Consider the following 70,774-nt stretch of genomic DNA (forward strand, 5'->3'; position numbering starts at 1 on the left):
GGTAGTTGGCGGAGAGGAGCGGATAGCAGGGTGGCTGGCGGAGAGGAGCAGATAGCAGGGTGGCTGACAAAGAGGAGCGGATAGCAGATTGGCTGACACAGGAGCGCATAGCAGATTGGCTGGCGGAGACGAGCGGATAGCAGATTGGCTGGCGGAGAGGAGCGGATAGCAGGGTGGCTGACACAGGGGTAGATGGCAGATTGGCTGGCGGAGAGGATCGGATTGCAGGTTGGCTGGCGGAGAGGAGCGGATAGCAGATTGGCTGGCAAAGAGGAGCGGATAGCAGATTGGCTGGCACAGGAGCGCATAGCAGATTGGCTGTCGGAGAGGAGCGGATAGCAGTTTGGTTGGCTCAGAGGAGCGGATAGCAGGGTGGTTGGCGGAGAGGAGCGGATAGCAGGGTGGTTGGCGTAGAGGAGCGGATAGCAGGGTGGCTGGCGGAGAGGAGCGGATAGCAAATTGGCTGGCGGAGAGGAGCGGATAGCAGGGTGGCTGGCGGAGAGTTGCGGATAGCAGTTTGGATGGCAAAGACGAGCGGATAGCAGATTGGCTGACACAGGAGCGGATAGCAGATTGGCTGACATAGAGAAGCGGATAGCACATTGGCTGGCGGAGAGGAGCGTATAGCAGATTGGCTGACACAGGAGCGGATAGCAGATTGGCTGATGGAGAGGAGCGGATAGCACATTGGCTGGCGGAGACGAGCGGATAGCAGGGTGGCTGGCGGAGAGGAGCGGATAGCAGATTGGCTTGCACAGGAGCGGATGGCAGATTGGCTGGAGGAGAGGAGCGGATAGCAGGGTGGCTGGCGAAGAGGAGCGGATAGCAGATTGGCTGACACAGGAGCGGATGGCAGATTGGCTGTAGGAAAGGAGCGGATAGCAGGGTGGCTGGCGAAGAGGAGCTTCTTCTTCGAGTGATTGCTCCTATGCATTCCAGTCAGGTGTGCGCGCCGCGCGTGCATGGCTCTTCGGAACTTTTTTACCCTAGCAACTCCGGCTGGCCGGCTGGCACCCCCTGGAGTGGCGCCGCTATGGCGCCTGTTATATACCCCAGCCGGCCCGTCCGCTCCTCAGTTCCTTCTTACCGCCTGTGACGGCCAGTTGGAACTGTGGAGTGCTCTCCGTCCTCCACCACCCTAGCTCTCGCTAAAGGTTTTTTGTATATAGTTCATTCATTGTTAGTGTAGATAGTTGTATAGTTAGTTAGTTAGGTTTTAGTGATAAGGTTAGGGGGGTTTCCCCTCCCTTTCCTCCCCCGGTGCGGGCTCATGCCCAAGGCACCGGGCTTTAAGCCCTGCGCAATCTGCCAGAGGCCTATGCCGATAGGGGACCCGCACGACGCCTGTCTTCATTGTCTCGGCGAAGGTCACCGGACAGACAAGTGTCAGATCTGTTCCGCCTTCAAGCCCAGAACGCGTAAGGAGCGGGACAATAGACTTAAGCAGCTCCTCATGGAGGCGTCGCTGCAGCCCCCGGCACCAGCCGCGCCGGCACCGCGAGCCTCATCGGTGCAGAGCGCACCGGCTGCCCCGAGCCGCTCCGGCACCGCGGCACCGCGGCCTCAGCCAGCGACTGCAAAGCCCCGGCACCGCTCCCTTTCGCCTGCTAGGAAGCGCAGGCTGGCAAAGGCGATCGCTCAGTCCCGCGTTGAGGACTCAGCCAAAACTGTTGCGCCACCGGCGCCACCCGCGGTGGCCGTACACCAGGCGGGCATCGGCCCGTTGACTCCGGCGCCGCAAGGGCCGTCGAGTCCGGCACCGCCACACTCCCCGGCACCGTCCGCGGTTGAGCCACGACTGCCGTCGACGCTGGAGACATTCTCCGCGGCGCATGAGCTGATACAGCTCGTAGAGGCACCGAGCCTCCGGCCCCCGGCACCGCCGGTGCGGGCTGTCCAGTCCATCGGAAAGCCGGCGATGATGATCCGGCCGCCCTCCATGGAACGCCGACGCAAGCGACGCTCCCGGTCCCGGTCACGCTCCCGGTCCCAACGGAGGTCGCCATCCCGTCGCTCCCGGCCTCGGCACCACTCGCCGTCTCGGTACCGGTCGCCATCCCGACGCCGGTCGGAGTCCCGGTACCGTTCGTCATCCCGGTACCGGTCGCACTCCCGGCACCAGTCCAGGTCACGATCACCGTCGCGTCGGTACCACAGGAGGTCTCCGTCCCGGCACCGTTCCCGGCACCGCGAATCGCGCAGCCACTCCCGGCACCGCGAATCCCGCTCCCGGTCAAGCTCCCGGCACCGGTCGAGCTCCCGGCACCGCGGTGGCCAACGGTCCCGGTCACCGTCCCGGTACCGGATGGACAGACACCATGCCTCGGCACCGTCTGCGGACATACTACCGCCGTCGGCGGTACAATCCATTAGCGCCTCAGCGCCTCCTTGGCCATCCCGCCCAGCATCGGTGGCCTCCGGTGCTGACAGCAACACGCACCTGCTACCGACCCCACACGGCGAGCATCAGGGGGCTCAACAGTGGGGCTTCTGGGTTCCCTGGGCCCAGTACGAAACGCAAGGTGTGCCGTTTCCCCCGAGACACTCGGCCTCCGAGCGCAGGGTCCCCGAGGCAATGGTTAGCCGGCCGGCCCCCTCACCTCGACATGAGCCCTCCGTTCCGCCGGACCACCAGTCCTACATGCAGGACGACCCAGCCGAGGAGCAGTCAGCGGCCCCTGCGGCGGAACCCGTCGTGCAGGGCTTGTCCTCATCGTCCTCCCCGGATGAGGCGGTGGCCGGCGCTTCAGCCAAGGACCCGCCGCCCATTGACCTAAAGGCCCTCCAGGACCTGCTTCGCAGGGTGGCGACGGCCATGGATCTCCCAGTAGCGGAGGTCCAGGAGGACGAGGACCCCATTACCAACTTGGTTGGCGCGGACGCTCCCGTGCGCGTAGCGTTACCATTTGTAAAGACAATTCAGAAAAACGCCACCACGCTCTGGCAAACACCCGCATCCATCCCTCCCACGGCCCGCGGGGTTGAGCGTAAATACTCAGTTCCCCCGACGGGCTATGAGTATCTTTATACCCACCCGACCCCGGACTCATTGGTCGTGCAATCGGTTAACGACCGCGAGAGGCACGGTCAACCTGCACCTGCGCCTAAGTCCAAGGACGCCCGACGAATGGACCCGCTAGGCCGCAAGGTCTACTCGGCAGGCGGCCTACAGATGCGCATCGCGAACCAAATGGTTCTCCTCGCCAGGTACCTCTTTGACATCCTGATGTCCCTGGCGAAGTTCACGGAGCTTCTGACATCAGCTTCCCACCAGGAGTTCGCGGCGAAGTTAGAGGAGGGAAGGAAATCATCTAGGTCCTCCATCACGGCCGCCCTCGACGCTGCGGACTCCGGAGCTCGGACCTTAGCCTCCGGCGTGTCGATGCGGCGCATCGCTTGGCTGCAGTCCTCCAATCTGCCAACGGAGGTGCAGTATACTCTGCAGGACCTGCCCTTTGACACAAGGGGCCTCTTTTCCGAAAAGACGGATTCTCGGATCCAGACCCTAAAGGACGGTCGTGTCGCCATCCGCACCTTAGGGATGCACACGCCGGCGACACAACGTAGGCCCTTCCGGCAGCAACCCGCCCGGCCCTTCTACCAGCAGCGCTATCGTCCGTACAACAGCCGGCGACCGCCTCAAAATTGCCGTCGTCTGTCCGGCAATCGGCGGAACCAGGGCCAGGCCTCTTCCAAAGCCCCTCAGGGGGCCAAGCAGGCCTTTTGATGGGACGCTCGAGGACAGCCCATCACTCTCCCTACCGGATCCTTCCCCTCTATTTTACAACCGCCTTTCCCATTTCTTTTCGGCGTGGTCCCAATTAACAACAGACAACTGGGTGCTCCAAACAGTCCAGTCGGGATACCGCCTTCAATTTGTCTCGCCCCCACCTTCCCACCCACCCTCCCTGTCCCTCTTCAGGGACCCCTCTCACGAGCAAGTCCTCTTACAAGAGGTTCAGACTCTGTTGAGCGTGGGTGCCATAGAAGCAGTGCCTCAAGACAGGTGGGGCAGGGGATTCTACTCCCGTTATTTTCTCATCCCCAAAGCGAAAGGGGGGCTACGTCCTATCCTGGACCTTCGCGAGCTGAACAAGTACCTGCTCAAGCCCAAGTTTCGCATGGTCACCTTGGGGACCATCATTCCCTCTCTGGATCCGGGAGACTGGTTCGCCGCCCTCGACATGAAGGACGCCTACTTCCATGTCGCGATTTATCCTCCCCATCGACGTTACCTCCGGTTTGTGGTCAACAACACACACTACCAGTTCGCCGTGTTGCCATTCGGGCTCTCCACCGCGCCGAGGGTATTTACCAAATGCATGGCGGTGGTGGCCGCAGCCCTCCGCCGTCGTCGGATACATGTCTACCCGTATCTCGACGACTGGCTAGTTCACGGACAGTCTCAACAACTGGTGAGGGGCCAGTTGACGGGCATACTGTACCTCTTCCGACAACTCAGTCTTCTCATCAACGCCGAGAAGTCCACCTTGACCCCGACGCAGCGGGTAGAGTTCATTGGGGCGGTCCTCGACTCCTCGCTAGCCCGGGCTTGCCTACCTCGATCTCGACACCAGACGATGGTCTCCCTCATCCGGGACCTTGTCTCCTTCCCAACCACGATGGTGCGCTCCTGCCTCCGCCTCCTGGGCCACATGGCATCATGCACCTACGTCACCGCGTACGCGCGGCTTCATCTCCGCCCATTCCAGACTTGGCTCACGTCGGTGTACCGGCCGCATCGAGATCCCATCGATATGGTGGTCACAGTCTCCAGGCCAACTCTCGAGTCCCTCACCTGGTGGCTCGACCCGGAGATTGTCTGTGCGGGAGTCCCGTTCCATCCTCCTCACCCGTCCGCCACTCTGACCACAGATGCCTCAGCGCTCGGTTGGGGAGCTCACCTGGGCGACCTTCACACCCAGGGACATATCAATGTCCGCGAGCTGCGAGCGATCCGTCTGGCGTGTCTCACCTTCTGCACCCACCTGCAAGGCCGCTGTGTGACAGTGTTCACGGACAATACAACAGCAATGTTCTACGTGAACAAGCAGGGCGGAGCCCGCTCCTCCCTCCTCTGCAAGGAAGCGATGCTCCTGTGGGACTTCTGCGTGGCCCACTCTATTCACCTAGAAGCGTCCTTTCTTCCGGGAGTACAGAACACTCTGGCCGACCATCTCAGCAGGTCTTTCTTCTCCCACGAGTGGTCTCTCCGTCCCGACGTGGTGCACACAATCTTCCGCAGGTGGGGGTTTCCCCGGATAGACCTATTCGCCTCCAAGGCAAACAGGAAGTGCCACCTGTTCTGCTCGTTCTGGGGTCACGCGCCGGGCTCCCTGTCGGACGCCTTCCTGTATTCCTGGAAGGATCACCTCCTCTATGCCTTCCGTCCGTTCCCGCTCGTCCATCGAGTTTTACAAAAGCTTCGGAGGGACAGAGCCACCGTCATCCTCGTAGCCCCGGCCTGGCCGAGGCAGCATTGGTACTCCCTGCTGCTCGAGCTCTCTGTTCGGGATCCCATCCCCCTCCCGTTGTGGCCGGACCTCATTACTCAGAACTTCGGAAGGCTCCACCATCCGAGCCTCCAGTCCCTTCATCTTACAGCTTGGTACCTGAGTGGTTGACCCACGCAGAGAGGGGCTATTCAGCGGCGGTACAGCAAGTCCTCCTAGAAAGCAGGAAGCCTTCCACTCGCTCCACCTATCTGGTGAAATGGAAGCGGTTCGCGCTCTGGTGTGACCAGCGGGGCCTCAATCCCTTTGTAGTACCTGTCCTGACCGTCCTGGACTACCTCTGGTACCTTAAGGAGCAAGGTCTTGCGGTCTCCTCCCTAACAGTTCACCTGGCAGCAGTGTCCGCCTTTCGTCCGTCTGTGGAAGGTCGATCCATCTTCTCCAACCAGATGGTTTCCTGCTTCCTTAAAGGCCTGGACCGTTTCTACCCACCAGTGCGGCGTCCTGCTCTGACCTGGGATTTGAACCTCGTCCTGGCCAAGCTGATGGGTCCCCCCTTCGAGCCCTTGGCCACGTGCTCCCTGCTCTACCTCTCCTGGAAGACAGCCTTTCTCGTCGCCATTACATCGGCAAGACGAGTCTCTGAGCTCCGTGCTCTAACAGTGAGTCCACCATACACCGTCTTACACGGAGACAAGGTACAGCTTCGACCGCATCCGGCCTTCCTCCCCAAGGTGGTATCGGCCTTCCACCTCAACCGGGAGATCTTCCTCCCAGTCTTCTTCCCGAAGCCGCATTCCTCGCCTAGGGAGCAGCAGCTTCACACCCTGGACGTCCGCAGGGCGCTCACTTTTTACATCGCGCGGACGAAGCCCTTCCGGCATTCGACCCAGCTGTTCATAGCGGTTGCTGACCGCATGAAAGGCGAGCCGATCTCCTGCCAACGGATTTCCTCATGGGTCACAGTATGTATCCGGACCTGCTACGAGTTGGCTCGCGTGCCACCATGCCGCCTCACCGCTCATTCGACAAGAGCGCACGCCTCGTCGGCCGCCTTCCTGGCCCATGTCCCCATCCAGGACATCTGTCAAGCGGCCACCTGGTCTTCGGTCCACACCTTTGCCTCCCACTACGCGTTGGTGCAGCAGTCACGAGACGACGCAGCCTTCGACTCTGCGGTATTACACTCTGCCACGTCTCTCTCCGACCCCAACGCCTAGGTAAGGCTTGGGAATCACCTGACTGGAATGCATAGGAGCAATCACTCAAAGAAGAAAAGATGGTTACTCACAACAGAAAATGTTGTTCTTCGAGATGTGTTGCTCCTATCCATTCCAGACGCGCCCTCCTTCCCCACTGTCGGAGTAGCCGGCAAGAAGGAACTGAGAGCGGACGGGCCGGCTGGGGTATATAACAGGCGCCATAGCGGCGCCACTCCAGGGGGTGCCAGCCGACACGCCGGAGTTGCTAGGGTAAAAAAGTTCCGAAGAGCCGTGCACGCGCGGCGCGCACACCTGACTGGAATGGATAGGAGCAACACATCTCGAAGAACAACAGTTACTATGGTGAGTAACCGTCTTGTATAGCAGATTGGCTGACACAGGAGCGGATAGCAGATTGGCTGGAGGAGAGGAGCGGATAGCAGGGTGGCTGGCGAAGAGGAGCGTATAGCAGATTGGCTGACACAGGAGCGGATAGCAGATTGGCTGGTGGAGAGGAGCGGATAGCAGGGTGGCTGGTGGAGAGGAGCGGATAGCAGGGTGGCTGGCAAAGAGGAGCAGATAGCAGATTGGCTGACACAGGAGCGGATAGCAGATTGGCTGGCGGAGATGAGCGGATAGCAGGGTGGCTGATACAGGAGCGGATAGCAGATTGGCTGGCGGAGAGGAGTGGATAGAAGATTGGCTGACACTGGAGCGGATAGCAGATTGATTGACACAGGAGCGGATAGCAGGGTGGCTGGTAGAGAGGAGCGGATTGCAGGGTGGCTGGCGGAGAGGAGCAGATAGCAGATTGGCTGGCAAAGAGGAGAGGATAGCAGATTGGGTGACACAGGAGCGGATAGCAGATTGGGTGACACAGGAGCGGATAGCAGATTGGCTGACGGAGAGGAGCAGATAGCACATTGGCTGGCGGAGAGGAGCGGATAGCAGGGTGGCTTGCGGAGAGGAGCGGATAGCAGGGTGGCTGGCGGAGAGGAGCGGATAGCAGCAGGGTGGTTGGCGGAGAGGATCGGATAGCAGATTGGCTGGCGGAGAGGAGCGGATAGCAGGGTGGCTGGCGGAGAGGAGCGGATAGCAGGGTGGCTAGCGGAGAGGAGCGGATAGCAGGGTGGCTTGCGGAGAGGAGCGGATAGCAGATTGGCTGGTGGAGAGAATCGAATAGCAGGGTAGTTGGTGGAGAGGAGGGGATAGCAGGGTGGCTGGCAGAGAGGAGCGGATAGCAGATTGGCTGACACAGGAGCGGATAGCAGATTGGCTGGCGGAGACGAGCGGATAGCAGATTGGCTGGCGGAGACGAGCGGATAGCAGATTGGCTGGCGGAGAGGAGCGGAGAGCAGGGTGGCTGACACAGGGGCGGATGGCAGATTGGCTGAGGAGAGAAGCGGATAGCAGGGTGGCTGGCGGAGAGGAGCGGATTGCAGGGTGGCTGGCAGAGAGTAGCAGATAGCAGATTGAATGGCAAAGAGGAACGGATAGCAGATTGGGTTACACAGGAGCGGATAGCAGATTGGCTGACACAGGAGCGGATAGCACATTGGCTGGCGGAGAGGAGCGGAAGGAAGGGTGGCTGGCGGAGAGGAGCAGATAGCAGGGTGGCTGGCAAAGAGGAGCGGATATCAGATTGGCTGGCGGAGAGGAGCGGATAGCAGGGTGGCTGACACAGGAGCGGATAGCAGATTGGCTGGTGGAGAGGAGCGTATAGCAGGGTGGCTGGCGGAGAGGAGCGGATAGCAGGGTGGCTGGCGGAGAGGAGCGGATAGCAGATTGGCTGACTGAGAGGAGCGGATAGCAGATTGGCTGACACAGGAGCGGATAGCAGGGTGGTTGGCGGAGAGGAGCGGATAGCAGGGAGGTTGGCAGAGAGGAGCGGATAGCAGGGTGGCTGGCAAAGAGGAGCGAATAGCAGATTGGCTGACACAGGAGCGGATAGCAGATTGCCTGGCGGAGAGGAGCGGATAGCAGGGTGGCTGGCAGAGAGGAGCGGATAGCAGGGTGGCTGACACAGGAGCGGATAGCAGATTGGCTGGTGGAGAGTAGCGGATAGCAGGGTGGTTGGTGGAGAGGAATGGATAGCAGATTGGCTGACACAGGAGCAGATAGCAGGATGGCTGGCGGAGGGGAGCGGATAGCAGGGTGGTTGTCGGAGAGGAGCGGATAGCAAGGTGGCTGGCGGAGAGGAGCGGATAGCAGGGTGGCTGGCAAAGAGGAGCGGATAGCAGATTGGCTGACACAGGAGCGGATAGCAGATTGGCTGGCAAAGAGGAGCGGATAGCAGGGTGGCTGAAACAGAGGAGCGGATAGCAGGGTGGCTAGTGGAGAGGAGCGGATAGCAGATTGGTCCGTTGAGAGGAGCGGAAAGCAGGGTGGCTGGCGGAGAGGAGCGGATAGAAGAGTGGCTAGCGGAGAGGAGCGGATAGCAGGTTGGCTGACACAGAGGAGCGGATAGCAGAGTGACTGACGGAGAGGAGCGGATATCAGAGAGGCTGACGCAGAGGAGCGAATAGCAGGGTGGCTGGCGGAGAGGAGCGGATAGCAGAGTGGCTGGCGGAGAGGAGCGGATAGCAGGGTGGCTGATGGAGAGGAGCGGATAGCAGAGTGGCTAGCGGAGAGGAGCGGATAGCAGAGTGGCTGACGCAGAGGAGCGGATAGCAGAGTGGCTGGCGGAGAGGAGCGGACAGTAGGGTGGCTGACACAGAGGAGAGGATAGCAGAGTGGCTGACAAAGAGGAGAGGATACCAGAGTGGATGACGGAGAGGAGCGGATAGCAGGGTGGCTGGCGGAGAGGAGCGGATAGCAGGGTGGATGGCGGAGAGGAGCGGATAGCAGAGTGGCTGGCGGAGAGGAGCGGATAGCAGAGAGGCTGACACAGAGGAGCGGATAGCAGGGTGGCTGGCAGAGAGGAGCGGATAGCAGGGTGGATAACGGAGAAGAGCGGATAGCAGGGTGGCTGGCGGAGAGGAGCGGATAGCAGGGTGGCTGACACAGCGGAGCGGATAGCACAGTGGCTGACGCAGAGGAGCGTATACCAGGGTGCCTGACACAGAGGAGCGGATAGCAGGGTGGCTGACTGAGAGGAGCGAATAGCAGAGTGGCTGAATGAGAGAAGCGGATAGCAGGGTGGCTGACGGTGAGGAGCGGATAGCAGGTTGGCTGACACAGGAGCGGATAGCAGATTGGCTGGTGGAGAGGAGCGGATAGCAGGGTGGCTGGCGGAGAGGAGCGGATAGCAGGGTGGTTGGCGCAGAGGAGCGGATAGCATGGTGGCTGGCGGAGAGGAGCGGATAGCAGATTGGCTGACAAAGGAGCGGATAGCAGACTGGCTGACACAGGAGCGGATAGCAGATTGGCTGGCGGAGAGGAGCGGATAGAAGATTGGCTGGCGGAGAGGAGCGGATAGCAGGGTGGCTGACACAGGCGCGGATGGCAGATTGGCTGAGGAGAGAAGGAAATAGCAGGGTGGCTGGCGGAGAGGAGCGGATTGAAGGGTGGCTGGTGGAGAGTAGCAGATAGCAGATTGGATGGCAAAGAGGAGCGGATAGCAGATTGGGTTACACAGGAGCGGATAGCAGATTGGCTGACACAGGAGCGGATAGCACATTGGCTGGCGGAGAGGAGAGGATAGCAGGGTGGCTGGCGGAGAGGAGCGGATAGCAGGGTGGCTGGCAAAGAGGAGCGGATAGAAGATTGGCTGACACAGGAGCGGATAGCAGATTGGCTGGCAAAGAGGAGCGGATAGCAGGGTGGCTGACACAGAGGAGCGGATAGCAGGGTGGCTAGTGGAGAGGAGCGGATAGCAGATTGGTCCGTTGAGAGGAGCGGATAGCAGGGTGGCTGGCGGAGAGGAGCGGATAGAAGAGTGGCTAGCGGAGAGGAGCGGATAGCAGGTTGGCTGACACAGAGGAGCGGATAGCAGAGTGACTGACGGAGAGGAGCGGATATCAGAGAGGCTGACGCAGAGGAGCGAATAGCAGGGTGGCTGGCGGAGAGGAGCGGATAGCAGAGTGGCTGGCGGAGAGGAGCGGATAGCAGGGTGGCTGATGGAGAGGAGCGGATAGCAGAGTGGCTAGCGGAGAGGAGCGGATAGCAGAGTGGCTGACGCAGAGGAGCGGATAGCAGAGTGGCTGGCGGAGAGAAGCGGACAGTAGGGTGGCTGACACAGAGGAGAGGATAGCAGAGTGGCTGACAAAGAGGAGAGGATACCAGAGTGGATGACGGAGAGGAGCGGATAGCAGGGTGGCTGGCGGAGAGGAGCGGATAGCAGGGTGGATGGCGGAGAGGAGCGGATAGCAGAGTGGCTGGCGGAGAGGAGCGGATAGCAGAGAGGGTGACACAGAGGAGCGGATAGCAGGGTGGCTGGCAGAGAGGAGCGGATAGCAGGGTGGATAACGGAGAAGAGCGGATAGCAGGGTGGCTGGCGGAGAGGAGCGGATAGCAGGGTGGCTGACACAGCGGAGCGGATAGCAGAGTGGCTGACGCAGAGGAGCGTATACCAGGGTGCCTGACAATGAGGAGCGGATAGCAGGGTGGCTGACTGAGAGGAGCGGATAGCAGATTGGCTGGTGGAGAGGGGCTGATAGAAGGGTGGCTGGTGGAGAGGAGCGGATAGCAGGGTGGTTGGCAGAAAGGAGCGGATAGCAGGGTGGTTGGAGGAGAGGATCGTAGAGCAGGGTGCCTGGTGGAGAGGAGAGGATAGCAGGGTGGCTGGCAAAGAGGAGCGGATAGCAGGGTGGCTGGCGGAGAGGAGCGGATAGCAGGGTGGCTGGCGGAGAGCAGCGGATAGCAGGGTGACTGACGCAGAGGAGCGGATAGCAGATTGGCTGACACAGGAGCGGACAGCACATTGGCTGGCGGAGAAGAGAGGATAGCAGGGTGGCTGGCGGAGAGGAGCAGATAGCAGGGTGGCTGGCAAAGAGGAGCGGATAGAAGATTGGCTGACATAGGAGCGGATAGCAGATTGGCTGGCGGAGAGGAGCGGATAGCAGACTGGCTGGCGGAGAGGAGCGGATAACACATTGGCTGTAGGAGAGGAGCGGATAGCAGGGTGGCTGGGGGAGAGGAGCGGATAGCAGGGTGGCTGACACAGGAGCAGATAGCAGGGTGGCTGGCGGAGAGGTGCGAATAGCAGATTGGCTGGCGGAGAGGAGCGGATAGCAGATTGGCTGGCGGAGAGGAGCGGATAGCAGGGTGGCTGACGGAGAGGAGCGAATAGCAGGGTGGCTGACAGAGAGGAGCGGATAGCAGAGTGGCTGGCGGAGAGAAGCGGATAGCACGGTGGCTGACACAAAGGAGAGGATAGCAGAGTGGCTGACACAGAGGAGCGGATACCAGAGTGGATGACGGAGAGGAGCGGATAGCAGGGTGGCTGGCGGAGAGGAGCGAATAGCAGGGTGGCTGACATAGAGGAGCGCATAGCAGAGTGGATGGCGGAGAGGAGCGGATAGCAGAGTGGATGACACAGCAGCGGATAGCAGGATGGGTGGCAGAGAGGAGCGGATAGTAGGGCGGCTGGCGGAGAAGAGCGGATAGCAGGGAGGCAGACACAGGAGCGGATAGCAGATTGTCTGGTGGAGAGGAGCGGATAGCAGGGTGGCTGGCGGATTGTAGCGGATAGCAGGGTGGTTGGCAGAGAGGAGCGGATAGCAGGGTGTTTGGCGGAGAGGAACGGATAGCAGATTGGGTGACACAGGAGCGGATAGAAGGATGGCTGGCGGAGAGGAGCGGATAGCAGATTGGCTGACACAGGAGCGGATAGCAGATTGGCTGGCGGAGGGGAGCGGATAGCAGGGTGGTTGGCGGAGAGGAGCGGATAACAGGGTGGCTGGCGGAGAGGAGCGGATAGCAGGGTGGCTGTAAAGAGGAGCGGATAGCAGATTGGCTGACACAGGAGCGGATAGCAGATTGGCTGGCGGAGAGGAGCGGATAGCAGGGTGGCTGGCGGAGAGGAGCGGATAGCAGGGTGGCTGACACAGGAGCGGATAGCAGATTGGCTGGGGGAGAGTAGCGGATAGCAGGATGGCTGGCATAGAGTAGCGGATAGCAGATTGGCTGGCGGGGAGGGGCGGATAGCAGATTGGGTGACACAGGAGCGGATAGCAGATTGGCTGGTGGAGAGGGGCTGATAGAAGGGTGGCTGGTGGAGAGGAGCGGATAGCAGGGTGGTTGGAGGAGAGGATCGTATAGCAGGGTGCCTGGTGAAGAGGAGAGGATAGCAGGGTGGCTGGCAAAGAGGAGCGGATAGCAGGGTGGCTGGCGGAGAGGAGCGGATAGCAGGGTGGCTGCGGAGAGCAGCGGATAGCAGGGTGATTGACGCAGAGGAGCGGATAGCAGGGTGGCTGACACAGAGGAGCGGATAGCAGAGTGGCTGACGGAGAGGAGCGGATAGCAGGGTGGCTGGCGGAGAGGAGCGGATAGCAGGGTGGCTGACGGAAAAGAGTGGATAGCACGGTGGCTGACACAAAGGAGAGGATAGCAGAGAGGCTGGCGGAGAGGAGCGGATAGCTGAGTGGCTGACGGAGAGGAGCGGATAGCAGGGTGGCTGACGCAGAGGAGCGGATAGCAGGGTGGCTGGCGGAGAGGAGCGGATAGCAGAGTGGCTGGCGAAGAGGAGCGGATAGCAGGGTGGCTGACGGAGAAGAGAGGATAGCAGGGTGGCTGACGGAGAGGAGCGGATAGCAGAGTGGCTGGCGGAGAGGAGTGGATAGCACGGTGGCTGACACAAAGGAGAGGATAGCAGAGTGGCTGACACAGAGGAGCGGATACCAGAGTTGATGACGGAGAGGAGCGGATAGCAGGGTGGCTGGCGGAGAGGAGCGAATAGCAGGGTGGCTGACGTAGAGGAGCGGATAGCAGAGTGGCTTGTGGAGAGGAGCGGATAGCAGAGTGGATGACACAGCAGCGGATAGCAGGATGGGTGGCAGAGAGGAGCGGATAGTAGGGCGGCTGGCGGAGAGGAGCGGATAGCAGGTTGGCAGACACAGGAGTGGATAGCAGATTGTCTGGTGGTGAGCAGCGGATAGCAGGGTGGCTGGCGGATTGTAGCGGATAGCAGGGTGGTTGGCAGAGAGGAGCGGATAGCAGAGTGGTTGGCGGAGAGGAACGGATAGCAGATTGGCTGACACAGGAGCGGATAGCAGGATGGCTGGCGGAGAGGAGCGGATAGCAGATTGGCTGACACAGTAGCGGATAGCAGATTGGCTGTCGGAGGGGAGCGGATAGCAGGGTGGTTGGCGGAGAGGAACGGATAACAGGGTGGCTGGCGGAGAGGAGCGGATAGCAGGGTGGCTGGCAAAGAGGAGCGGATAGCAGATTGGCTGACACAGAGGATCGGATAACAGAGAGGATGACGGAGAGGAGCGGATAGCAGAGTGGATGACACAGCAGCGGATAGCAGGATGGGTGGCAGAGAGGAGCGGATAGTAGGGCGGCTGGCGGAGAGGAGCGGATAGCAGGGTGGCAGACACAGGAGCGGATAGCAGATTGTCTGGTGGAGAGGAGCGGATAGCAGGGTGGCTGGCGGATTGTAGCGGATAGCAGGGTGGTTGGCAGAGAGGAGCGGATAGCAGGGTGGTTGGCGGAGAGGAACGGATAGCAGATTGGCTGACACAGGAGCGGATAGCAGGATGGCTGGCGGAGAGGAGAGGATAGCAGATTGGCTGACACAGGAGCGGATAGCGGATTAGCTGGCGGAGGGGAGCGGATAGCAGGGTGGTTGGCGGAGAGGAGCGGATAGCAGGGTGGCTGGCGGAGAGGAGCGGATAGCAGGGTGGCTGACACAGGAGCGGATAGCAGATTGACTGGGGGAGAGAAGCGGATAGCAGGATGGCTGGAATAGAGTAGCGGATAGCAGATTGGCTGGCGGGGAGGGGCGGATAGCAGGTTGGGTGACAAAGGAGCGGATAGCAGATTGGCTGGTGGAGAGGGGCTGATAGCAGGGTGGCTGGTGGAGAGGAGCGGATAGCAGGGTGGTTGGCAGAAAGGAGCGGATAGCAGGGTGGTTGGAGGAGAGGATCGTATAGCAGGGTGCCTGGTGGAGAGGAGAGGATAGCAGGGTGGCTGGCAAAGAGGAGCGGATAGCAGGGTGGCTGGCGGAGAGGAGCGGATAGCAGGGTGGCTGGCGGAGAGCAGCGGATAGCAGGGTGACTGACGCAGAGGAGCGGATAGCAGGGTGGCTGACACAGAGGAGCGGATAGCAGAGTGGCTGACGGAGAGGAGCGGATAGCAGGGTGGCTGGCGGAGAGGAGCGGATAGCAGGGTGGCTGACGGAGAAGAGCGGATAGCACGGTGGCTGACACAAAGGAGAGGATAGCAGAGTGGCTGGCGGAGAGGAGCGGATAGCTGAGTGGCTGACGGAGAGGAGAGGATAGCAGGGTGGCTGACGCAGAGGAGCGGATAGCAGGGTGGCTGGCGGAGAGGAGCGGATAGCAGAGTGGCTGGCGAAGAGGAGCGGATAGCAGGGTGGCTGACGGAGAAGAGCGGATAGCATGGTGGCTGACGGAGAGGAGCGGATAGCAGAGTGGCTGGCGGAGAGGAGAGGATAGCACGGTGGCTGACACAAAGGAGAGGATAGCAGAGTGGCTGACACAGAGGAGCGGATAGCTGAGTGGCTGACGGAGAGGAGAGGATAGCAGGGTGGCTGACGCAGAGGAGCGGATAGCAGGGTGGCTGGCGGAGAGGAGCGGATAGCAGAGTGGCTGGCGAAGAGGAGCGGATAGCAGGGTGGCTGACGGAGAAGAGCGGATAGCATGGTGGCTGACGGAGAGGAGCGGATAGCAGGGTGGCTGGCGGAGAGGAGCGAAAAGCAGGGTGGCTGACGTAGAGGAGCGTATAGCAGAGTGGCTTGCGGAGAGGAGCGGATAGCAGAGTGGATGACACAGCAGCTGATAATAGGATGGGTGGCAGAGAGGAGCGGATAGTAGGGCGGCTGGCGGAGAGGAGCGGATAGCAGGTTGGCAGACACAGGAGTGGATAGCAGATTGTCTGGTGGAGAGCAGCGGATAGCAGGGTGGCTGGCGGATTGTAGCGAATAGCAGGGTGGTTGGCAGAGAGGAGCGGATAGCAGAGTGGTTGGCGGAGAGGAACGGATAGCAGATTGGCTGACACAGGAGCGGATAGCAGGATGGCTGGCGGAGAGGAGCGGATAGCAGATTGGCTGACACAGTAGCGGATAGCAGATTGGCTGTCGGAGGGGAGCGGATAGCAGGGTGGTTTGCGGAGAGGAACGGATAACAGGGTGGCTGGCGGAGGGGAGCGGATAGCAGGGTGGTTGGCGGAGAGGAGCGGATATCAGGGTGGCTGGCAAAGAGGAGCGGATAGCAGATTAGCTGACACAGAGGAGCGGATACCAGAGTGGATGACGGAGAGGAGCGGATAGCAGGGTGGCTGGCGGAGAGGAGCGGATAGCAGGGTGGCTGACGGAGAGGAGCGGATAGCAGAGTGGCTGGCAGAGAGGAGCGGATAGCAGAGTGGCTGACACAGAGGGGAGGATAGCAGGGTGGCTGACACAGAGGAGCGGATAGCAGGGTGGCTGACACAGAGGAGCGGATAGTAGGGTGGCTGTCGGAGAGGAGCGGATAAAAGGGTGGCTGGCGGAGAGGAGCGGATAGCAGGGTGGCTGGCAAAGAGGAGCGGATAGCAGATTGGCTGACACAGAGGAGCGGATACCAGAGTGGATGACGGAGAGGAGCGGATAGCAGGGTGGCTGGCAAAGAGGAGCGGATAGCAGATTGGCTGACACAGAGGAGCGGATACCAGAGTGGATGACGGAGAGGAGCGGATAGCAGGGTGGCTGGCGGAGAGGAGCGGATAGCAGAGTGGCTGGTGGAGAGGAGCGGATAGCAGAGTGGCTGACACAGAGGCGAGGATAGCAAGGTGGCTGACACAGAGGAGCAGATAGTAGGGTGGCTGGCGGAGAGGAGCGGATAGCAGAGTGACTGGCGGAGAGGGGCGGATAGCAGAGAGGCTAACACAGAGGAGCGGATAGCAGGGTGGCTTGCAGAGAGAAGCGGATAGCAGGGTGGCTGACGGATAAGAGCGGATAGCAGGGTGGCTGACGGAGAGGAGCGGATAGCAGGGTGCCTGACACAGAGGAGCGGATAGCAGGGTGGCTGACTGAGAGGAGCGGATAGCAGAGTGGCTGACTGAGAGGAGCGGATAGCAGGGTGGCTCACGGTGAGGAGCGGATAGCAGGGTGGCTGACACAGGAGCGGATAGCACATTGGCTTCTGGAGAGGAGCGGATAGCAGGGTGGCTGGCGGAGAGGAGCGGATAGCAGGGTGGTTGGCAGAGAGGAGCCGATAGCAGGGTGGTTGGCGGAGAGGAACGGATAGCAAATTGGATGACACAGGAGCCGATAGGAGGATGGCTGGCGGAGAGGAGCGGATACCAGATTGGCTGACACAGGAGCGGATAGCAGATTGGCTGGCGGAGGGGAGCGGATAGCAGGGTGGTTGGCGGAGAGGAGCGGATAGCAGGGTGGCTGGGAAAGAGGAGCGGATAGCAGATTGGCTGACAAAGGAGCGGATAGCAGATTGGCTGGCGGAGAGGAGCGGATAGCAGGGTGGCTGTCGGAGAGGAGCGGATAGCAGGCTGGCTGACACAGGAGCGGATAGCAGATTGGCTGGGGGAGAGGAGCGGATCGCAGGATGGTTGGCAGAGAGGAGCGGATAGCAGATTGGCTGGCGGGGAGGGGAGGATAGCAGATTGGGTGACACAGGAGCGGATAGCAGATTGGCTGGTGGAGAGGGGCGGATAGCAGGGTTGTTGGCAGAAAGGAGCGGATAGCAGGGTGGTTGGAGGAGAGGTTCGGATAGCAGGGTACCTGGTGGAGAGGAGAGGATAGCAGGGTGGCTGGCAAAGAGGAGCGGATAGCAGGGTGGCCTACGGAGAGGAGCGGATAGCAGAGTGGCTGGCGGAGAGGCACGGATAGCAGGGTGGCTGGCGGAGAGGAGCGGATAGCAGGGTGGCTTACACAGGAGCGGATAGCAGATTGGCTGAGGGAGAGGAGCGGATAGCAGCGTGGTTCGCTGAAAGGAGCGGATAGCAGGGTGGTTGGCGGAGAGGAGCGGATAGTAGATTGGCTGACACAGGAGCTGATAAAAGATTGGTTGGCGGAGAGGAGCGGATAGCAGATTGGCTGGCAAAGAGTAGTGGATAGCAGATTGGGTGACACAGGAGCAGATAGCAGATTGGCTGGTGGAGAGGAGCGGATAGCAGATTGGCTGGCGGAGAGGAGCGCATAGCAGATTGGCTGACACAGGATTGGATAGCAGGGTGGCTGGCGGAGAGGTGCGGATAGCAGGGTGGCTGACACAGAGGAGCGGATAGCAGAGTGGCTGACGCAGAGGAGAGGATAGCAGTGTGACTGACGCAGAGGAACGGATAGCAGGGTGGCTGACGGAGTGGAGCGCATAGCAGAGTGGCTGACGGAGATGAGCGGATAGCAGGGTGGCTGACGGAGAGGAGCGGATAGCAGGGTGGCTGACGCAGAGGAGCGGATAGCAGAGTGGCTGACGCAGAGGAGCGGATAGCAGGGTGGCTGGCGGAGAGGAGCGGATAGCAGAGTGGGTGGCGGAGAGGAGCGGATAGCAGGGTGGGTGACGGAGAGGAGCGGATAGCAGAGTGGCTGGCGGAGAGGAGCGGATAGCAGAGTGGCTGACGCAGAGGAGCGGATAGCAGAGTGGCTGGCGGAGAGGAGCGGATAGCAGGGTGGCTGGCAGAGAGGAGCGGATAGCAGGGTGGCTGGCAGAGAGGAGCGGATAACAGGGTGGCTGACGGAGAGGAGCGGATAGCAGGGTGGCTGACACAGCGGATCGGATAGCAGGGTGGCTGATGGTGAGGAGCGGATAGCAGGGTTGCTGACACAGGAGCGGATAGCACATTGGCTGGTGGAGAGGAGCGGATACCAGGGTGGCTGGCGGAGAGGAGCGGATAACAGGGTGGTTGGCAGAGAGGAGCGGACAGCAGGGTGGTTGGCAGAGAGGAGCGGATAGCAGGGTGGCTGACGGAGAAGAGCGGATAGCAGATTGGCTGACACAGGAGCGGATAGCAGGATGGCTGGCAGAGAGGAGCGGATAGAAGGGTGGCAGACACAGGAGCGGATAGCAGATTGGCTTTTGGAGAGGACCGGATAGCAGGGTGGCTGGCGGAGAGGAGCGGATAGCAGGGTGGTTGGCGGAGAGGAGCGGATAGCAGGGTGGCTTGCGGAGAGGAGCGGATAGCAGTGTGGCTGGCAAAGAGGAGCTGATAGCAGATTGGCTGACACAGGAGCGGATAGCAGATTGGCTGACACAGGAGCGGATATCAGATTGGATGGCGGAGAGGAGCGGATAGGAGGGTGGCTGACACAGGGGCGGATGGCAGATTGGCTGATGAGAGAAGCAGATAGCAGGGTGGCTGGCGGAGGGGAGCGGATTGCAGGGTGGCTGGCGGAGAGTAGCAGATAGCAGATTGGATGGCAAAGAGGACCGGATAGCAGATTGGCTGACACAGGAGCGGATAGCACATTGGCTGGCGGAGAGGAGCGGATATCAGGGTGGCTGGCGGAGAGGAGCGGATAGCAGGGTGGCTGGCGGAGAGGAGCAGATAGCAGATTGGCTGACACAGGAGCGGATAGCAGATTGGCTGGCAGAGGGGAGCGGATAGCAGGGTGGTTGGCTGAGAGGAGCGGATAGCAGGGTGGCTGACGGTGAGGAGCGGATAGCAGAGTGGCTGACACAGGAGCGGATAGCAGATTGGCTGGTGGAGAGGAGCGGATAGCAGGGTGGCTGGCGGAGAGGAGCGGATAGCAGGGTGGTTGGCAGAGAGGAGCGGATAGCAGGGTGGTTGGCGGAGAGGAACGGATAGCAGGGTGGCTGACACAGGAGCGGATTGCAGGATGGCTGGCGGAGAGGAGCGGATAGCAGATTGGCTGACACAGGAGCGGATAGCAGATTGGCTGGCGGAGGGGAGCGGATAACAGGGTGGTTGGCGGAGAGTAGCGGATAGCAGGGTAGCTGGCGAGAGGAGCAGATAGCAGGATGGCTGGCAAAGAGGAGCGGATAGCAGATTGGCTGACGGAGAGGAGCGTATAGCAGGGTGGTTGGCGGAGAGGAGCGGATAGCAGGGTGGTTGGCGGAGAGGAGCGGATAGCAGGGTGGCTGACACAGGAGCGGATAGCAGATTGGCTGGGGGAGAGGAGCGGATAGCAAGATGTCTTGCAGAGAGGATCGGATAGCAGATTGGCTGGCGGGGAGGGGCGGATAGCAGATTGGGTGACACAGGAGCGGAGAGCAGATTGGCTGGTGGAGAGGGGCGGATAGAAGGGTGGCTGGTGGAGAGGAGCGGATAGCAGGGTGGTTGGAGGAGAGGTTCGGATAGCAGGGTGCCTGGTGGAGAGGAGAGGATAGCAGGGTGGCTGGCAAAGAGGAGCGGATTGCAGGGTGGCTGGCGGAGAGGAGCGGATAGCAGGGTGGCTGACGCAGAAGAGCGGATAGCAGGGTGGTTTGCAGACAGGAGAGGGTAGCAGGGTAGCTTACACAGTGGAGCGGATAGCAGGGTGGCTGGCGGAGAGGAGCGGATAGCAGGGTGGCTGACACAGGAGCGGATAGCAGATTGGCTGACGGAGAGGAGCGGATAGGAGGGTGGTTGGCGGAGAGGAGCGGATAGCAGGGTGGCTTGCAGAGAGGAGCGGATAGCAGATTGGCTGACACAGGAGCGGATAGCAAGGTGGCTGGCGGAGAGGAGCGGATAGCAGGGTGGTTGGCAGAGAGGAGCGGATAGCAGGTTGGTTGGCGGAGAGGAACCGATAGCAGATTGGCTGACACAGGAGCGGATAGCAGGATGGCTGGCGGAGAGGAGCGGATAGCAGATTGGCTGACACAGGAGCGGATAGCAGATTGGCTGGCGGAGAGGGGCGGATAGCAGGGTGGCTGGTGGAGAGGAGCGGAAAGCAGGGTGGTTGGCAGAAAGGAGCGGATAGCAGGGTGGTTGGAGGAGAGGTTCGGATAGCAGGGTGCCTGGTGGAGAGGAGAGGATAGCAGGGTGGCTGGCAAAGAGGAGCGGATAGCAGGGTGGCTGACACAGGAGCGGATAGCAGATTGGCTGACGGAGAGGAGCGGATAGCAGCGTGGTTGGCGGAGAGGAGCGGATAGCAAGGTGGCTGGCAGAGAGGAGCGGATAGCAGGGTGGTTGGCAGAGAGGAGCGGATAGCAGGGTGGCTGGCAGAGAGGAGCGGATAGCAGATAGGCCGGCAAAGAGGAGCGGATAGCAGATTGGGTGACACAGGAGCGGATAGCAGATTGGGTGACACAGGAGCGGATAGCAGATTGGCTGGCGGAATGGAGCGGATAGCAGGGTGGCTGGTGGAGAGCAGCGGGTAGCAGGGTGGCTGACACAGGAGCGGATAGCAGATTGGCTGGTGGAGAGGAGCGGATAGCAGGGTGCCTGGTGGAGAGGAGCAGATAGCAGATTGACTGGCGGAGAGGAGCGGATAGCAGATTGGATGACACAGGAGCGGATAGCAGGATGGCTGGCGGAGAGGAGTGGATAGCAGATTGGCTGACACAGGAGCGGATAGCAGATTGGCTGGCGGAGGAGAGCGGATAGCAGGGTGGTTGGCGGAGAGGAGCGGATAACAGGGAGGCTGGCGGACAGGAGCGGATAGCAGGGTGGCTGGCATAGAGGAGCGGATAGCAGGGTGGCTGACACAGGAGCGGATAGGAGATTGGCTGGGGGAGAGGAGCGGATAGCAGGATGGCTGGCAGAGAGGAGCGGATAGCAGATTGGCTGGCGGGGAGCGGCGGATAGCAGATTGGGTGACACAGGAGCGGATAGCAGATTGGCTGGTGGAGAGGAGCGGATAGCAGGGTGGTTGGCAGAAAGGAACGGATAGCAGGGTGGTTGGAGGAGAGATTCGGATAGCAGGGTACCTGGTGGAGAGGAGAGGATAGCAGGGTGGCTGGCAAAGAGGAGAGGATAGCAGATTGGCTGACGGAGTGGAGCGGATAGCAGCGTGGTTCGCTGAAAGGAGCCGATAGCAGGGTGTTTGGCGGAGAGGAGCGGATAGCAGATTGGTTGGCGGAGAGGAGCGGATAGCAGATTGGCTGGCAAAGAGTAGTGGATAGCAGATTGGGTGACACAGGAGCGGATAGCAGATTGGGTGGTGGAGAGGAGCGGATAGCAGAGTGGCTGGTGGGGAGGAGCAGATAGCAGATTGGCTGGCGGAGCGGACCGGATAGCAGGGTGGCTGGCAGAGAGGAGCGGATAGCAGGGTGGCTGGCGGAGAGGAGCGGATAGCAGGGTGGCTTGCGGAGAGGTGCGGATAGCAGGGTGGCAGGCAGAGAGGATCGGATAGCAGGGTGGCTGACACAGGAGCGGATAGCAGGGTGGCTGGCGGAGAGGAGCGGATAGCAGGGTGGCTGGCGGAGGGGAACGGATAGCAGGGTGGCTGGCGGAGAGGAGCGGATAGCAGGGTGGCTGACACAGGAGCGGATAGCAGGGTGTCTGGCGGAGAGAAGCAGATAGCAGGTTGGCTGGCGGAGAGGAGCGGATAGCACGGTGGCTGACACAGGAGCGGATAGCAGAGTGGCTGGCGGAGAGGAGCTGATAGCAGGGTGGCTGGCGGAGATGAGCGGATAGCAGGGTGACTGGCGGAGGGGAGCGGATAGCAGATTGTTTGACGGGGAGGAGCTGATAGTACAGTGGCTGGCGGAGAGGAGCGGATAGCAGAGTGGCTGGCGGAGAGGAGCTGATAGCAGAGTGGCTGACAAAGAGGAGCGGATAGCAGGGTGGCTGGCGGAGAGGAGCGGATATCAGAGTGGCTGACGCAGATTGAGCGGATAGCAGATTGGCTGACGCAGATTGAGAGGATAGCAGATGGGCTGACGCAGAGGAGCGGATAGCAGATTGGGTGGTGGAGAGGAGCGGATAGCAGAGTGGCTGGTGGGGAGGAGCAGATAGCAGATTGGCTGGCGGAGCGGACCGGATAGCAGGGTGGCTGGCAAAGAGGAGCGGATAGCAGATTGGCTGACACAGGAGCGGATATCAGGGTGGCTGGCGGAGAGGAGCGGATATCAGAGTGGCTGACGCAGATTGAGCGGATAGCAGATTGGCTGACGCAGATTGAGAGGATAGCAGATGGGCTGACGCAGAGGAGCGGATAGCAGATTGGGTGGTGGAGAGGAGCGGATAGCAGAGTGGCTGGTGGGGAGGAGCAGATAGCAGATTGGCTGGCGGAGCGGACCGGATAGCAGGGTGGCTGGCAAAGAGGAGCGGATAGCAGATTGGCTGACACAGGAGCGGATAGCAGATTGGATGGCGGAGAGGAGCGGATAGGAGTGTGGCTGACACAGGGGCGGATGGCAGATTTGCTGATGAGAGAAGCAGATAGAAGGGTGGCTGGCGGAGGGGAGCGGATTGCAGGGTGGCTGGCGGAGAGTAGCAGATAGCAGATTGGATGGCAAAGAGGAGCGGATAGCAGATTGGCTGACACAGGAGCGGATAGCAGATTGGCTGGTGGAGAGGAGCGGATAGCAGGGTGGCTGGCGGAGAGGAGCGGATAGCAGGGTGGCTGGCGGAGAGGAGCCGATAGCAGGGTGGCTGGCAGAGAGGATCGGATAGCAGGGTGGCTGACACAGGAGCGGATAGCAGGGTGGCTGGCGGAGAGGAGCGGATAGCAGGGTGGGTTGCGGAGAGGAGCGGATAGCAGGTTGGCTGGCAGAGAGGAGCGGATAGCAGGGTGGCTGGCGGAGAGGAGCTGATAGCAGGGTGGCTGGCGGAGATGAGCGGATAGCAGGGTGGCTGGCGGAGAGGAGCGGATAGCAGGGTGGCTGGCGGAGGGGAACGGATAGCAGGGTGGCTGGCGGAGAGGAGCGGATAGCAGGGTGGCTGACACAGGAGCGGATAGCAGGGTGTCTGGCGGAGAGAAGCAGATAGCAGGTTGGCTGGCGGAGAGGAGCGGATAGCACGGTGGCTGACACAGGAGCGGATAGCAGAGTGGCTGGCGGAGAGGAGCTGATAGCAGGGTGGCTGGCGGAGATGAGCGGATAGCAGGGTGACTGGCGGAGGGGAGCGGATAGCAGATTGTTTGACGGAGAGGAGCTGATAGTACAGTGGCTGGCGGAGAGGAGCGGATAGCAGAGTGGCTGGCGGAGAGGAGCTGATAGCAGAGTGGCTGACAAAGAGGAGCGGATAGCAGGGTGGCTGGCGGAGAGGAGCGGATATCAGAGTGGCTGACGCAGATTGAGCGGATAGCAGATTGGCTGACGCAGATTGAGAGGATAGCAGATGGGCTGACGCAGAGGAGCGGATAGCAGAGTGGCTGGTGGAGAGGAGCGGATAGCACAGTGGCTTGCGGAGAGGAGCGGATAGCAGAGAGGTTGGCGGAGAGGAGCAGATAGCCGAGTGGCTGGCGGAGAGGAGCGGATAGCAGGGTAGCTTGCGGAGAGGAGCGAAGAGCAGGGTGGCTGGAGGAGAGGAGCGAATAGCAGGGTGGCTGGAGGAGAGGAGCGGATAGCAGAGTGGCTGACACAGAGGAGCGGATAGCAGGGTGGCTGACAGAGGAGCGCATAGCAGGGTGGCTGGAGGAGAGAAGCGGATAGCAGGGTGGCTGGCGGAGAGGAGCCGATAGCAGGGTGGCTGGCGGAGAGGAGCTGATAGCAGGGTGGCTGGCAGAGAGGAGCGGATAGCAGGGTGGCTGACACAGGAGCGGATAGCAGGGTGGCTGGCAGAGAGGAGCGGATAGCAGGGCGGCTGGCGGAGGGGAGCGGATAGCAGAGTGGCTGGTGAAGAGGAGCGGATAGCAGGGTGGCTGTCGGAGAGGAGCGGATAGCAGGGTGGCTGGCGGAGGGGTGCGGATAGCAGAGTGGCTGGTGGAGAGGAGCGGATAGCAGGTTGGCTGGCAGAGAGGAACGGATAGCAGGGTGGCTGGCGGAGAGGAACGGATAGCAGGGTGGCTGGCGGAGCGGAGCGGATAGCATAGTGGCTGGCGGAGAGGAGCTGATAGCAGGGTGGCTGGCGGAGATGAGCGGATAGCAGGGTGGCTGGCGGAGAGGAGCCGATAGCAGGGTGGCTGGCGGAGAGGAGCTGATACCAGGGTGGCTGGCAGAGAGGAGCGGATAGCAGGGTGGCTGACACAGGAGCGGATAGCAGGGTGGCTGGCGGAGAGGAGCGGATAGCAGGGTGGCTGGCGGAGGGGAGCGGATAGCAGGGTGGCTGGCGGAGAGGAGCCGATAGCAGGGTGGCTGGCGGAGAGGAGCTGATAGCAGGTTGGCTGGCAGAGAGGAGCGGATAGCAGGGTGGCTGGCGGAGAGGAGCGGATAGCAGGGTGGCTGGCGGAGAGGAGCCGATAGCAGGGTGGCTGGCGGAGAGGAGCTGATAGCAGGGTGGCTGGCAGAGAGGAGCGGATAGCAGGGTGGATGACACAGGAGCGGATAGCAGGGTGGCTGACGGACAGGAGCGGATAGCAGGGTGGCTGGCGGAGGGGAGCGGATAGCAGAGTGGCTGGTGGAGAGGAGCGGATAGCAGGGTGGCTGGCGGAGAGGAGCGGATAGCAGGGTGGCTGGCGGAGAGGAGCGGATAGCAGGGTGGCTGGCGGAGAGGAGCGGATAGCAGGGTGGCTGGCGGAGAGGAGCTGATAGCAGGGTGGCTGGCAGAGAGGAGCGGATAGCAGATTGGCTGGCGGAGAGGAGCGGATACAGGGTGGCTGGCGGAGGGGAGCGGATAGGAGAGTGGCTGGTGGAGAGGAGCGGATAGCAGGGTGGCTGGCGGAGAGGAGCGGATAGCAGGGTGGCTGGCGGAGAGGAGCCGATAGCAGGGTGGCTGGCGGAAAGGAGCTGATACCAGGGTGGCTGGCAGAGAGGAGCGGATAGCAGGGTGGCTGACACAGGAGCGGATAGCAGGGTGGCTGGCGGAGAGGAGCGGATAGCAGGGTGGCTGGGGGAGGGGAGCGGATAGCAGAGTGGCTGGTGGAGAGGAGTGGATAGCAGGTTGGCTGGCAGAGAGGAGCGGATAGCAGGGTGGCTGGCGGAGAGGAGCGGATAGCAGGGTGGCTGGCGGAGAGGAGCCGATAGCAGGGTGGCTGGCGGAGAGGAGCTGATAGCAGGGTGGCTGGCAGAGAGGAGCGGATAGCAGGGTGGCTGACACAGGAGCGGATAGCAGGGTGGCTGGCGGAGAGGAGCGGATAGCAGGGTGGCTGGCGGAGGGGAGCGGATAGCTGAGTGGCTGGTGGAGAGGAGCGGATAGCAGGGTGGCTGGTGGAGAGGAGCGGATAGCAGGGTGGCTGGCGGAGGGGTGCGGATAGCAGAGTGGCTGGTGGAGAGGAGCGGATAGCAGGTTGGCTGGCAGAGAGGAACGTATAGCAGGGTGGCTGGCGGAGAGGAACGGATAGCAGGGTGTCTGGCGGAGAGGAGCAGATAGCAGGTTGGCTGGCGGAGAGGAGCGGATAGCAGGGTGGCTGGTGGAGGGGAGCGGATAGCAGGGTGGCTGGCGGAGAGGAGCTGATAGCAGGGTGGCTGGCAGAGAGGAGCGGATAGCAGGTTGGCTGGCAGAGAGGAGCGGATAGCAGGGTGGCTGGCGGAGAGGAGCGGATAGCAGGGTGGCTGGCGGAGAGGAGCTGATAGCAGGGTGTCTGGCAGAGAGGAGCGGATAGCAGGGTGGCTGACACAGGAGCGGATAGCAGGGTGGCTGGCGGAGAGGAGCGGATAGCAGGGTGGCTGGCGGAGGGGAGCGGATAGCAGAGTGGCTGGTGGAGAGGAGCGGATAGCAGGGTGGCTGGCGGAGAGGAGCGGATAGCAGGGTGGCTGGCGGAGGTGTGCGGATAGCAGAGTGGCTGGTGGAGAGGAGCGGATAGCAGGTTGGCTGGCAAAGAGGAACGGATAGCAGGGTGGCTGTCGGAGAGGAACGGATAGCAGGGTGGCTGGCGGAGCGGAGCGGATAGGATAGTGGCTGGCGGAGAGGAGCTGATAGCAGGGTGGCTGGCGGAGATGAGCGGATAGCAGGGTGGCTGGCGGAGGGGAGCGGATAGCAGATTGTTTGACGGGGAGGAGCTGATAGTACAGTGGCTGGTGGAGAGGAGCGGATAGCATAGTGGGTGACGGAGAGGAGCTGTTAGCAGGGTGGCTGGCGGAGAGGAGCGGATAGCAGGGTGGCTGGCGGAGAGTAGCGGATAGCAGGGTGTCTGGCGGAGAGGAGCAGATAGCAGGTTGGCTGGCGGAGAGGAGCGGATAGCAGATTGACTGGCGGAGAGGAGCGGATAGCAGGGTGGCTGGCGGAGAGGAGCGGATAGCAGGGTGGCTGATGGAGAGGCGCAGCTGGTGGTGAAGATTGCAGGAGAACGCCATGGAGAGGCGTGACAATCAGCTGTCAACCTGAGCAGTGGACCATGTAAGATGCACAACCCCCTCCCCCGCCCCCATACCTTCTCCTGCTTCCACCCAGGCTGGGAGGTAAACTCTGCAGAGGAACTTCTGAACTCTGGAGGCTGCACTGACCAAGGACAGAAACTGCGGTTGGGGGAGACTGTTGGGTTGCTGGACTTTTAGACCCTGAGGGGGAAAGGACACTGCCAAACTTACTTGGGGGTGCGTCTTTTGCTCATGGTTTGTGTTATGAATCCTGTTTGTGGTGTTTCCCCAACATGATGCCACATTGTGTCCCTCTTTATTAAAAGGATTTTGCTACACTCAGACTCTGTGCTTGTGAGCGGGGAAGTCTTGCCCCTTAGGGGGGTGATATGTAATTGTCCCATGTCACTGGGTGGGGCTCGAGCTGGTTTTACATTGTGTTATTGAAATAGAACCCCTACAGACTGAACCCGGCCTTTGTTGCTGCCCACTCAGACGGGCAGAAGAGTTTCATTAGGAAGAACAACAGACTATCTGGAGCCACCCCCAGGACCTGTGCCTCACACACAGCTGTGCGCTGTATTCAGCCAGCTCCCCTCCAGGCACTGTGAATCCTGCACACCCTGGAGACTGAACAGGCCTTGGCTGTGTGTTCTAGAGTCGCTGGGCTGGCCCCTGGAGTACACGGCCGGCCTGGGTTCCTCTCCCACCACTGGGGAAGTGGCATGAGAGGGACAGAGAGCTGGAAGCCTGCCTGGGCAACGGCAGGAGTCAAAGGATCAGGGCACAGGATCCCTCTCGAATGGGAGAGAGTTTGAAGGACTCTGCCCCAGAAGGGGAAAACAATAGAGGGCCCTGTCCAAAGGGCCAGGTCCACGAAGAGGTAGCGGCAGCTTCTGGAGTGAGAGAGGGGCTGCAGCCTGAGAGTGACAGGCAGAGATACAGCGTGTGACCACAAGCAGGGGCATTGGCCACACACAGCTCATCCTCAGGATAGTCAGGAGGCAGCACCAGCCCGTGGTGAACAGAGCATCCCATCATAAGGTGCCATTGGTGGAGCACAGGAAAAAAAGGTGTGTCATAAACAGTTAGTTAAGGGTTAAGGTTTTTTTCTACCTGTAAAGGATTAACATGCAGTACCTGTGAACACCTGACCAGAGGACCAATCAGGGACAAGAGATTTTCAAATCTCTGTGGAGGGAAGCCCTTGTCTGTGTTCTTTGTTAGAGTTCTCTCTTTGAATCTAAGAGAGGCCAGTCATGTCTCCAAGTTCTCCTGGAGTAGTTTCTACTATCTAATAGTGAGTATTAATTAGAAAGGCGGATTAGTCTTATAATTTGATTTCTACATTTGCAATTGTGTGTTGCTGAAGGAAATGCTTTATTCCTGTTTGCCGTTACTTTGCTTTTACTGAGAAGGAAAGGGGGCGGGGGAATTCTCTCCAGGTTTACAGGTTAATCTTTGTGTATTGTTCTATCTTGGTTACAGAGACAGTTACTTTGCTTTTTCTTTAATAAATTCTTTTCTTTTCTTTGGACTTGGTTAATTCCTTCTCTTGTGGAAATTCAGGGGAAGGGGAGGGGGGAAGAGTGAGTTCCTCCTGGGCTTGATTCAAGGAGTTTGAATCAAGGTATCTCTCTCCAGGACTAGGGAAGGGGAGGGGGAGTTAAGTCCCTCTTTGTGTTGAGTCAAGGATTTGACTCGGTGTCTATCTCTCCAGAGTGGCTAGGAGAGAGGGAGGGGGGAAGTGGGCTGCTTTCCTGTGTGTAAAGATTCAGGGAGATTGAATCTGTGTTCCCCAGGGAAAGTTGGGGGAACAGGCAGTGTGTCAGACACTTAGAAAACTGACTGGTGGCAGCGTAGTAGATCTAAACTAGGATTTAAGTTTAGAAGGATCCATCCATAGGTCCCCATCTTGTGAACCCAACAGCTCCAAGTGGGGGTGAGACCTATGACAAGGTGCATTTAGTCTGCAACTCAAACACCCTTTTTCTGGGTGAGCCTCTAACCACTTCGACAAACATTCTGAGAGGCTGGAGCATCATTCTCCCCCACCACACCTTTCGAAGGCTAAATTTCATTAGTGCTGCGACGTTGCACCCATAACGCTTTCCAGAAATACGCTCATGAGTGTAAATGTGACCTAACTGGAATCTGTTTTATGCAGAGTTAAGAAGCGAGGTTTTGTCTTTATTTTTATATTTCCCACAGCTCTGTGTGGAGGGTCAATGGCCTCCTAACACATTGACCCAGCCCTGTTTGCTCCCACAGGCACCTGGCTTCACCATGGCCTGAGTGACCCCCTGAGAAATTGACCCTCCAAGCTCATAGAGGCCAGGAGATAAGGGGGTAGAAGAGGTTCTGCTAGAGTGACAGATGGGAGACTTCCCAGGCCCCAGTGAGGTGAACACCAGAGACTGCAGAAGACCAGCTGATTGTCCCCATGCAGGGGTGGCTCCAGGGATCAGAGCAGCAATCGCGTGCCTGGGGCGGCAAGCCGGGGCGGGGGAGGAGGGGTGGCCTGGCGGTCGCCGTGAGGGCGGCAGTCAGGCTGCCTTCGGCGGCGTTTCTGCGGGAGCTCCGCCAGTCCCGCGGTTTCGGCGGCAATTCGGCGGTGGATGCCGAAGGTGCGGGACCGGCAGATCACCCAGCACACAGGCCTAGAGACAAATCTCTCGGGCTTGTTGGACCGATTCTGCCAGGTGTGTCCCCATCTGACACTTTTCCGATCCTCGGACAGGCCCAGTTGGGGAGGAGCCGTGTCTGGATCCAGAGTCCCAATCAGGGGTCGCTCAGGGTAAGCCGCTGGCGGGCCGAGACGGTGTGTTTACCTGGAGCATCCGCAGGCATGGAGCCGTTCACTGTTCCAGGCCAATGGGGGCTGCGGGAAGCAGCATAGGCCGAGGGATGTGCTGGCTGCTGCTTCCTGCAGCTCCCATTGACTGGGAATAGGGAACTGCGGCCACTGGGAGCGGCAGGGCTCTGTGCCTGCGGACACTCCAGGTAAACAAACCGCCCCGGCCTGCCAGCGGCTAACCCTGATGGGCCGGAGCCAAAGGCTGCCGACCCCTGGTCACAGTCGCTGCAGGGATGAGAGAGAAGCAGAGAGTTCGAGGTGGAGCCCAGCAGGCTCAGGGAGTAACATCGGCACCACTGACGACAGGAGTGGAGCAAACCTCACAATCCATGTGGTTACTGCAGGTCTGTCCAGCTGCCCCCTGTTGTGTATTTGGTTGTCATGGTTTTTGTTCCTATGGCAACTGAGTTAGATTATTAGGGGATAGCTCGGCCAGCTTCGGCCGGCTGAGTGAGCTCTCTGTGTCTGTAAATAAAATGGTAGTTTTGTTAGCTGTCTGCTCTCTGGCCTCAAGTGATTTCTTCCTAAACCGGCTGCCCCCAAGGATATAACAAGTGGCGACGATGGATGGGATTCCGGTGCTGCTCCAGTAACAGAAGGAAGTAGAAGTCAAGGTAAAGAACAAACAAAGAAAAATACTGCTTGTTTACACTAACTGTGAAAGTGAAACTAAAAATCATGGCTACTCTGACCAGGCCACTGGAACCTTTTGATGAGAATATAGAGCAGTGGCATGTGTATACTGAGCGTTTTGAGCTTTTTGTTATTGCAAATGACATTACAGAAGCGAAGAAGGTGCCAATATTCTTAAGTGTTGTAGGGGCTAAAACCTACTCCCTGCTACGCAGCTTACTACACCCTGTTAAGCCTGAGACTAAATCTTACAGTGACATTGTGGAAATCCTGGGGTCCCATTTTTTCCCCCAAACCACTGGTAATTGCTGAAAGATCTAGGTTCCACCAAAGAGACCAAAAGGAAGATGAAACCGTTGTACAATTTGTAGCCATTTTAAAAAAGCTAGCAGAACACTGTGAATTTAAAGAGATGTTAAATGAGGCCCTGCGTGACAGGTTAGTGTGTGGCCTCTACAGTGAAGCTATACTGTGGGAAGCGCCTACTGACAGAGGCTCAGCTTACCTTACAGAAGGCTGTTGATATTGCTGCCTCCATGGAACTGGCTACAAGGGAGGCACAATCCATCGGTGCATCCCCTAAGGTGCAAAAAGTGTCACAAGAACCGACCCACAAAACTGTGCAGAGTCAGAACCCTGCATACCCTAGAGCAGACCCAGGATGATCAAGGTGACACCTCAGCGCAAGAGGAAGTGCCACTGCATGTTTTGTCTTTGGCAGGGGGCTCACATGAATACTGGGTAACCCCGTTGTTGGATGGCAAATCTATACGCATGGAACTGGACACCGGTGCAGCCGTCTCGCTGGTCTCCGAGACTGTGTATAAAGAAAAGCTACAGCATCTTCCGCTTAAGGCAACAAAAACTGTTCTGAAGACGTATACGGGAGAAGCTGTGCCCCTGTTGGGCAGTATTGATGTTAAGGTGGAGCTCAATGGACAGGCGGCTAAATTGCCACTGTTTGTGGTGAGAGGTAACTACCCAGCCTTAAGGGGTAGGTCTTGGCATGGAAAGATTCAACTGAACTGGGCAGAAGTGCACCGGATGACTAAAGAAGAAACCAGTCTAACCCCTATACTAAGGAAACATGCTGCTGTTTTTGGAGATGATTTGGGAAGTATGAAGGGAATCACTGTGACACTGAACATTAAACCTGACAGTCCACCAAAATATCTAAAAGACCGAACCTTTAGCCCAGGGCAGCCAGTTTTGGCTCAGAATTATACTTCCAGAGCTAAATGGGTCCCGGACACAGTCATCACTCAAACAGGACCTGTTTCCTACACAGTCCGGACTGCAGAGAATCTTACCTGGCGGCGACATGTAGATCAGCTGTTGCCAGGTCATGCCAGTCCTCAGGACACATCTGCAGTTGACGGGTCTGACTTCACCTCTTCTGGTGAGACACCGAATCATGAATCACCTGTTCCTGACTGTTCTCCATTAGTGCCGGCGGCTGAGATGCCCCTTTGCCCAGCACGAGCTGATACCACCTCCTCACCCGTTTGTGCTGCGGACCCTGAGCCCATGGTACTTTCGGGTGCAACAACACCAGAAGTTCACCGTAATCCACCCAGAGACAGAAGGCCTCCTCATCGGCTGGATCTTTAGCTAGGGTGAACCCACGGTTATGGGGCAAAATAATCCCCAGGGTTTAGCCGGGAATGGAGGCAGTCTACCCTCCTTCTCTAGTCTAGTGTGTGTTGTATTTAAGGGATGTTCTTATTAGGGGGGGGGAGGAATATGTTGTGTATTTGGTTGTCATGGTTTTTGTTCCTATGGCAACTGAGTTAGATTATTAGGGGATAGCCCAGCCGGTTTCAGCCGGTTGTGTGAGCTCTGTGTCTGTAAATAAAATGGCAGTTTAGTTAGCTGTCTGCTCTCTGGCCTCAAGTGATTTCTTCCTAAACCGGCTGCCCCCAAGGATATAACACCCCCCTCCTCCCTCAGTGTCAGACTGGGGGGGGGAGGCCTGGCAGCCCCCTCCTCAGCCACAGTCTGTGTGTGTCACAGCAGCCCCCTGCTCACTCCCCCGTGGAGCCCCGAGCGGGGTGAGCTGGGCCTCTGCTTGGTTTGATCCCTGAAGGGGTTTCTGGGCACTAACTGGGACCCCACGTTTCTCCTCACTTGAGGAAATCCCTGTGAAACTCCCCCTTTCCCTGGGTCTTTTTCACACCCTCTGCCAGAGCCGTTCCCCACGTTTTCTCCAGTTCAGCTGGCAGCAAGTCCAGCGCGAGGGGAGGGGAGAGCTGCGATTTCAGGCTGTCGTGTTATGGCGGGATTGCTGATAGGAAGTGACAGAACCGGCTAATTCTGAGGAACAAACAGGGGGACGGGGCAGCGCTACAGAGTCAGGGAGTCAGGGGTGAAAGTCACTTCAAGGACTTACCGGTATGCGGGAGTCCTGAGCCGGGGGGCGGGGCCTGGACCGGAAAGGGCGGGGCCTCGGGTGGAAGAGGCGGGGCTGTTAGAGCCCCAGGCCCTCTGAATCGAGATTTAAAGGGCCCAGGGCTCCGACTGCAGTAGAAGCGGCTGGGCGCCCTGGGCCCTTTAAATCACCGCCAGAGCTACCAGCTGCGGAGGCTGCTGGGAGCCCCAGAGCTTGGGGCCATTCAAAGGGCCCAGGACTCTGGCGGCTGCTACCACAGCAGAGCCCTGCACCCTTTAAATCGCCGCCCGAGCCCTGCTGCTGGAGCCCCCGGGGCAGCGGCTGCGGCCGGGGTCTCCAGGGGTGATTTAAAGGGCCCAGGGCTACGGGCACGGCCGAGCTTACTCTCACTTCTGCAGGGAGCCAACTGGAGCAAATACAGGAAGGATTTCTAGCAAGGGCGACGTGTAACTAACCAGAATGAAGAATATTCTCTGCCCCCCTCGTCTAACTCTGGGCCTGACTCTCTCCCGTGCTGAGGCCCCTCGCCCTGTCTCTGGCCGTGTCCGGGGGCTTTATGCCCCGGTAGAGCCCCGAAGGTAAAGGTGTGAGGTAGCCTCAGCCCCAACAAGACTCAGGCCCACGTCACTTTCATCCTGGGTTTCAGATGAGTGACCCCTAGAAGTTGGGGGGCCACCGGTGCCCAGACCATGGCCCGGCCACAGAGGCCCCGCCCCTGCTCATCCTCGTCCCCCGAGGCCCCGCCAACTTGCTGTTCACTTCCCTCCGCCCCCTCCCCCAGACCCCCTACCTGCCCCTCACTCTTCCCCCAAGACGCCACTCACCTGCTTGCTCCTCCCCTAAGGGGGGCTGCCAGGGGGCCATGGGGCCAGGCACCCATCACTTTTTCCTGCCTTAGGTGAGCGAGGGGCGGGGAGTCCCTGGGGAAGGAGGCGGAGCAGGGGCAGGAAGAGGGAGGGGGCTCGGGAGAAAAGGCCCAGCGGGGGTGGGGCGCAGGCCTTGGGGGAAGAGGCGGAGGGGGGATGGGAGGAGGCAGCGCAGGCCATCGGGTTAAGAGGCAGAGCGGAGCCGGGTGCAGGCTCTCAAGTGAGCTACAGACCAACAGTGGTTCATAGTAACTATTCAACAAGTATTTTACAAGACCTAGAACATTAGGGGAAATCATGACCTGCCAAGAGGCAATTAATGGAGAGAAGTAGCCAGATTAATCCCGTACATTGGATTGGTTGTACATTGGAGTCTCCTCGCTGTCGATAGCCCCCTGCTCGGCCAATCAGCCCTGAGCCCCTCTGAGGGGCGGGAGGCTGAGGGGTCTGACCGGATGTCCCAAAGGACGGCCCAGGTCACCATCAGAGGGGATCACTCTCAGATCCAGCCCCACCTCTTCGTGAGGACCTCCCGCAATGAGAGCAACCCCCTCCCCTGCCCGCACTCCACACACCCCTCCTTGGTAGAGGGAGGGAAGCAGGGGAAAGGGAGAAAAGAAGCAAGAGAAGAGGAGAAAGGAGGGAGGAAAGAGGAAAAGGGAAACCAAAAAGGACAAACCCCAATGTCCCCAGGGATTCCAACCATCAAATCCTAGGTAGGAAATCAACTTCTGGCACCTGAAGCCAGTGTTTCCTGGGCCTAGAGTGCTGCCTGCGCCAGGTGGATCAGACTGAACAGGTTCCAAACCTCTCTCAGCCTCTTACCTTGTCAAAGGGAAGTTTGTTTTCGGCACAGTCAGTGGTAGGAAAGGAGAAAACTCCACAGAGGTTCCTCCTCATGCTCACAGCCGTGAATCCTAATTCTCTCTCAGCCCTCGAGGAGAGACCTCGCGAAGGAGACTTGCGGCAGCAAAGCCGGGGGGGGGGTCTCAGAGACAGGCCTGGCCCTGCACCTCGGTCCTGCCCGGCTGATGTCGGGGTCTCTCTGTGAGGTCACCCCCTCCCCACCACCTTTGCCCAATAGGCCGAGTTCCTGCAAAAGGCCTTTGTGATGTCACTGCCACACCCACCCCTCCCCTCAAAGCTGATGTCCTGCCCCTGGCCAGCCTCGTTGACAATGACTGTTCAGTCTGTGGATGGAGCCGCTACACAATAAAACATTAGTTTTTCATAAATTAGTAGCCTTAAGACCAGAAGGGACCATTAGAGCATCTAATCTGACTCCCTGCATATCCCAGCCCATCTGTGTATCACAATAGCTTCTTTTTGACTAAAGCACCTTCCTGAAAGGCCCCGCCCACTTGCTGTTCACTGCCCTCCGCCCCCTCCCCCCAGACCCCCTACCTGCCCCTCACTCTTCCCCCAAGACGCCACTCACCTGCTGCTTGCTCCTCCCTGCCCCTTTCCCCTAAGGGGGGCTGCCAGGGGGCCATGGGGCCAGGCACCCATCACTTTTTCCTGCCTTAGGTGAGCGGGGGGTGGGGAGGGTCCTTGGGGAAGGAGGCGGAGCAGGGGCAGGAAGAGGCAAAGAGAGGGAGGGGGCTCAGGGGAAAAGGCCCAGCGGGGGTGGGGCGCAGGCCTTGGGGGAAGAGGCGGAGGGGGGATGGGAGGAGGCAGAGCAGGGCATCGGGTTAAGATGCAGAGCGGAAAAGGGTGCAGGCTGGGCCCCCACTTCTCTGGAGCTTCGCGTCCAGCACTCGAAAGATGACAATGGGCCCACGGAGGATTGACTCGCCCCACATCCCCAGTGTTCCCCCCTGCATGGGCGGCCATTTGGGGGAGGCTCAGCCACCCCTGGCCTCTTAGACGGGCTGTGGCTAAAACACAGGCCTTGCTGTGAGCAGAATTTGAACCTGCACAGGGAAACCCTCTTGAATTTTGAGTCCAACACCTTCGCCACTCGGCCATCAGAGCTGTGACCAAAGCACCCCCTAAGGCCAGAGAAATGCCCAGGCCTGACATCATCTGAACTGCAGAATTCAAACAGCAAACTTGGCTCCCAAAACACCAGGGGGAATTTGGGGCTCTCGGTCCTTCGCCGTGTGGTTAAGCACCAAACCAGCACCCGCCTGTGGGGTCTGTCATTGTTCCTCTCCACACTGTAACGATCGAGACAGGGAGAGGTCAGACAGTGAGGTAGAATCCAGCTCTGCCCCCCACCAGCTCCCGGCTCTATCCGCCAATGGACTGACTTTCTCGCTGGATTAAACTGTTTGTATTGGACTCTTTTCTCTATGTATAAACAGGACTAAGCCACAACTGGACTGTCCGACAGGAGAATGGGCCACGGCTCCCTTCCCCGGACCCTGGATTTCTCACCACTTCAGAGAAACTTGTTAGTGGAAAAATGAATCACATTCAAATGACTGCAGATTATGAACCGTTTGCTGTTGCCTTGGCACATGGCCCCACCCAGCCTTTTCCCCTGAGTCAGGAACGATAATTTATTGGTTCACTCTGATTTGTTTCAGTTTTATGTTAGCATCTATTGCCACTAATTGGTCAGAGCCCGTCACTTCCGGAAGTCCGAAACGTTTCCCCCCTAGCTCCCTTCTCGGTACCTTTGATTTTCCTCAGTCTCCTTCAGAGCACCGGTTTTCTTGGCACCAATAACCAAGACTGATTTCCAGATCAGGAGACGTGTCCTCCAGCTGCTGGAACTTCCCTGTTTCACACCTAGAAAGAAACAGGTTTTTCCCCATTAATCATTATCATATTTTAGTGTCGTATTTTACTCTGAATTTCTTGCCCGTGACAAATGCTGAATTGAGGGACTGGAGAATGAGTCTCTGTGTATCCAGCCACAGAATAGCTGCAGCCCCAGCAATGGCTGTGCAAGCTTCCCCGAGGTGTCCCGTCAATGTGCTTCACCCCGATTTACCGAGACCAGCTCTGGGGACAGGATGAGTTCGGTCCAGTGGGCAATTCACTCCTCGGCCTCCATGCTTTGATGGCCAATAGATTCCAGTGTTCCTGCTGGTCATTGCTCTGTGGCCATCTGCCCACCTGCCACTGGACTGAGATCAGCTCCCCTCACACCAGCTCATTCCTCACCTGTCTGTGAATGGTCACCACGTCATACAGACGTTTGTTCACTCCTGCCGGGGGCAGAAGAGAACCCAGTGCCCTGGAGGTGACAGGCCCGTACTGTGTCCCCAGTCAGGGCCATTGTCCCTGCCCTGAGGTGGTGGCTGCTCTGGGGAGCTCACGCTGGCACCGGTGCAGTGGCCCCACCGTTAGCTCTTGAGTGTAGCCGCTGAGACTCCCCACCCCCAGCGAGAGCCGTAGCCATGTTGGCAGGAGAAGCTCTCCCAGCACCATAGCCCTGCCCACACCGGCGCTTGGGTCAGTGTAACTGTGTCGCTCGGGGGGTGGCTCATTCACACCCCTGAGCGACATACGTTCTACCGACACAAAGGGGCGTAGACGCAGCCTGAGCAGAGAAGCGATTTAGAAAACAGATTTAGTTTTGTAGGAAATGCAGAAACCCGGGTTTGTAAGAAACCAAAGGAGATTCCGACCCACGTGTCACCTTCACCACGTTGCAGTTGTGCCCTGGGACAGTTGTGTTGTCTCAGCCTGTGGCCAGACTAATGGCGTGTGCAGGGGGAGGAGCTACACCCCGTCTATGGGGCTTCTGACATCCTAGAGGGGAGAAAGGAGAAAAGACGCTCAGTCCCCCGTGCCACTCACACAGGGGGCGGGAACTTCTGTGGTCATTTAAACAGGCTCAAGGTCCCCGAAAGAGTGAAAGGTGTTAACGTGCCCCTGTCACCGTCCAACACTGAACGGGTGAAACAAGGCTTGCGGTTTGGTAGAGAGAGACTTCAGCCCTCTTAGTCCCATGGCAAACACACCTCTCACATCCCTGCTAGTGTGTTACTGAGACACAGAGAGAAAAAGAGACAGAGTTAAAGCAATGGAAATGTAAAGTAGTCAGTAAGGCTTGTCGTTAACAGCATCCCCTGTGCCCTTTCTCTTTAGCTGGGAGAGTTTTTAGAAGGAAAGTTCCTTATGTGACAGTCTCTTGGATGGTTTTGAAGAAGGTAACAGCTGTCCTGGGGAAATCAGAGAGATCAGCTGAGATGGGCTGGAGCTGTCATTGTTGTGGTGTCTCTTGTTAAAGTCCAATCCCATTTCCTAGGTGGCAAGATAAGGCAAACACACACAAACGGGGAAAGAAGAGAACAGCAAAGATAGAAGATGTAGCTTCTGGCTCTGGCTCTGCTGTTGACTTTGTCTTGCGGCTTCACTGTCATTAGCAGTAGGCAGAGGAGCAAAAGCCATCTCTCACTGTGCCTTAGTGGGTCACAACTGAGAATACCAAATTCAGGCCAAAGTGCTGAGAAATGGGGCAGACATACCCCCAAAATGGTGATTTTGCTCCCATAAGATAAATCAAACCAGCAACAAAAGTTAACTTCTGTTTCACCACACTGGCTAACGAGAAGTCAGAAAAGCAGCCTCCTTAGTCATTCCAGGCTTTATATCGCCACCGAAATTACTGATGAGTGGTTATTGGAACCCAATTTCATCAACCAAAAGGGTTCTTCTGATCTTAAAGGACCAGCCACATACCCAGGTCAATAATATACAACTCAGATCTGAGCCCAGTAATCATGCTGTTGCCAGCCCATTAGTATCTAAAATATAAAGGTTTATTTCTGGAAAGGAAGGAAGGTGAGAGTTAAAATTGGTTGAAGGAATCAAATACATACAAGAATTGCAAAGTTCTTGAATCATGCGTGTAGCAGTGATGGAATAAACTGTTGGCTTTTTAAGTCTCTGGTTGCTTCTGAATCATTGGAAGGTCCTCAGTCCTTTGGTTAGAACGCTCCCATTAGTATAAGGTCATCATCAAGAGGTCTGAGCAGGAAAGAGGCCAAATGGAGATGTGTCCTGGGCCTTTTATAGCTTGTGGATGGAAACCCCCATTGTTTCAAACAAAGCCCTCAGTGGAGAGAGTGGAAAATGACAGGTAACAAGATGGTGTTTAGAGTCACATGGGCAAGTCCCACGTCCATGCCTGATTTCGCTTAGTCACAGCAGAAGCCATGACCTAGACTCCAGATGGAACGTTCCCAGGCAAGTCCATTGAGAGAAGATAGGGGTGTGACCTTATCTAATTGAACTATGACCATATAGACCATTATTGCAACCACTGTCATATAGTTGCAACAAATCTTGTACAAAGATGGTGAAGTGAGGTGTCTATGAAAAGGTTGTCATTTGCTGGTTATGCTTATGCCAGGGGTCTCAAACTCAAATGACCCCGAGGGCCGCATGAGGACTAGTGCATTGGCCCGAGGGCCGCATCACTGACACGCCCCCTTGCTGCCCCTGGCCCCACCCCCAATCCACCCCTTCCATGAGGCCCCGCCCCTGCCCTGTCTCTTCTCCACCTCCTCCCCTAAGCGCGCAGCTCCCCGCTCCTCCCCCCTCCCTCCTGGAAAGTGCTAAGCGCCACCAACAGCTGTTTGGTGGCTTGGCGGCGGGGCACTTAGGCGGCGGGTCCCGGAACAGAAGGGGCCCCCCACCGCCGAAGACCGGGCTGCGCTTCGGCGGCGGCGGGTCCCTCTTTTCCCCACCCCGGCCGGTCCCGCTTCCCACCCCAGCCCCGGCCGGTCCCGCTTCCCTCCCCCACACCCCCCGGCCCGGCCCGGCCCGGCGGGTCTCGCTTCCCTTCCCCCCCCCACCCGGCCCGGCCCGGCCCGGCCCCAGCGGGTCTCGCTTCCCTCCCCCACCCCCCGGCCCGGCGGGTCTCACTTCCCTTCTTCCCCCCCCCCGGCCCGGCCCGGCCCCGGCGGGTCTCGCTTCCCTCCCCCACCCCCCGGCCCGGCCCGGCCCGGCGGGTCTCGCTTCCCTTCCCCCCCCCGGCCCGGCCCGGCCCCGGCGGGTCTCGCTTCCCGCCCCCCCCCCCCGGCCCGGCCCGGCCCCGGCGGGTCTCGCTTCCCTCCCCCACCCCACGGCCCGGCCCCGGCCCCGGCGGGTCCCGCTTCCCACCCAGGCCCCGGCCCGGCCCCGGCGGCTCCCGCTTCCCCCCCCTTACCCGAGCGCGTCTCCGGCGAGGCCTGAACTTCGTCCCGGTCAGAGCCGCGTGGTGAGGGGGCGGGGCTGTGAGTTCCACGCCGAGCGCAGCGCTCAGCCCAGAGCTCCCAGCCCCGCCCCCTCCCCACGCGGCTCGGATCGGGGCGGGGCTCAGGCGCTCGGACGGAGACTCGGCGCTCTATGCGCCGAGGCTCCAGGAGAGGGGCGGAGGCGGGAGCCTCCGCTTTTCTCTTGGGGGCCCCTGCGGAGCCCGGGGCCCGGGGCAAATTGCCCCCTTTGCCCCCCCCTCTGGGCGGCCCTGGGGAGCTCCGCGGGCCGCAGGGAAGAGCTCCGTGGGCCGCATGTTGTATCATTCTTGTATTTGAAGTTATGAATATTGGCTCTGTACTTGTATTTCACTGTTTGCTTCTGAGTTGTATCAGTGAAGCATTTGGCCAGCTTATTGAGAAAGGATTAAGCTTTTCACTTCAGAGGAAAAAAATGCATGAAGACAGTTTTATAAACGAGTAGGTAAAGACACAAACCAAACCAACACCGACTGTGACACCCCCCACCCGCCCAAGAAATAGAAACACAAACACTAAATGCTGAGAACCTGCCCTGATGGGCTCAGCGTGCAGCTTCCCCCTGGGTTTATATCTGGTGCCTCCCTCCTCTCACTCCCCTCTGCACAACGTCAGGTTCCTCCTCTCTCACCCTCCGAGGAGCAGCCCCAGCAGGGAAGGGGGGAGAGAGGCAGTTTCTGCAGCCCTCACAGCAGGTCCCAGCAGGGGGAGAGGAGCTGCCAGGGCATCTCTGCTGGGTCCCAGGCACTCAGGGCAGAGGAGCAGCTCCCCAGGCTGGCGTTGTAAATCAGAGACCAGGTGCTCTCATCTCTGTGACCCTTTTCCTCTCCAGACCATAGGCGCCAACTTCCCCCAGTGCCGGTGGGTGCTCGCGCCCCCGGGCCCCACCCCGACTCCACCCTTTCCCCACCCTCACCCCACCCCCATTCCAACCCCTTCCCCAAAGTCTCAGCCCCCTCCCTGCCCCATTGAACCCCTTCTCCAAATACCCGTCCCAGCCCCACCTCTTCCCCGAGCGTGCTGCCTTCCCCCTCCTGCCCCCTCCCTCCTGGCCGAGCGAAACAGGTGCAAGTGCTGGGAGCTAGGGGGGAAGCGGGCACGCGGTGCGCTCAGGGGAGGAGGCGGAGCGGAGGTGGAGGTGAGCTGGCGGGGGCCGGGGAGCTGCCCAATTTTTCGGAGCACCCACGGAGTCGGCCCCTATGCTCCAGCCTCTGCCATCTGAGCTAGAGCCAGCTGAGGAGCAGGGGGCTGCAGCCTCTGTCACCAAATGTGAATGTACAAAAGTGGGTCCCATTGCCCAGGCTGAGAACTGCAGTGACGTCTCTGCTCGGTGTCAGGCACCCAGGGCCGAGGCAGCTCCCTGGGATCCAGGCCTGTCCCAGGGCTGCTGGGGAGTGTGAGAAATGGTCCCCGCCTCCCCCAGGGCTGAGCTCTGCCCCTAACGCTCTGATTCTCTCTGTCCCCAGTGACTGTGACTCTGGATCCAGACACGGCTCATCCCCAGCTCGCCCTGTCTGAGGATCGGAAACATGTGAGATGGGGACACGCCCGGCAGGATCTGCCCGACAACTCTGAGCGATTTGACACTGAGCTCTGTGTGCTGGGCTGTGAGGGATTCACCCTGGGGAGACATTCCTGGGGGATGGAGGTGGGGGATGGGGAACGCTGGGCTGTGGGGGTGGACAGAGAGTCTGTGAGGGGGAAAGGCTGGATCAGTCATAACCTTGAGGCGGGGCAGGTTTGTAGAAATTTTGGTGGTGCCCAGAACCCGCTCCGCCCATGTCATAAATAAACAGATCAGGGTTAAGGTCTCTTTTCCCTGGAAAGGGTTAACAAGCTCAGTAACCTGAGAAACACCTGACCAGAGGACCAATCAAGGGACAGGGGAATTTCAAATCTCTGTGGAGGGAAGCCTTTGTCTGTGTTCCCGGTTTTGCTCAGAGAACTCTTTTTGGATCTAAGAGAGGACAGTCATGTCTCCAAGTTCTCCTGGAGCAGTTTCTACTAATTAATAGTGAGTATTAATTAGAAAGGCGAATTAATCTTATGATTTGATTTCTATATTTGCAATTGTGTGTTTGCTAAAGGAAATGCTTTATTCCTGTTTGCTGATATTGCTTTTACTGAGAAAGGGGGAGGGGGATTCTCTCCAGAGATTGATAAGGTTATCCCCTATGAGTGTCCAGCTTAGGCTCATAGAGATTCTGTATTTTCTTTTTGTTCTCTTAATAAATTCTTTTCTTTTCTTTGGACTTGGTTAATTCCTTCTCTTGTGGAAATTCAGGGGAAGGGGAGGGGGGAAGAGACAGTTCCTCCTGGGTTTGATTCAAGCAGTTTGAATCAGGTATCTCTTTCCAGGACTAGGGAAGGGGAGGGGGGAAGTGAGTCCCTCTTTGTGTTGAGTCAAGGATTTGACTCGGTGTATATCTCTCCGGAGCAGGCTGGAGAGAAGGAAGAGGGGGAGGAGGGGAACTGGCTGTTTCTCTCTCTCTCTGGTGAGATTCAAGGGGTTTGAATCTGGGTTCCCCAGGGGAAGCTTGGGGGACAGGCAGTGTGTCAGACACTTTAACCTGACTGGTGGCAGCGAAGGAGACCTACCCTAGGATTTTAGGGTGGGGGAATACATGCTGGTCCTCACTTTGAAACCCCCCAGTTTCAAGTGAGGGTGTAGACCATGACAGCCCAAACTCTGCCAACGGCTCTGGGAGGGAGTTTGGGTGAGGGAGGAGGTCTGGGGTGCAGGCCCTAGGCTGGGGCAGGGGGATGGGGGGGCAGGCTCTGGGAGAGAGTTTGGGGGTGGGAAGGGGTACGGAGGGAGGGAGTGCAGAGGGACGGGGTGCAGGGGTGAGGACTGTGGCTGAAGGTGAGGGGTTTGGCGTGTGGGAGGGGCTCAGGGTGAGGGCTCTGGCTGGGGCTGGGAGGGGCTCAGGGCTGGGGGAGAGGGGCAGCGTGCGGGGGGAGGAGGGCTCTGGTTGGGACCGGACATGAAGGGTTTGTGGTGGGTGCGGTGGGGGGTGAAAGCTCTGGCTGGGGGGGTGGGCTCTGGGGTGGGGCAAGGCTGGGGATGATTTTTGGGGGCAGGATGTTGCTCTGGGGCAGGGGCCAGAGAGGACGACTCCCCTCGGCCCTTTCCCTGCCGGCAGCAGCAAGCTCTGGGGGAGGAGCCCCCCTTTCCTGCTCCCCCCAGCAGCACACTCACCCCCACCACTGTCGCTGCTTGTGCTCCTAGGGCCACGGGTGGCAAGTTTGTAGAAATGTTGGTGGTGCCCAGAACCCGCACCCCAACTCCACCCCCCCAAACTCTGCCCCCACCTGCCTAAGGCTCTGGGAGGGGGTTTGGGGCGGGGAGGTCTGGGGTGCAGATCCTGGGCTGGGGATTAGGGTGCAGGAGGGGTGCAGGGTGCAGGCTTTGGGCTGGGGCAGGGGGTGAGTGTAGGGTGCAGGCTTTGGGATGGAGTTTGGGGTTGGGAAGGGGTGTGTGAGAAGGGGGAGGGGGTGCACCTTCTGGGGAGAGAGTTTGAGGATAGGAGGGAGTACAGGGGTGAGGGCTGTAGGGCTGAGGATGAGGGATTCATGATGCAGGAGGGGGCTCAGGGCTGGGGCAGAGGATTAGGGTGCAGGGGGGATGAGGGCTCTGGCTGGGGCAGAGGGTCTTTATGCAAATAAAGCATATCAAAGTGTTTCCTTGTTTATTTCCCTTTCATTTTCCAGGTGTGATTTTTGAAGATAGTCATGGAATTTTTTTTCTCCTGAACTGGTTGTGTCACTGAACTCTAATGAGGATATGCATGTATGTCACTCTGGGTTTGTCTACACTGCAATGTAAGCCCAAGGTTTTTGGGTCTGGAGTCAGCTGGCCCATGTTGGAGAACCCTGGGCTTGAGCATCTATACTGCTTCTTAACCCTACATTAAAACATTTCTAACCTAGGCTCAAATCTGGGGCTCTGGTGTCCACACTGCAGCATGTAGACCTGAGTCCAACCAACCCTAGCCCAGATTCCCCAACACCAGCCTGAAATGTGGCCGCTGTGGCCCTTTGAGCATGTTACAGTGTAGCAAAACTTTTCTGCCCACCCTTCTTGTTACAGGAAGTTTGAACAGCCCGCCAACACAGTGCCGAGGAGTGATTTTGGTCTGTGTGTGCCAAGCTACCAGAGCCAGCAACATGGAGAAGGCACCTTTTGAAGAAATCCTCTCGCTTGCACTTTCACTCCTGCATCAGAAAAAGGACAGAGCTTCCTGGAAGTGCTGGTGAACATTTGAGAGGACTTTTCTGCCCCACCAAAGGTACCTGATGGACTGTATGATGGAGCAGGAGGAGAAGGAGGACCCTGGCATGGCAGACTCACACTGGCCTATGCTGCTCAGTAGAACTGGCAGAGCTGCTGGTATTCCCTAGGTAGACTGGCACAGGGCCACAAGCACAGACTGGTGAGATCCCATCAGCCTGCAGACCTGGGATGCCCAGCACACAGTCCGGAGCTCATGCAGGAAAAAAAGGTGCTGCTCCTTTAAAAAACAAACAGTTTGAAAGAAAGAGAGAGAAAAGAAAATACCAAGCAGAAAGAACAGCCTTTCAAATACAGGCTATATTTACAGTCAGGAAATGTGAGAATTCCAAACAATTCAAGGATAGTGTAATAATCAGAACACAGAGAAGAGAGTGTCCAAAGTCTGCAAGAATAATTTAAGGCCTCAAACTAGTTTTTTTCATGAACAAAGGGACTGAGTTAAGAAAACACAATCACTTTCCATAATATTGAACAGTTTTATTCCCTCTCTCTCTACTTTCCTTACCCCCTTTCCCTGTCTTTCACCCTCCATTTCCTTCCAGCATCTCCCTCCCCAGTAAAGCCTCACGTTCCCTTTCCAGTCTTCAGCTTCTCCTCTCCCTACCATAGGCACCACCTTCTACTGGCGCCAGTGGGTGCTCAACCCCCCTCGGCCCCGGCCCCACCCCAACTCCACCCCTGCCCCGAGTCCAACTCCTTCCCCAAATCTCCGCCCCCGCCCCGCCCCTGCCTCCTCCCCCCTCCCTCCCAGAGCTTGCTACAGCTGTGTGGCGGCGGGAAGCACTGGGAGGTAGGCGGAGGAGTGGGGACGTGGCGTGCTCAGGGCAGGAGGAGGAGGTGAGTTGGGTGGGGGGTGAAGGGAGCTTGGCTTCCGGTGGGTGCAGAGCACCCGCTAATTTTTCCCTGTGGGTGCTCAAGCCCTGCGGCACCCACAGAGTCGGTGCCTATGCTCCCTACAACCCCCCATGACATCTTCTCTGTCTCCCCAATCCCCCTCTCTAGAACCACAGCAGTGTGTTTTAAACCATCTGAGCTGTCCCCAGGACAACAACTAGTTCAGTCCATTTCTGGTCCACAACCAGAGTGAACCCCAGTGGGATATTGCTACCTCCCCATCTCCAGGCCTCAGGGGCAGACTCTGAGCAGGACTCCAATCCCCACCCAGAAGAAGGGAAGGATTGTCTCCTCAGTGAAAGATGCTGACATGAAAGTAAAGATCAGGGTCTCATTACCAGTATCATAAAATGCCACCCACTCCGCTTCATAGTCCAGATAAACCCCAATCTTCCTAGGTCTCTCACTCAGGGGCATGGAAGTTTCTGGGGAGGTGAGAGCCCGGTACTGATCCCCACACCACTCTACAGCCCAGATCCCCTGCTCAGGGTTAAATCTGATCCCTCCCTTCCTCCTCATAGACTCTCTGGCAACACCCACAGCCCAAAACCCTCCATCTCCCACCTCCACCTCCCAGTAATGTCTCCCTGAGCTGAACCTCTCAGAGCCCAGCAAACAGAAAGAATGGAATCGCTCAGGATTGTCCAGCACCTTCTGCCGTGCAATTCCACGCCTCACGCTTTTCCGATCCTCAGACACGATGAGCTGGGCATTTGCTGTGTTTGGATCCAGGGTCACATTCGCTGCAGTGGAAAGAGAGAATCATGATGCTAAAGGCAGAGCCAGAGGTGCAGGAATGAGGGACTGGCCCTCCCACTCCCCACGGGCCTTGCCCCCTGCTCCTTCTCCTCCCCCAAAGGCCCAGAAGCTGGAGCCTGACCGGGGAACCTGTGCAGCTGTGGGGAGCCGTGGGGTGGGGTGCGGGGCGAGAGCAGCCCCTGGCCCATGTCCCTGCCCCCCAGATGACCCCCCATCCAGGGCTGATGGAGGGTCTGTGGCTCTCCACAGCAGCTGCCCAGGTGTCTCTTACCATGGCCTGGTTGCAGCTCTTGGATTTAGACTGTTCTCAGTGGTAGAAAATGACAGAACAAGGAGTAATGGTCTCAAGTTGCAGAGGGGGAGGTTTAGGCTGGATATTAGGAAAAACTTTTTCACTAGTAGGGTGGTGAAGCACTGGAATGGGTTACCTAGGGAGGTAGTGGAATCTCCTTCCTTAGAGGTTTTTAAGGTCAGGCTTGACAAAGCCCTGGCTGGGATGATTTAGTTGGGTTTGGTCCTGCTTTGAGCAGGGGGTTGGACTAGATGACCTCCTGAGGTCCCTTCCAACCCTGAGATTCTATGATTCTATTCTATGATTCTTTGGCCCCTGAGGCCCTGTCCCCAGGCCAGGCTGGAAGCTGGATCTGGGTCAGGGTAAGAGCCATGCGGGCAGCCGTGGGGAGCTGCAGACCCTCCACCTGCCCTGGTGGGGACCCAGGGGATGAGGACATGGGCCAGGGGTAGGGTGACCAGATGTCCTGATTTTATAGCGACAGTCTCGATTTTGGGGTCTTTTTCTTATACAGGCTCCTATTACCCCCACCCCCGTCCCAATTTTTCACATTTGCTGTCTGGTCACCCTAGCCAGGGGCTGCGCTCAACCCTCCTTCTGGAGCCGGCCCTGATCCCATCATACCATCCCCTCCATAAACTTATCAAGCTTAGCCTTGAAGCCAGATATGTCTTTTGCCCCCACTACTGCCCTTGGAAGGCTGTTCCAGAACTTCACTCCTCTGATGGTTAGAAACCTTCATCTAATTTCAAGTCTAAACTTCCTAGTGTCCAGTTTATATCCATTTGTTCTTGTTTCCACATTGGTACTAAGCTTAAATAATTCTTCTCCCTCTCTGATATTTATCCCTCTGATCTATTTATAAAGAACAATCATATCCCCCCTCAGCAGAGTGCAGGACAGAGTCACAAACCCGAGCAGGAACAGGTCAGTAACACAAGCGAAAGGCCATCTGAGCCAGGTCTGAGATGCAGAATCTTTCCTCTCCTGCAGATGCCTCTCCCCAGAGAGGGGATCAGAGACCCAGGAACGCTGGGGAGCCCCAGCAGATTTTATTCCCATTTCTTTTTCATGAACAGAACCCCTGCTGTGCTCCTCCTTCCTAATATTTAAAGTCAGGTCACACCATAGCATGGTTTGATAGACCCCTAATTTCAGCTCCATGGGGAATAATGAAGGCCAGGTAGAAAGGGCTACCAGCCAAGAGGCCATCTCTCTAGAGTGAGGTGAGCCACCAGGAAAGGGCGTTAGGACAGTCTGAAGAAGCAGAGAGAGATTTTAGCACAAACAGTGGTTAAAGTGGAATAAAACACAATGGGTCGCTCTCACAACTAGAGTTGGTAACATTGTTAGGCCAAAACTTTTGTTGGTGAAAAATGCAGATTCAACAACACAAACATTTGCCAAATCCATGTCAATTTTGCCAAATTATTTGTTTAAGACAAATAAAAATATTCAAAAAAAATCAGAATATTTTGTTTTGACTTTTTAAAAATGAAATATTTTGATTTTTTTGGTTGGGAACAATTTTTCATTTCATTTTTATTTTTAAAAAAGCAAAAAAAAAGTGTATAATGCTCAAAATAAAACATTTTGTTAAAAATATGATTTAAACTTTCTAAAAATTTTCGTTTCTGGCCTGACCCAAAACAAATTTGTCTTCATTTTTTTGAAATTGCCAACGAACTGAAATATCCATTTTTCACCCAGGTCTCCTCACGACATTATCTAAGGAGGAAGGAGAAGATCATCTCCTGTTTTCAGCAGAGGAGAGGAAACTGCTATAGAATCAAACTTTAACAAAAACTGACAAAGTCGTCTTTTCCTCTGAAGACAAAACTCCCAGTATAGCCTGATCACTAGAATAGCTGACAATAAAAATTCCTATCAAATCGTACATCAGGAATAAGGAGGTCTGTGTGGGGAAGGGGATGTGTTCAGTGCTTAAATTTGTGCCAGGGCATGCCAGCATTGCACCCCGGCATCTCTAGGCTTGGCAGTTTGTAGACCTGGTACCTCTGGGCTTGCTTCATCAATTATGAATGTAGGAAAAACGCTTGAGCCCCGGAACCTCTTTCATTACACATTAAGCACTGGATGTATATAAGAGCAGACCCATAGAGCAGCAGGTGAAACCGGTGTGGGAAGTTTTGTGCATCTTTGGCTTCTTCTCCCAGAACTGTGCAAATAACTGAGTTTTAGGTTTACACCAAAAATAAATAAAAAATAATAATTTTGGGTCAACCAAAAATTTTAAAATGTGTTTGTTTTGGGTTGAATGGCATATATTGTTTGACCCAGTATCCTGTTTTCTGACAACTCCAGGTGCCCCAGAGGGAATGAACAGAACGGGCAATCATCAAGTGACCCATCCTCTGTCACCCATTCCCAGCTTCTGGCAAAAGAGAAACTAAGTGATTTGCCCAATGTCACACAGGAGAAGGGATCTGAACTGAGGCCTTCAGAATTCTAGGCTAACACGCTAGCCACTGGGCTGTCCTTCCCCTATGAATGTGCACAGAATAACATCAGGACAGCATCCCATTCAAGTACTACCTGAGCATGTATTATCCAGAAAAATATTAATTCACTCCTCTCCCTGTTCCCAAAGGAAGATTCCCCAGCAATACAGCTCACTTGGGGAACCACCTTCACCATTCAAATTTCAACCAGAGAAACTATTGCATTATTTCCTATTTGTGTTTTGTGTTGTTTTAAACTATTTCTACAAAGAAAGGGAGCAAGGATCTCTCCAGAAAGTGAAATTTGGACATTAGCTAAATACAAACTTTACTTACTTGGACAAACTAGGGCTTTTCTCCATTCTGAAACCAAGCAAATCAAATGAAGGTGAGCACTCATGTGAATAAGTTCATTGTTAAGATGAATCTGATTAATAAAAAAGGATGCATTACAGAAAAAGGGAGGGGGAGGGAAACGCTTACTGTTGAGATGAGTTCCTGTCTGCATCCTGAAAAACTTGCCCATACCGGTATTGCCCTGGCCTCTTCTTTTGTCATTCAGTGTTGTACGCACTCTAAACCAATATGCATTTCCTCACCTTTTGGGGGCGAAGCCAGACTTTAAGGCACCTGCTCCCCTACATGGTGTTAACTTCGCTTGTGCCAATCAGAAACGAACACAAACAGGTTTTGGGCCCCGTCCCCTATGACACTTCTATGATGTCATAGTGGGTACTTTATGGCCTGCATGCCATGTGAAGGCAGGGAGAGGAGAAAGAAAAACGAATCCTGTGTATACCCGAGTATCCTGTGAATACCCGTGTATCCTTTGTATGCCCGTAACCGAGCCTGATCACCTCGAAGCGGATCTCTCAGCTCACGTTTATCAAACAGAGCTTCTACGTTTGCCGGTCGTTATGCGTTGGTTTGTATTTGTAAGTATCAGTTATTACTAAATGCTGAATCTTTGTTTATAAATATTGTTTGTTAGTAGATATTTTAGTCACTGTGTGTTTTAAGTTTCATTAACTCTATTAGCTAATCATCCACTGCTCCCTTACCCCTTGTAATTATCCCCAATAAAACTTTTAAATTGATTAAGTTTAGTGTGTGTGTGTGTGTGTCTGCAGTTTGCATCGTAACCCACACTCTCCTTGCATCCCTTACCAATATACTCTGTTGCCACGTGCAGCCTGGTAAATAACAGGCCTGCATTTTCTTTCGCCCCTGCGAGTCCGTGGCAATCTACACAGAAAAAGGGAGGGGGAGGGAAACGCTTACCAAGTTCTCTTTGAAGTCCACCTAAATAATAATAATAGTAATAATAATTAAAAAATCAGAAATAAAGATGTTATGGAAGAGCTTTTCTCCCAAGATTAAATTAAGCCCAACCCCTTCATCAAAACCATCTCATGCCAAGACTTTTTAATCAGTCTTGGGGAATGATTCCCTTCCAAACCATGGATAAGGCACCTCTGAAATCTTCCAGTATCAATTATTCTAGCCCTAGGTGGGGTTAAAGGCCACATCCTATACACAACCACTACACCGGGTGGGACGGGGTTGTAGGCAGTGAATTTATGCTAATGTGATGATCACTGTAGACAAACTCCTTACCAACAGATAGTCTTGTATTTTTATCTCCTGTTAAATTGTTGTCTCGTATGTTACTATATTGTTGTATCTGATCTGGGACCCTAGTACAAAGTCAAGCCCTGCGTGTGTGTCTTGGAGTTGTTACTCGCAGCGTTCCAGTACATTTCTGTGATTCCACAGGAAGTACTACAATACCACCAGACTAGAGCTTGTCAAAACTCAGACCGTCTGTGTCACAGTTTCATTAGGTGGCTGAGAATGTGGACCAGCATATCTATTCAATACTCTCAGTTTTAATCACTATCTCACAATCTTTCTTGGTGACAAAATCATTTGTTGTGTGTTCAGGGGCGGCTCTAGGAGTTGCGCCGCCCCAAGCAGGGCGGCATGCCGCAGGGGGCGCTCTGGCGGTCGCCGGTCCCACGGCTCCGGTGGACCTCCTGCCAGACGTGCCTGCAGAGGGTCCACTGGTCCCGTGGCTCTGTTGGGCCTACCGCAGGTATGCCTGCGGATGCTCGACCGGAGCCGCGGGACCAGCGGACCCTCCGCATGCACATCTGCGGGAGGTCCACCGGAGCGCGCCTGCCGCCCTCCCGCGGGACGTCGTCCCAAGTGCGCGCTTGGCGCGCTGGGGATCTGGAGCCGGCCCTGTGCTGTGTTTGAATTCAGCCTGCAGTTCCTGTCAGGGGAGAAAAGTAGATGGACAATGTCATGAGAAGATGCAATCCACACAGAAATGAGAAAATATAACTTACTAATTTTTTCATTCAGTTCACCTTAAATAAAAAGAAAGGGAAAAGGCAATTAAAAATTCTCTTAGCATATATGGAAATGTATAGATCACTTTTCATTATAGTCATTCAGCTCACGTACATAGGCCTTGATTTATTTCAGTGGAAGTAATCACATACTTAAAGTTAACCATATGCAAGTGTGAAGGCCGCCATCTTGGCTGATTCACCAGGGATTTAAGTGGGGACTTCCAGAGCTAAAAAAAAAGACCAAATTGCTGTAGATTTAGCAAGGGTCTGTAGCAGACTCATATTGTATGTAGAGCAGCATGCAGGCAGGCCTGTAACACATTCACCACTGGGTTTGATAAAGAGTGATGCTCGTACGCAATGTTAAGCATGCGAGTACTCCCATTGACTTCAGCAAGACCATCTGTGTGCTGAAAATGAAGCATAAGTTTAAGAATGTGTCGGCTCAGGGCTCCAATATACTTTTTTTAAGATTTACAGTTTTGCAGCGCAAGGTGTCTTTAGGTCTGATTATTAATTGTTAGAGCTGGTGAGAAAATAGTCTGTGTTTGGGGGGGAGGGCAATGTGACAATTTGGTTGACATTTTCCCTGCCCCTTTTTGGTCATTGGAAATAAAAATGATGATGATGAAAAAATCAAAATTCAGAATACTTTGATTACTATTCCTCCCAGCCCATCACCCTTTGATTGCACTGGGAGTGGCATGTGTGCAAGGAATGAAAGGACAGACCGTAACATTATTATCAAAGTCTATTTTTATTCTGACGTACCATTTTATAGACAACGATTTGTTACAAACACCCCAATCCTGCAAATGACTGACCTGCTGTGCCGTCTGAATAGCGGCCAAAGTTCGTGCATTTGATTTTCAAATTGACATTATTCCTTTAATTAAAAACAACAACAATTTAACTGTGTACAACTTCAATGGAGAGGTTAGATTGGGATAAAAATTGAACTTACTAATATTTTCAAGATGTGCCCCTAAAATAAAGCAAACAGAAATAAATACAAAACTATGTAAGAGTTTTTTCAATGAACAAAGATTTATATTCTCCATTTTATATTGTCTAGATAATCGTTAATTACATTTCTGTCCATATTGTGGATTTTCTGGCTACAAGTGAAAATAAAAATTCTAAGGTTTACAGGTTTGAACTGTTTCTAGAAGTGGGGACCTGTTCTGCTTCTGGGAGTCTGAGGTGTGCAGAGATTGCAAGAGTAGGCCCTAGAATGGTAACCACTAACAACCACTTGAACAGGTAATATTCATTCGGGTCTATAACTCCAGTCTTTTAGCCTTTCTACTTTTCCTTATCCTTAATATGGATTGCGTTTAACTGTTCTTCTAAACTGGGACATCTCTCCATTTTACCCTTTCCCCTCCTTCTGGCTCCATGTGTTGCCTCTCTCTTCTTACCAATAGTTGTAGCACACTTCTTGCTACCCACTGGACAACAGCCGAGCGAGCTCCATCCTCCTTTTGGAAACCCGGCTTCAGGATACTTGAATGGCTGCTATCAAATCCACCTCCACTCTTCTCTTCTACAGACTAAACAAAGGCCCAGTTCCCCTCAGCATCTCCTCATAGATCATGTGGGGCCCCAGCTCCTCGATCATTTTTTGTTGCCCTCCCGCCTGGACCTCTCTCCAAATTTGTCCACATCCTTCCTTTCTATAGTGGGTCAGGGCACAAACTGGACCACAGTTACTCCAAAATAAACAATATCATAGCACTCTGGAGGCTAATGCTGATATGGCTGGAGGTACGGGAGGACATTTCGTCATGCAATCTAGAGCCTTCATGTCCATGTGAGTGGGGTTTCAATAAGAGCCAGGAAGCAGCTGACGTCTTCCCTCCAGCACAGGCAAGTCTCTAGCAGAGATTTGTGAACTTTAGCATGGCCTGACTTCTGCACAACCACTCTCTCGCAAGCCCCACCGCCAATGGGACCATTGCAACAAAACAAATAAGGAGGTGGTGCGGTTGTGGCTAGAAAGCAGTGCCTGCTGGTTAAACCTCTGGCTGTGTGGACAAGGATTTATATTTAGCTGCAGCCATGGTGGGTATGGATTAGAATAGCCCATAGGCTGCTGTCAATCTAAAAGCTGGGGTGAATAACATGTTTTTCAGGATCTCAGCAATTCCACAATAATTGGCGGGGCATAAGGAGGTGGTGCATTTCAGGTTGAATCCACAAAGATTTTGTTACTGAAGTTACTCTCAGTGAATAAAAAGATCAGTAAAAAATTAGTTCCAGCTTGACCAAAAATATTTTGTCTGACCTGAAATGAAAATGGTCTTGTTTCGTTCGGGTTTGCGTTCTGATTTCAAGCATCTTTTTAAAAAAATAAAGGCATCTTTCAAAACAAAAAAGTCACTTTGAATTCAAAAACACTCAATGTTTCCATTTTGAAAATGTGGGAAAACAAAACGTTTTTCAATTTCTTCAGGATTTTCTTTACACCCAAACAATTTGGGAAAATTCAACATGAATTTCTCAAAAACATTTTTAATGGTCACTGAATTTCCTTCCCCCCCCCCCCCCCCCACCATAAAATTGGTTTTGGAAAAATTCCACCCTTCTACTCTACTCTACTTTTCAGTTAAGGACTGGGGGTCTGTGTAGAACTGGCCAGGGAGCCATTTACTGACTTCTCTATGCCCAGGTGCTGCTGCAACTCTTCAGTATCAGCATTCTGAGTCAGTACCCCTGACTTCTAGTCACTTAAACATTTTTCTCACATTGCTTCTTTACCATCAACATCATTCCACAGAATGGTCTAATCTAAAGCTGCAGGTGTTCATTCACTAGAAAAATAAAATGATTGTGTAGAATGGAAAGTACCATACACACCCTCCACAAATATATAGACTCCTTTTTGTCGGACTGGGGGGAAATATAACTTTACTTAATTTCTTCATGGAGTTTCACCTAAAAAGAGAGAGGAAAGAAATCCACATAGAATTAATTATGACGCTTGTAATATTTTATCCGAGTGCATCCAGATTTAGGCACTGATCCTGCAAGAACTTATTCATGTGTTAGTAGTCCCATCCAATCGGAATTGCGTAAAGTTACACTATTGGCTTCTTAAGTCTTTGCAATTAATCTGGGTTCAATTGTTATTACACTGGGATTTTTCTTTTACTGCCTAAAACTTAGATGTGTTCAATTAGAAGGAAATAATAAAACTTACTGATATTGTCAAGGTTGTTTCCACTAAAATTATAAAAACAATAAATACAAATACAAATTATATCATTCATTTAATATTTTCATTTTAAATTATTTTTAAGAACTTTAAAGTGAATAAAAATTTCAAGGATTTTTTTTTTTCATTTTTTAAATTTATTCCCAGTATAAATGGATCATCAGTACTAACATTTTCTTTCGTGTTGCCATTTACCCTTATGGATTCACTACACATACAGATCAATCCTTTCAAAGGTTGACACGCTTCTGAATTATTTGTAAGGATTCAGGCCAATCCTGCTTCACAGGACCCTAATCTCCTCTTGGCTTCACTGGTAATCGAGAGTTGCAAAAGGACAGGCTAGGATCAAATCCTAAAATGCGAATAGTTTGTTGATTATCGACTTGAGCCTTCAATATTTATTTGCTTTTTCTAGCTACGGGAGTGGTGTTGAAAATCTCCATCACTGGAGGGGTTTTTAAGATACAGGTCAGACAAAAACACTGGTCAGGGACGGTCTAGGTATGCTGTCCACCTACATTGTACCAAGGCAGGATGGGGGGAAATGGACAGGACTAGAAGGAACCTCTTGGAGGTCCCTTCCAGTTCTGCATTTCTACAAATTCTCTGGGGTCTTTAATCAGTGCTGTTGCTTTTACTATAAAGATTGATGGCAGTTTATTTTCCTCGCTCTTGTTCCCACTGAAGTTAGTGAGAGGTTTCACCACTGACTTCGAGTTAAAGAGCAAATTTAGGGCCAATGTCCCAGGTGCTTTTGATAATGCCAATCTAATAGGGTTTAAGACTCGTCCCTTGTATTGCCACAACTCAATTTACATTATTATGGCCCAATTCAGGAAAAGCATCTTACATAAGAACATAAGAACGGCCGTTTACTGGGTCAAGACCAAAGGTCCATCTAGGCCCAGTATCCTGTCTACCGACAGTGGCCAATGGCAGGTGTCCCATGAGGCTGAGTGAACCTAACCCAGGGAGAAATTGATCAAGTGATCTCTCTCCTCCCATCCATCTCCATCCTCTGACAGAACAGGAGGCTAGGGAGACACCATTCCTTACCATCCTGGCTAATAGCCCATTAATGGACTTAAACCTCTATGAATTTATCCAGTTTCGTTCTCTCTTTAAAACCCTGTTTATAGTCCCTAGCCTTCACAACCTCCTCAGGTAAGGGAGTTCCACAGGGTTGACTCGTGCGCTGCATGAAGAAGAACTTCCTTTTATTTGTTTATTTTTAAACACTGTTGCCTATTAATTTCATTTGGTGAACCCCTTGTCCTTGTATTATAGGAAATAATGTAAATATATAACTTTTCCTTATCCACTTTCTCCACATCACTCATGATTTTATTTTAAACTCTAATCATATCCCCCCTTAGTCTCCTCTTTTTCCATAGCTGAAATGTGTCCTTGAGCCTCTTTAATCTTTCCTCATATGGGGGACCCTCGCCAAACCCCTAATCATTTTAGTTGCCCTTTTCTTGAAACCTTCTTCTAGCGCTAGGAATTATCTTTTTTGAGATGAGGTGACCACATCTGTACTCAGGTATTTTGAGATGTGGGTTCGTACCATTGGATTTATATAAGGGCAATAATATATTCTCAGTCTTATTACTCTATCCCCGTTTTTAATGATTCCTAAACATCCCATGTTTTTTTGCTTTTTTTGACCCAAACCTCCGCAACACTGCTGTGGACTATTCCTCAGAGAATCTGTCCACGATGACTCCAAGATCTCTTTTTCCTTGACTCGTTGTAGCTAAATTAGCCCACCCATCATATTGTATGTTATAGTTTGGGTGTTATTTTTTCCCAATGTGCATTACTTTACATTTATCCACATTAAATTTCAATTTGCCACTTTTGTTGCCAAATCACTTAAGTTTTGTGAGATCTTTTGGAAGAGTTCTTCACAGTCTGCTTTGGTTCTTAACTGTCTTGAGCAGTTTGGTAAGCTTAACACACACTTCCAAGCATGTGTTACAAGACTAAAGTTAATACACTTGCTTAGGTGCTATGCTGAATTGGGGCATCCGGCCTATTATAAATCCACTTGGATGCTACAGCGAACAATAAAAACAGCAATCAGAGTTTCTGTTGCGAAACTTTATTTCTGGTCCCTTTCATGTTTCTTCCATTGCCTTTTGGTGACCTTAGTGCATAGTGAACCTTGGGGAGGGAGGGGGACGGCGCTGGAGAACAGAGTTAAAATCCTTAATGTGAGATGAAACCTATTTTACAGAAGGGAAAATGAGGGATAAAAGTCTAACTTACCCATTTCTGCCTGCAATCTTCCCTACGGAAAGAAGAAAAAAAAAAGCAAAAACAGATTACAAATTGCTATTAATGCCCTGCTCCTGTCCAGGTGCCTACAGATACAGTTTTCATTATAAGCACAAAAATTATTCACGCGTATTCATTGTATATGTTTCCCCTAATGCTTACATGTCAGGAAATGTGTTAGATATGCCCAATTTTGCAAATCTTTATGCACAGGAAGAGTATTATTCACATGTGTAATCCTGTGTAGGGTCGGGCTCTTAAATTATTTTAAAAGCATTACTACTCACTTGTTACTGAATTTTTTTCCATTTTTTTGTGCATTACAAACTCCTAACAACTACTCTGGGAGTTATACATGTGGAAAGAATGAAAAACTAGACCTTAATATCCACTCTTACTTTACTAAACAATTTGAGGATATGGCTTGTTTTTCTATTTTTCTTGTTAACAGAATAAGAGCTGTTAGCAGCTGTGTAACTCAGTGAATTGTTGACTTTTCTGATCAGTGGCCAAACTGACCATCGCCCCCCCCCCACCCAACGTTTGTTGTTTCAGTTTGTTTTTTCCTTCACAAAATGAGGCATGAAAAAAACAAAACAGTTTGGTTGAACAAACTGTTTTGAATATCAATTTGAATTGCTATTTTGAAACATAATATCAATTCAGATTGACACTTTTGAAATGTAAAATTTGATTTGAATTCACATTTTTTAAACAAACCATTTTACCATTTCTGAATTCTTAAGTGTTTTCCATTGAAATTATTCAGTGAATTTCAGCCCAAATTTGCAAATAGTTTCAGGGACCTGAAAAACATATTTCAGTGAATTTACACTCCCCCCCCAAAAAAAGAAAAGAAAAGAAAAGAACCCCCCCCACCCCAGCTGTTACACCTTATGCCGAAGATTACAACTTGGGCAACACATTCCAGCATTTTTATAACAATAATTAATAATGATGTGGATGAGGCAGAAGACTAGAAGAAATCCTACTCTGTGGGCCCCTTTGATGTCTAGACTAAAAAGCAATTGGATCTCCCAAGCTGCAGGCTTCCCTGGTGTGATGGAGTCCCTGGCAGGCCCGGACCTGGTGTACTCAACTTCTCAACATTTTGCTAGGTGCTGTGATCCGAGCTTGGATTTTCCAGGTTTGAAGGGACCCAAGTTTCATTGTCATTCAGTGGCAAGTGAGTGCCTAACTGCCTTAGGTGCTTTTGAAAATCCCAGACTTTAAATGTATTCACAGATCCTGGGGTGTCCTGCCATATCCCTACAGGTGAATTAAGCCTACAGTGCTCACTAGGGCTTTGTCTACACTACGCAGCTTTTAGCGACATGACTGTCGGCAAAGACCTGTCGCTAAAAGTTGGGCAGCGTAGCTGCTGTTTGGTTAGCTCTTTGGCTGACAAAATATTTCCACTCCCCAATGAGCAGCGTTCGCTCTCTCCTGCCAACAATGTGCTGTTCACACTGGCACTTGTTGTGGCAAAACGTTTGTCTTTCGGGGGGGAAAGAGGGTTAACACCTCTGAACGACAAAACAGTTTTGTTGTTCAGTCGCCAGAGTAGACACAGCCTAGCATGCAACTCCACACAAACCATTGCAATCAGAGGAGGTCATAACTTACTAATTTCTTCTTGGAGTTCACCTTGAAAACAAAGGGAAAGAATAGATAAGTAAATGAAAGCCTATCCCGAGCTTTGTTTCAATGCATATGGCTCTCAAGCTCAGCGTTCATAAGCCCTCTAATTGATTACTTTGACCCCAATGCCTAACAGGCAGATTACTGTAACCCCGCTGAGCGCCACGACTTCAACGGGACAACACCTTGAGAAGGAAGCTCAGTGTGGGGCCTAAGTCTCTGTAGCCTGGGCACCGGAATTACTGTTGATGTCCAGGGGACAATGCACAGCAGTGCAGATCCGGTGTCTGCAGGGTCAGGGCCTCTGGTCATATTTTTCTTTGTAGAACAGGAAGAGCAGATCTACACAGGGGTGAGCTGGAGCCGGTTCGCACTGGTTCACACGAACCGGTTTGTTAAATTTAGAAGCGGTTTTAGAACCGTTGTTAAGTGGCTTCCCTGCGAGGGAAGCTTTGATGGGCTCTGGCTGGGAACGGTGTAATTCCTCCTCCCGGCCGCCAGGGAGCGCCATGCTGCGCTGCGGGAGGCATGTGAGCTGCCTCCTGGCCTGTTGCTGCTGCTGCTCCTCGGACCTCTGGCCCTGGGGCTCCTGCTGCTGCTGCTGCCTGGTGGGTGCCCGGCTGCCTCCTGCTGCTCGGGCTGCTCCCCCTGTGTGTGTGTCTGCACCCCTCCCCCGCTCCCCCTGCCTGCACCCCCTGCCGCCGCCAGGCCCTGTCACCCTGCCCCCTGCCTGCACCCCCTGCCCTGTCACCCCCCCATTGCACCCCCTGCCTGCAGCCCCTGCCCTGCCACCCCCCCATTGCACCCCCTGTCTGCACCCCCTGCCCCTGCCACCCCGCATTGCACCCCCCCTGCCTGCAGCCCCTGCCCTGCCACCCCCCATTGCACCCCCTGCCTGCACCCCCCGCCCTGCCACCCCCCATTGCACCCCCTGCCTGCACCCCCTGCCCTGCCCCCCCGCCATGGCACCCCCTGCCTGCACCCCCATTGCACCCCCTGCCTGCACCCCTGCCTCCCACCCCCCATTGCACCCCCTGCCCTGCCACCCCCCCATTGCACCCCCTGCCTGCAGCCCCTGCCCTGCCACCCCCCATAGCACCCCCTGCCTGCACCCCCTGCCCTGCCACCCCCTGCCTGCACCCCCTGCCCTGCCACCCCGCATTGCACCCCCCTGCCTGCACCCCCTGCCCTGCCACCCCCCCATTGCACCCCCTGCCTGCACCCCCTGCCCTGCCACCCCCCCCATTGCACCCCCTGTCTGCACCCACAGCCCAGCCACCCCCCCATTGCACCCCCTGCCTGCACCCCCTGCCCTGCCACCTCACATTGCAACCCCCCGCCCTGCCACCCCCGCATTGCACCCCCTGCCTGCACCCCCTGCCCTGCCACCCCCATTGCACCCTCTGCCTGCACCCCCTGCCGTGCCACCCCCATTGCACCCCCTGCCTGCACCCCCTGCCCTGCCCCCCCCATTGCACCCCCTGGCCTGCACCCCCTGCCCTGCCACCCCCGCATTGCACCCCCTGCCTGCACCCCCCTGCCCCGCCACCCCCCATTGCACCCCCTGCCTGCACCCCCTGCCCTGCCACCCCCATTGCACCCCCTGCCCTGCCACCCCCGCATTGCACCCCCTGCCTGCACCCCCCTGCCTGCACCCCTCTGCCGCAGCCAGGGCCTGTCACCTGCCCCCTGCCTGCACCCCCTGCCCTTGCACCCCCGCATTGCACCCCCTGCCTGCACCCCCTGCCCAGCCACCCCCGCATTGCAACCCCCTGCCTGCACCCCCTGCCCTGCCTCCCCCGCATTGCACCCCCTGCCTGCAGCCAGCCCCTGCCCACAGCCCCTGCCACCCCTCTGCCCCCTGCCCGCAGCCCCTGTCCACAGCCAGCCCCTGCCCACAGCCCCTGCCACCCCCCCGACCCCTGCCACAGCCCCTTTCCCCGCCACAGCCTGTCTGCACCACCTGCCCACAGCCAGCCCGTCTGCACCACTTGCCCACAGCCAGCTCCTGTTGCAGCCACCCATGTCACACTCCCTGCTCCAGCTAGCCCTGCCCCACGCCCCTGTCTGCAGCCAGCCCCCTGTCCACTGGTGCCCTGCAGTTCTCAGGGCACTAACCCTGCACACCTGCTTCAAGGAGGTGGGGCAGGGAGCAGCTGGGACCCACACATGTGCACACCCTAAGGTGACCAGACAGCAAGTGTGAAAAATTGGGACGGGGTGAGGAGTAATAGGAGCCTATATAAGAAAAAGACCCAAAAATTGAGACTGTCCCTATAAAATTGGGACATCTGGTTACCCTAGCACACCCCCAGGGAGTGGCGGGGACCCACACACGTGAAAAGGAGCTCATTTCTAGTTCAGGCCCATCTTTTTAAAAAAGAACTTAGGTCAGGTTAACATACATCCGTATTTTCCCAGAGATGTCAGGCATTTAGATTCTTAAATCGCTGTCTGGGTGGTAAATTTTAAAAATTCCTCCCGGGAGAATACGGACGTATGGTAACCCTATTGGTACAATAAATACATACTGTGGCACATCCCTTAAATCAGAACTTTTTATAGAGAACCGGTTGTTAAGATTTTAGCAGCTCATCACTGGATCTACACCACAGGCGCCTGTTGGCATAGCTAGGTCAGCCAGGAGCGGGGGAGACGGAGGCGCCGACTTCCCAAATTCCCTGGGTTGCTGGACCCCTGCTCTGCCCCAGGCTCCCCCCCCCCGCCCCAAATCCCCACTCCTGCCCTGCCTCGTCCCACCCCCACCCCACCCCACCCCATCTCTTCCCACCCCATTCTGCCCCCTCCCCCGCCTCTTCCTGTCTCTGCTCCACTCCCCCCACCCCAGCACCTCCTGCATGCCACTGAACAGCTGATTGCAGCACGTGGGAGGCACTGGGGGGAAGGGGAGGAGCTGACTGGCAGAGCTGCCGGTGGGTGCTGAGCACCCACTGGTTTTTTCCACGGGTGCTCCAGCCCCGGAGCACCCATCGAGTTGGCAGCTGTGTCGGGAGGTGGGGGCGGTAAGTGACTCCTACATTTGGGGAGGCTAAGCCTGAGCACTGGAAGCTCCCTACAAGTGGGAGGGGCCACTGGTGCACAGTACACTGTGGGGTTTCAGAAAACCCTACAGTGTGGAATTTTAAAAGCTTACATTAAAAATCATTTGCCTTTGAAACAACCACACAATGCCAGGCAAGTCAAAATCAAGAGAAGTAACCAGAAAACTTAGAACTAGGAAAGAATTGTCATGTGCTAGGGAACAGGCTTTCTTGGAACATTCTTTTGAAATTTCCACCCCTTATATTCAATATTTTAAAAATAATTATTAGTCTTCAAGGGCCAAAATCTTCCCATAGAACATGGATGCACACAACTATTTTAAAGAAGCCCTTACTGAGGGTTCAGGAAACAAATCATCCCAATGTGCAGAAATAGTAGCAAATATGGCAGGCGACCAGCTTGGCTTACCAGAGAAATCTTCAGTGAGCTTAAACACAAAAAAGAAGCTTACAAGAAGTGGAAACTTGGACAGATGACTAGGGAGGAGTATAAAAATATTGCTCGAGCATGCAGGGGTGTAATCAGGAAGGTCCCACAAGCACAGTTGGAGTGCAGCTAGCAAGGGACATGAAAGGTAACAAGAAGGGTTTCTACACATATGTTAACGGCAAGAAGAAGGTAAGGGAAAGTCTGGACCCTTACTGAATGGGGGAGGCAGCCTTAGTGACAAATGATGTGAAAAGCTGAAGTACTCAATGCTTTTTTTGCCTCGGTCTTCACAGACAAGGTCAGCTCCCAGATTTCTACACTGGGCAGCACAGTATGAGGAGGAGGTGAGCAGCCCTCAGTGGTGACAGAACAGGGTTAAGGACTATTTAGAAAAGCTGGGACGTGCACAAGTCCATGGGGCTGGATGCAATGCATCCAAGGGTGCTGAGAGAGTTGGCTGATGTGATTGCAGAGCTATTGGCCATTATCTTTGAAACTCATGGCAATCGGGGGAGATCCCAGACAACTGGGAAAAAGGAAAATATTAGTGCCCATCTTTTAAAAAGGGAGGAAGGAGAATCTGGGGAACTACATCTCAATCCCCACAAAAATCATGGAGCAGGTCCTCAAGGAATCCATTTTGAAGCACTTGGAGGAGAGGAAAGTGATCAGGAACAGTCAACTTGGATTCACCAAGGGCAAGTCATGCCTGACCAACCTGATTGCCTTCTATGATGAGATAACTGGCTCTGTGGCAATGGGGAAAGCAGTGGATGTGATTTATACCTTGATTTTAGCAAAGCTTTTGGTCACGGTCTCCCACAGTATTCTTGCCAGCAAGTTAAAGAAGTATGGATTGGATGAATGGACTATAAGGTGGATAGAAAGCTGGCTAGATCATCAGGCTCAAATGGGTAGTGATCAACGGCTCGATGTCTAGTTGGCAGCCAGTATCAAGCGGAGTGCCCCAGGGGTCTATCCAGGGGCCAGTTTTGTTCAACATCTTCATTAATGATCTGGAGGATAGGATGGATGGCACCCTCAGCAAGTTCGCAGATGACACTAAAAATGGGGGAGAGGTAGATATGCTGGAGGATAGGTATAGGGTCCAGAGTGACCTAGACAAATTGGAGGATTGGGCCAAAAGAAACCTGATGAGGTTCAACAAGGACAAGTGCAGAGTCCTGTACTTAGGACAGAAAAATCGCATGCACTGCTACAGGCTGGGGGCCAACTGGCTAAGCAGCAGAAAAGGACCTGGGGATTACTATGGACAAGAATCCGGATATGAGTCAGCAGTGTTGCCCTTTGTTGCCTAGAAGGCCTGCGGCATATTGGGCTGCATTAGTAGGAGCTTTGCCAGCAGATCAAGGGAAGTGATTATTCACCTCTGCTCAGCACTGGTTAGGTCACATCTGGAGTATTGCGTCCAGTGTTGGGCCCACCATTACAGAAAGGATGTGGACAAATTGGAGGGAGTCCAGCAGAGGGCAGCAAAACTGATTATGGGGATGAGGCACATGAGGATAGGCTGAGGGAACTGGATTTATGTAATCTGCAGAAGAGAAGAGTGAGGGGGGATTTGATAGCAGCCTTCAACTACCTCAAGGCAGGTTCCAAAGAGGATGGAGCTCGGCTGTTCTCAGTGGTGGCAGATGACAGAACAAGGAGCAATGGTCTCAAGTTGCAGTGGGGGAGGTTTAGGTTGGATATTAGGAAAAACTACTTCACTAGGAGGGTGGGGAAGCACTGGAATGGGTTACCTAGGGATGGTGGAATCTCCGTCCTTAGAGGTTTTTAAGGCCCAGCTTGACAAAACACTGGCTGGGATGATTTAGGTGGGGATTGGTCCTGCTTTGAGCAGGGGGTTGGACTAGATGACCTCCTGAGGTCTCGTCCAACCCTAATCTTACTCTGATTCTATGAACATGCTACTCAGTCGTGGAACTTGGACTTTAGTCAGTTATTTTAAACGACATATAATTATGGCTCTGCGGACACACAATGTATTTGTTTAGGTCAGATCCTGCCCCGATGATTTGCTTATATCAAAACTATTCAGTCGTTGAGAGGGCCAGACCCTAAATGCTTATTTTTGTTTAAGCTTTTAATTTCAAAGACAGGTTTAAGAGTTTCCAGGGAGAAAACATTCTATATTCTCCCAGTCTTCTCTACCAAGTTAATTACAGGTTGTCTCTCTCTGCACTGCCGCCTAGTCTTGTGAAAGCCCAGCGCTGAGCCAACAGTGTCCACACTGCTTATTTTTGGGTTTTTTTTATTTTTAAGTGTTGCTAGCTCGGAGCCCCGCTGGCTTGAATCTGTGTACCTAGGATTTGGAGGCTCGCACCCAGCTGCAGTTGTTAGAAATAGCTCATAAATTACTAGTGGGCTGTTCTGCTCCAATTTGGGAGCAATCCTCAAATGCAAGTGCCCAGCAGCCTGTGATGAACGCAGCGCAGCGATGAAGGCGCTGACAAGGGGCCGACGCACATTTGCAGAAATCTGACCCAGTCGGGTGTGGATTCTAGCGGATAAAACACTAATGTGCAAGTCTCAGACAGCTAGAAAGATTATCATTGATTTAGTTGAGTAAAGCCACTTTCAGTGAATGCGAAGCTACACAGCAAGTTAGTAAAGTACGAGTTTAAAACTAGCTTTTGTACATTTACAAGAAGGGACCAAACATAATCCAATGGCGCACAGACTACACCAGCTGAGGCATCTGGACCCACAAAGCTTAATTAGCAATCATACCGAAGTGACCTTCCATATCTACTCATGAGACCTATACAGGACTTCGAGATTTATCCACGCTGCTTTTGATGCTATTATTTTGTATTATTTATTTGGCTACTAGCTAGTTCTCTGTAGAGATTATCAGCTCCACAATGGCCCCAATTTGGTCGTAAGCTGCTGCACCCAGCAATTGATTGAGGATCTGGCTAGTGAAACGTGTCCAAGACCCACAAACTGCTTCTTCTGGCTTATTCCACTTGTGAGCAAACAGCTGATTTTTCCCCTCCTCTTCTCCCTCAAGCGTGATAACAACAAAAGACAAAGCTATGTGTCTCTGTTTTGTTGCTCTAGGTGGATAAACCAAGAAAGAGACTGAAGTTAGCGCTGTATGGGTTGTTTTTCAGACATATGAAAACTCCTAATTAATCACCCCTGGCAAACGACACCTTAAAATACTATGGTTATGCAAATACACTGTGTTCAGAGATTAATGCATTAGATAGTTAGTACGGCTATTCGGTTTCCATGGATAAACCCTATCCTCCAGGTCCATTTTGACTCACTTACATTCAACATTTCTGTGCCAAACATTATAAAAAGGCATTTGCATTTCTCTTTTATGTTTATCTGCTCAGAGCTATTGATTAGAGGGACCAAGTCTGATTTCCAAGTACAAATCTAGAGTCTGGCATTATCTGTGGTTTGGTTGCTCCTGAATAAGACCCTAACTATGATAAACACGGACCTTACATATTGTAACAGGTATTTACACCATTGAAAGTATAATAGAAAATCTTGTTTGTTTTATTCTATTTGGAATCAAATAAAATTGGACTTTGTAACTAATGGGTACGCATGAAACGCAAACCTGCTTGCAACAATCAGGAGAAGTGGTTCCCCAAATGTGGTCTTAGTCAAGAGAAGCCATCGTTACAAAACCAAGCCTCCAGCCTGATTGCCATTCTCTGAATCTGTTCTCATCTCCATTGAGAGACAAGGTGGGCAAGGGCTAAATATCTTTTATTAGGACCATAACTTCTCTATGGCTGGATAGAGGACAAGCTTTTGAGTTTACACAGAGACTCTTCATCAGTTCTTGGGTAAATGTACTCAGAGTGACACGCAGCTACAGGGCCAGTGCAACCATTTTTAGGCAACCTAGGCGAGTCGCTAGAAAATTTGTGGGGGCGGGCATTTTCTTTGGCAAGCCGACTGCGGGCAGGTCCCTGGATCTTCGGGCTGCCCTGGTCGTCTCGCCAGGGCATTTGAGGCCGGTAGGGAGCTGCGGGGCAGGGGAGCGCGGGGAGGGTCGCCTGCAGCAAGTAAGGGAGGGAGGCGACACACAGTGGGAACTCCTCACCCCAGCATCGCCCCAACGCCTCCACCCGTCCTCCCCGAGCACAAGCCCGTGGCTGCTTCACTTCTCCCGCTCTCCCAGGTATTGCCGGGGTGTTGGCCAATCAGTTGTAGGCGCACGCAAGATCTGGAGATGGTGGAGAGAAGTGAAGCTAGCCCACGGCGAGAGACATCGGGGGCAGGCATGGCAGGGCAGGGGTGAGCTGGGGTGGGGGGCACCTCAGGTCAGAGGGGGGGAGCTGCCGTGGGGGGGGGCGCCTGCGCGAGGCGCGGGCTCGGGGAACGGTGGGGTGAATGGCACAAGGTGGAAGTTCCGCCTAGGGCACAGAAAACCATCCTTGACACCGGCCCTGCACAGCTAAACTACAAGGTGGACAAAGATTGTTAAGCATTGAGGAGCTAACACAATAGTTGCAAGAAGACCATTCAAGCTGACATTTAGGCTAGTTAATGCCTTCTGACAGTCACAGGACAAAGGAGGTGTTAGTTGGGTTACAGATATGTTGTAATGAACCATAAATCCAGGTGTCTTTACTCAGTTGATTATATTGTTAGTGTCCCTGCAAAGTTATACCATTCAAGTTCCTTGGCTCATCGTTTCTGAAGAGTGTTAGTGCACAAAGGTCAGGTTCCTCTTGAGAGAATGAGTGATTTAAGAAATTCAAATACATGGAGTGATCGCTTTTGTGAAAAGCGGTTTCAACGAACTACGGGTCTAATTGATGGGGTGTTTTTGTCTTTCATACATTTTTCTGTGTGAGTGTCATATTGAGTAGCGCATAGTACACAACTGTCTGGTTTCACCCACGTTATTGTTATTGGAGGCATTTAGTGTCACTGGATGAGTACACCACCTGCCGTTTTTGAAACCCTATGACTGGTCCTCTTAGCAAACATGTGTTAACTTCTTTATGCTTTACAATCGTGTCCCACCTTGTGTTTACAGCTGTGACACATCCGAGTTACCCATCTCTTAGACCTGAACGTAAGAGCTATGTGTTTGCTCACTAAGAGTCATGATCTCTTTCAACCAACCAGAAATTTGTAGGTCCCCCAAATAAAAGCATAGTTCACCTATCACCCAGCCTTCCCAAAATTGAAAACCCCTGGGACCACACACGGGCGTACAAGCAACACTTAGGGCAAACTCTCTACTGCTTGAGGATTGAAAGTAGCTGAACATTGGACCCAGTAATCTCACCAAAGAGTGGGCATTTGCTCAGGTTGTAATTTTAATTCTTTGGATTGTTTATCTCCCATTTTACCATTCATCTTTCTGGAGCTCAACTCCTCCAAGATGTTTAAAAAATCCAGCGGGAATTTCACCGTATTCATCTTTAATCCTAACTAAAACATAGTTATCAGCACAACCCTATCAACAACTTGCTATCTATCTTCAACCACAACCTCTAAGTCAATAATATCCAATTTCAGATTCATTGGATGTATGTGGAGTGTAAGATTAAATATGCTGCAAAAAATATAGAGACAACATCATACCTGATCAAATTACTTACATTTCACCCAATCAGTTGATGCTAGCACGATAACAGGGAGGAGCGAGAAGGTTGGGGGGACCACCACTGCTGGGTATCTGAAAGAGAAGAGAGCAGTAGGGGGAATCGGAGGGTAGTGTGTCAAAAATGAGACGACGGTATCCGCTGGAGCAGACTCATGGATGCGAGGACTTTGATTCCACTCCTTTGTGGTTAGTGGACCCCCTGCTATTTTTCTGTTTCTGTTTTGTGTCACACAAAAAGGCTTCAGTATTGATTGGACATCTAACTTAGATGAATGCCAGTTTGAAAATGAAGGGTAGGATCAGAGGGTCTAAAATAGGAAATAGAACAAGGTTAAAACGATTACTTAGACAGAGTTAGATGTCTTCCAAGGTGACCCAGCGGCCTGATGAAATGCATCCTACGAATACTCAAGTCGCTGACAGCGAAGATATCTGCAGCCATTACTGCAATTATCTTTGAAAAGTCCTGGACGCTGGGAGATGTATTCCAGCGGCACTGGGAAAAAGGGCAACTAGATATAGTGCCCATCTACATATAAAAAGGAGATGCAATAAGGACAACCCTGAGGAATTACAGTACCAGTCCGCTTACACTTCACACTACCCTAAACGATAATGGCGCAAATAATTAAGAAAATCAGAATTGTCCCACATCTATAGAAGACAGCATAATAAGGTGATAAGTAACAGTCACGCCATGGATTCTATAAACAAATTGTGTGAAACCAACTTAATAGCTTTCTTTGACAAGTGTACCAAGCCATGTGGATGGGGCGGGGAAGAGGGTAGATGTGGGTTCTATATCTTGACTTTAGTAAGGCTTTTGAGTAAGTGTAATGCATTGGGACCTTGGGCTCATAACAGACCAAATTTGGGAACATACATTTACAGTTGGAAAATTGTTACCAGAGAGAAAAGTTATCAGTGTTCACGAGTCACGCTAGAAGGGCATATCAAGTGAGGTCCTGCAGGCATAGGACGCTGACTTTTATTATTTTCCTTGAGGGTGTTCCAGCCCCTACACTGGCCCTGAGGCCTCCACCCCCACACTGCCACCTTTATTCCTTCACGGCCAAGTGCCCTTGCTCTGCTTTTTCTGCCCGCACTCCGCCCCTCCCACACCGTGAGACCTGGCCCTCATCTCCTCCCCTACCCCAAGGCCACCACCTTCTTCTCACTGCTCTCAGCCCTCCCCCAAGCCACTCCCACCAGCTGCTTTGGCAGGAGCCACCCGCCAATTAGACTGATCGGCGGCAGCTATCACAAAAACATGCTGGTTTAGTTGGTGCCCTCGATCCTCAAGGCTGCATAGGAAAAAAATGCAAACAGGCCGTGGCTGGAGCACCCCACAGGACATTGGTGACAATAGTGCCTTGCAGGTACTCAATTCTGGGTCTAGTTCTGTTCAATATCTTCATTGATAATAATAGCTAATGTGTACAGAGAGTACACTTGTAAAACTTTCTGTGGACGGTACCAAGCAGGGAGGGGTTGCAAGTGCTTGCTCTGCGAGGACCGGTCTAAGGATTATAATATCAAAATGATCTGGACAAACGCCGGAGAAACGGGTTAGAACAATAAAATAGGATGAAATTCAATATGGCACAAAATGCCAAAGCACTCCACTTGGGGAAAAGACAACAATCAGCTCCAGTCACACATACAAAATGGGAAATGGCCTGTCTAGGAAGGAGTCACTGTGGAAAGTGATCTAGGGGGTCCATAGATGGACCTCAAGCTAAATATGAGTCAACCAGTGTAACAACTGTTCGCAAAAACAGCGAACCCTCCTTCTGGGATGTATTAGCAGGAGATGTTGTAAGCCAGACCACTAAGTAATTCTTCGCCTCTACTCTGCCCTGCAATTCTGAGAGCCTCAACTGGGAGTATTGTGTCGAAGTCCTGGGTACCTACAATTTTCAGGAAAGATCATGTGGACAGAAATGTTGGAGGAAAGTCAAGAGAAGGGCAACGCAAAAACTATTAAAGGTCTAGGAAAAGACATGACCTATGAGGGAAGATTGAAACAAATTGTGGTTGTTTAGTTTGGGAGAAGAGCGAAGACTGAGGGGGGCACATGATAACAGAGTTTTCAAGGTACATAAAACGGTTGTTACAAGGAGGAGGGGAGGTAAAATTGTATTTCCTACACCTCTGAGTGAAGAATAAGGACGCAATGGGGTTAAACTTGCAGCAATGAGCGGTATATTGTGTGGTCCACACCTAAGAAACAACTTACTGTACCAGGGTAGTTAAGCACGGAACATAATCAGTCCTAGAGAGGCTGTGGTAATCTGCCATCACTAGGTAGATTTTTAAGAGGTACTGGTCCCACTACAATACCCCTACCATGTCAGGAATGGTCTAGGTAATGGGGATTGTGGTCTACAGCTAGCACTTTTGCTGACATATAAAACTTTTGTCAGTCAGGGAGCCAGGGATGATGAAAACAAAACATCGTGGGATCAACATACATTTCACCAACAAAAGTTGCTGAGTGTGGACAGCCCTAGGTCAGCAGGATAGGTCTCTCATGCTGACAATAGCTAACACCGCGTTGTTGGGGTAAGTTTGATTATGCCAGCCGGAGAGCGTCTACCTCCTGAACGGCAAATGCGAGGCTACATGGGAGACACCTTACAGCGGTCACAGCATAGTTTACTGTAGGCCAGGCGCCGGCTCCAGGCAACCAGAGTGGAACAAGTACATGCCCTGCTGTGTGGTGGCACACGTTAATGGGGACGGTCATTCTGTCCATTCTTGGGGCAGCACAGTCCGGTCATCTTTTTTTTTTATTTTTTGCGCTTCCCGCACAGTTTGGGCGACGGCAGTACTGGCTGAGCGGTTTTTTTTTTTGTTTGTTTTGTTTTTTGGCTCTTGGGGCGGCAAAATGGTAGAGCCGGTCCCTGGACGTAGCCATAGGTCCTGCCATGAGTGCAGGGGACTGGACTAGATGAGCCTCTCAAGGTGTCTTTCCAGTCCTATGATTCTATGGATTCTATCATTCAGTGTCTGTCCTTAATAATTTCCATAGTTATAAAGGATGTATTGTGACTTTTCTTGTTGAGCAGACTCTCCCATCTTCCCTCGAATTGCAGCAGGCCTTAGCTAATCCCTGGGGGACTTGAGAGTGTCCTTCCTCATCATCCCATGAAATGCCAATCACGCTTTTAGATTCAGCTAATACATTGGTTAAATCCACCATTTTCCCTCTACTTTCTCTCACTTTCCCTCAGGGAAATGTTGGCTAGCATGCCACACTGCACTGAACAATTTACCCCCCTGGAGATCCAGGCTCACGCCAAGCCGGCAGCCATCACACTACTGGACCTGGGACACACTAAGAACGGCGCGTAACTGGTCAGACCAAAGGTCCATCGTAGCACCCCCCCCAGTAATTGTTCTACCGACAGTTGCCAACACCAGGTGCGCCAGAGGGAGGAGTGTTAGAGTGAACCTAACGGTCTATGATCAAGTGATCTCTCTCCTGCCATCCATCTCCATCCATCCTGGGAGGTAGAACAGAGGCTAGGGGCCACCATGCTTTTCCTTATTCCTGG

General features: G+C 54.5%; 1 long non-coding RNA gene and 1 other non-coding gene across 2 annotated transcripts; both read right to left on the reverse strand.

Moving 5' to 3' along the window:
* Positions 1–35,628: 35,628 nt before the first annotated feature.
* Positions 35,629–35,710, reverse strand: TRNAL-CAA. Its single transcript has one exon. It is a non-coding gene; the product is annotated as a tRNA-Leu (tRNA).
* Positions 35,711–45,684: 9,974 nt separating this feature from the next.
* LOC123378798 lies at positions 45,685–58,103 on the reverse strand. Its single transcript, XR_006582735.1, has 6 exons — positions 58,094–58,103; positions 51,932–51,952; positions 50,962–50,982; positions 49,892–49,912; positions 48,947–48,973; positions 45,685–45,840 (listed from the first exon to the last, which is right to left on the reverse strand). It is a non-coding gene; the product is annotated as an uncharacterized LOC123378798 (long non-coding RNA).
* Positions 58,104–70,774: the final 12,671 nt, after the last annotated feature.

This window comes from Mauremys mutica, chromosome 10 (genome assembly GCF_020497125.1).
Source record: "Mauremys mutica isolate MM-2020 ecotype Southern chromosome 10, ASM2049712v1, whole genome shotgun sequence".
Lineage (NCBI taxonomy): Eukaryota > Metazoa > Chordata > Testudines > Geoemydidae > Mauremys > Mauremys mutica.